The sequence below is a fragment of the Zea mays genome, chromosome 6, assembly GCF_902167145.1.
Source record: "Zea mays cultivar B73 chromosome 6, Zm-B73-REFERENCE-NAM-5.0, whole genome shotgun sequence".
Taxonomy (NCBI): domain Eukaryota; kingdom Viridiplantae; phylum Streptophyta; class Magnoliopsida; order Poales; family Poaceae; genus Zea; species Zea mays.
In genome coordinates, this window is record NC_050101.1 from 141,281,465 (window position 1) to 141,353,553 (window position 72,089).

General features: G+C 42.8%; 2 protein-coding genes, 1 long non-coding RNA gene and 1 pseudogene across 3 annotated transcripts in view; 2 read left to right on the top strand and 2 right to left on the bottom strand.

Annotated features, from left to right (window-relative positions):
* Positions 1-23,991: 23,991 nt before the first annotated feature.
* On the top strand, positions 23,992-24,694 carry LOC100278974 (uncharacterized). The gene has a single exon (NM_001367130.1). It carries the CDS (start codon positions 24,098-24,100, stop codon positions 24,509-24,511), a length of 414 nt encoding a protein of 137 aa, NP_001354059.1. The 5' UTR covers positions 23,992-24,097; the 3' UTR covers positions 24,512-24,694.
* Positions 24,695-26,339: 1,645 nt separating this feature from the next.
* Positions 26,340-26,452, top strand: LOC111589710 (uncharacterized; annotated as a pseudogene).
* A 3,288-nt stretch (positions 26,453-29,740) lies between these two features.
* Positions 29,741-37,408, bottom strand: LOC103631447 (strigolactone esterase D14). Its single transcript, XM_008652358.2, has 3 exons — positions 37,313-37,408; positions 31,690-32,042; positions 29,741-30,194 (listed from the first exon to the last, which is right to left on the bottom strand). Exons 1-3 carry the CDS (start codon positions 37,406-37,408, stop codon positions 29,741-29,743), a joined length of 903 nt encoding a protein of 300 aa, XP_008650580.2.
* A 33,333-nt stretch (positions 37,409-70,741) lies between these two features.
* The window catches only part of LOC100502316 (uncharacterized), a 4,095-nt gene continuing 2,747 nt past the window's right edge, over positions 70,742-72,089 (bottom strand). Inside the window, exon 3 of the long non-coding RNA NR_160010.1 lies at positions 70,742-70,998. This is a non-coding gene — a long non-coding RNA (uncharacterized lncRNA). The remainder of the gene's footprint in view (positions 70,999-72,089) is intronic.

Here is a 72,089-nt window from a genome sequence, read left to right on the forward strand (position 1 = left end):
GACAAGATGAATTTATTAAGCCTAATTAATCCTTGATTCACTTATGTGATGCTACAGTAAACATTTGCTAATCATGAATTGATTAGGCTTAATAAATGTGTCTCGTCGTTTAGTCTCCATCCATGTAATTAGTTTTATAATTATACTATATTAAATATTTGTTATTAGCATTCAAATATCTGATATGACACATCCTAAACTTTATTTAGAGGAACCAAACACTAAATTATTCCTTACATATCATGAGCATATGATCAGTTTGAGCGTCTGCTAGCACTTGCGTTTATTGCTGCACACATCGCACAACACCACTTAGAGCATTTGTACACTCTAATTGATATACTCTTTAAGCTTCTGCATTTCCTATACCTCTTGCTAATTTCACGCATATCTCAGGGGGGGTTACTTCTTTCATATCCCTCGTTTGGTGCTTGCTAAGTGTACTTGCCAACAAGGGGGGAATTCAGTAGGTGAAAAAGTCAGTGAGAGGGGGAAATGCACAAGGTGAGATTTTGGGGAGTTTTTCACTCTCACACACATCTTATTCAAGATGCCTATTTTTCTATGAGGTTTTGAGCTATGTTTTAGAGGAGCTGTTTTTGTCAGGAGGAGCTTTTACTAGTGACGTTGAGCCTGTTTCTACCTCTTCTTGAGGACTAACCATTTGTGTTTGATTGTGTTGAGCTGTTGCACATTTATTAGGGGACCAAGCTTTGCTCGCTCTAAATGACTTGATTTTGGATTCTGTTTGGATTTTGGTCATTTGAGCGAGTTCCTTCTTCCTACCTTCTTTCTACTGATTTGTGTGTTTGTGCGGTGGTGTTGACAATGCACTCATCAAGGGGGAGATTGCGAACATAAGGTTGATTTGTCCCTTGCGGTTCAGGTTGATGATGAGTGAGTGTCAACATGGTTAGTGCTTTGGTGTGAGTCACTATACTAACTAGAGTACGAGTTTGTGTTGTGCAACCATGTCTCTCGGCTTGTGGTGCACTGGTGTGCAGTCATGAGATGGTGGTCGACGGTGAAGGTGATGCAGGTTCGTGACGATGGACTGGGAGTAGAGAAGGACGAGCGCTGAGTCTTGACCCAGGGACTAGAGAAGCTGGGTAACCAGCTATGGTGGCTGACACCTCGGGACACAGACGAGAGCGAGGACATGGCAGAGTGGATCGTGTCGCCAGTGCGGTCGTGGACTGGTAGGACATGTGCCTAGGATGTGGGTGACCCGTATGGAGTTTGCTACTCAAGGTGGTTTCGGTGGTTGAGCCTCAAAACACCCAACGCTATGGAGGGCTAGTTTCACCGGGTTTGGGTCTCAAAATCCGGCGGTGTAGTTCTAGCGGGAATTAGAGGTGATACATGGCGTCATCGCGAAGGGTGCGTCGAGGCGAAGAAACTTCGGGAAGACTACGTGGCCATCAGATGCATATTCTAGAAGTTGGTCCATTTTGCCCCTGGTTAAGTGGATAAGCTATATGTATCTCTGAGTAGTTTAGTCTAGTGAAATAAACCCCTATAAATAGGAGGGAGAGCTGGTTGTTTGAGCTATGCCTTATTCTAGTTATTAGAGGACTCTTAGTTTTCCATTGCCCTAGGCTTAGTCTCTTTCACTTTTGTAGCGTTGAGGTCCACAAATGTTATGAACCTCTGCGTCTGTGTACTTGATTTTGTGAGGAAGTGTGGCTATAAGCACACAGAGCCAGTGTGCTTTTGCCATTCATTTCTAATTTGATTTTGATTTTGCACTTGTTGCGGTTCCTCTCCTTCCTTCTCTCTTTTTCTTGGGTTTTTCGGAGATATACTTGAGTTCTTGAGTTGTGAACTATTTTGGGGGTCTCTCTCCTTATTTGAACCAGTTCTTAAATCACTGAGATGCTCTGGTTTGCATGATTTTTTGTCATGGATTGATCTGAACTCGTTTTGATCAAAAAGGCAAAACCCCATTCAAGTCGAGATTTTGAATCTATTCATGTAGTTTTGGTTTGTTCCAGTTCAAACTTCATGAATCATCTTCTCTCCATCTACGCTTTCTGTTGTGAAAATTTGAGGTCATTTTGTGCAACTATTGTTAGGCAGCACTACTGACCCTCTACACGACACTGCTGCTTGCCCTGGTCTGTAGTTTTGAATATGGTTTTTCCACTGTTTGGGAGTTCTTTGGGGTTGGAGTGAAGTTGGGATCAAGTAACATGTGCTCTTTTGAGTAGATAAATTTTTGTGGATCCCATACACCCCATCTTGTCACCCTACACCGGTCCTTCAGAAAGGAATGTGGACGCCTAAGAGGGGGTGAATTAGGAATTCTATTTTTCTCTCTAATCTAGGCCTATAATTTTACCTCTTAAACAAAACATATACTGATAACAAGTAAGCTAATGTAACTAAGGTTTTGTCTAAGTATTTCTATGTTTACAACAAAAATGGAGTTATGCAACCTAGGTTCCAGTCCTACCAACTAGCCTATAGTTATAAGCTAGGAAAGATAAAGCCCAAAACCAAAGGAAGCAAAATAAATGAAGAAGCTAACATGTGATAGAGATGCGAACTCTCGTTGATGCATCAATATTTTATCGAGGTATCAATAACTGTTCAAGGTTCTTACTAATACTTATTGGTACCCCTACGTAAAGGGAAGTACATGCGAGGACCAAGCACTTGGTTAGGTAAGTTCATAGTTAACCACTTGCATTTTGCACATGCAAGTGGTGTTCTGCTTTTGGCCTCACTCGGATGCTCCATGCCATCTCCACTATTGAGCTTCTGACTAAAACGACGCGAGCCTCATTCCTTCCAGTACACGGTGGCAACCACACTACAAATATAGTTGGTGTGATCTTGCAAGACTTTCACCCCACTATGTACAATTACAAGTGTTGAGGGGTTTGAGGGTGTATAACCTCACTTTAAATAACTATGCATAACCTAGAGAAAGTGTTATAGCGATGGCCTAACTAAGCTAAGCACTTCACAAAGCACCTATGCAAATCATCGAGTGATTCCATTAAGCACTTATGTGTCTAAGAGCTATGTAATGAAGTATTAACTTCTTAGCAATGTATCTAAGCTCCTACAATTTGGAATGTTTGTTTGGGGTGGTATTTATACCCCCACACTCAAATGAGCTATTGGAAATGGTAGATTTTTTTGCATAGCACTGAACATGTCCGGTGCACTACCGATGTGTCATCGGACATGTCTAGTGCCTTCCATGTCAGCTAGCCATTACCGACCGTTGAGCCTCTAGGTATCCGGAGTTCCACCAATGATACGCCAGACATGTCTTGTGCCTTATACCAGGCTCATTTTCATTTTGCATCCTCTCTGATTGGTGCATCTGGTGTGGAGCTTGATGCTGCACCATATATGTAGGGTTCGGCATTTGTTTTTTTAAACTTCGGTTTTCCAGACATTAGAAACTGATCGATTTTCTAGAAAATGAAAAACCGAGAAGTTCGAATTTGGTTTTTTACTTTGTTTTTTGGTAAAACCCGAATACCAAACTTATACTCAAGACAACACATACAACAAGTTTATATATAGGTTACACATAATTTTTAAAAAGTAAAAATTATATATGTACAAATATTTAGGGAGACATCATACATCACATACAAATAAGTGAATAACAATTTAATCACATCACACATTTAGTTCACATAATCGAATAGACAAATTTTAGAATTGATAAGGTTTGGTATTCGGTTTTTGGGTATTTCAGTTTGGTATAAGGTGAAAACTGATTACGATACCTAAAATTGAACTTCTTAGATACAAAAACCGAAACCAAACCGAACTACTGAAAAAACAGAAATTTTGGTTTGGTTTTCGGTTTATGGTAAAAAGTGCCCACCCCTACATATATGTTTCATGCCCTTCAACTCCTAAGGTCGCGCTACATAGCTCTTTGTGCTCCATGTTAGGTGCATTTTGTCTGGTGTACACTCTGGTGTCCAATACACTAAGTATCCAGCCTAGGCAACACACCTAACTGGTGTGACATTAGATGTGTCACCTAACATGTCCGGTGCACTTTGTACAACATGTTTTCTTCATGTCTTTGTGTTTCTTCACTTGACCTTATTTTATCTTATGTATTGGACTATTGCATGATCTTGACAAATCATCAATTAGACTTCTAATATCTTTATTTGAGGTGTTGATCTCCATGTTTACCTCTTTTCTTTCATCCAAGTCCACGCTGCATCCTTTAAACTATAAACATAAACACTAGCAACCACATTAATCCAAATGGTTATGTTAATCATCATACACCAAAATCTTTAATCAAATAGACCAAGGTACATTTTCCTTATAGATCAGATGATGCCCAGCTGCTCCAAGTGGTAAAGGGTAGCTACCACAACATGCCCAATGAAATTGAATTCAAGCTAGAGGACATGTGTTGTACACTCAACCAAAGTGGTGCACATGATACAATGACTACGACTCCAGTGATGGGAGCAAACGATCCCATATAAAAGTGGAGGATGATTATAGCTCCACATCACTTGATAGTGTTGAATCACCATGCCCTATTGTTCACAATAGGGTAAGAGCGCAATGCAAGGCAAAGGGCCAACAACGAGCATCAACAAGACCCCTAGCCAAAAGAAGACCATAATGAAGCAGCTCTACAAGGCTAGCGAGAAGTTAAATTATGCAAAACTATACGAGTGAAGTATTGGGCCACTGGGCCTAGTTGAAGCCCCTTGATCATTGCTTCGATGACAATTTCATTTGGTACAGTTGGTGCCTAAGCTTGGAGCCGAAGGAATCTTCTAACATAAGCTTGAAGGTATTCATCTTGCTCTTGAATACACTGAAACAAGGCTTGTGCAGTGATGGGCTTCGTTTGGAAACCTTGGAAACTTGTGAGGAGCATATCTTTAAGCTTCTGCCATGATGAGTGGGTGCCTGGCCATAGAGAATAATACCAGGTTTGAGCTACATTTCTAACTTCCATTACAAACGACTATGACATCACTATTGAATTGCCACCATAGGACGATATTTTAGCTTTGTAGCTCAAAAACTACTTTGGATCGGATAGACCATCATATACTGGTAATTGAGGAGGTCTGTATAATGGTGGCCACGTCATAGCTTGTAATTCTGCAGCCAATGGAGAAGCATGATCATACAAGAAATCATTATAGTTATGGTCGAAGGTTCCCTTGGTGATGGTCCTCTGGTTATTCAAAATGTTGTGTCATATTATGCAATTGTTCTAATGCTTCGTCAATTTGTTTTTGAAGCTGGGAAACTCGAAGCTTCTTCTCTTTACGCTTCTCAACTTGTTGTTGTATGGGTTCGAGATTGTGAATCTCTTGATCAAGACCGTCTTGATCATTGCGTGGTGGGGAGTTAGTTGCATTTCTCTTCTGGCTTCGTGCTTCGTCAAGAAGTGTATCGTCAACTTGATTCTGGTCTATAGGAGTAAGAATAGAACCAATAGTTGTAGACTTCTTCAGAGGCATAACGAAGATGTTCTTGATGTCGTGGATTCACTAGAGATGGCACCAAGTTGGTCACTAGCTTTTGATTCCTGATGGATACCAAAAACAATGCAACACAAGTAAATTAACCTTCTTCTTATCCTTGTAATTAACTCTTATTAAAGAGATTAATTAAAAGAGAAGAGGTTAGTTTAAACAAATAATGAATAAGCAGAAAAGTTAAAACTCAATAACTAGATGAACAGATCATTTCCAATGTATGGATATGGCTTTTCTTCCCTTTTTCAATGATAAACATATTATTGTTATACCTACGACTTTATAGAAAGAAATATGAAGACAAGAGGAAAACAACTTCGTAGGCAGAATAATCCAATCTGTCTCTGTCCAAAAAGCTCCCCTATGGATGGCATTGTTTCTCTATTTATAGTGATGAGGTACAACTTCATAAAAATTACAATCATGTCCCTAGACCTATACACATGAACTAGGAAACTTGCTAAGGGAAATGTCGTCTTTTCCCTTCGTAGTCTTATTGATAAAGTCTTAGAGATTTCACCCTTCCCTCGCTAGTTCCTTTGCGATGCATCTACGTCGTTTAGCCGAAGCATATAGCTTCGTTCATCTTCAAACTAAGGTATCCTTCGGCAGTTATCCTATTACACCTGAAATAATAGACTTGGAAACAATAATGAAGCTAATGCTAAGAGGGCCTTCGGCTAAGGAGGGCCCCCAACACAGAAGTTTCTCGGAAAGTTAATTATTTATGAAGGTTTATTTTTAACCTTGCCTAGAAAGTTGATGCTTTTACTCCTATTCTTCGTCTTAAGAACAATACCGATTTCACTTTGGAGGTAGAACAATAGCTCACTTTTGACATAATTAAGGAGTACTTATCTTCGGTCTCGGTGCTTAAGGCACCAAAAAAGTGGATTTCCTTTCAGGTTATATATAGCAGCCAAAGACAAGGTCATTTGAGCTATTTTGACTAAGGATACCGAAGGGATGGAGTATATCATCGCATATCAGAGTCGTTGATTGGTGAATGCTAGAACAAGGTATACTTTTATTTAGAAATTATGTTTATGCTTGTTTTTTTTGCATGCACCAAGCTTAGATACTATCAACAGTAAAGCTCGTGTATTGTTGCTTGTCAAACCGATGATTAAATGCATATTGCAATACCCAATTATGAGTGGTAGAATTGGTAAATAGGCTTATGCACTTATAGAATATAAATTAGCCTATGAGTCTTTGAAATCTATGAAAGATTAGATTGTAATTAATTTTATTGTAGAACATCGAATTAATGATTCTTGCGAGCTAGATGTGTTGTATGTTACTATTATTCCCTGGACACTCTACTTTGACGATCAATTTGCAATGAAGGACAAGAGATTGACATTGTGCTTGCCTCACCAAGAGGCACCACCTTTGTTTTTCTACCCGATTGAAATCTTATTGGACTAATAATCGGTCCGAATACGAAGCTTTATTCATAGAATGCAGCTCAAAAAGAGTTTGCTAGATGTTAGACAATGGATAAACCAATCGACATAACGTAATCTAATAGGATCAATGGATGTAATCATTGTAACTACTTTTGTTTTTAATATATTTTAGTAGGGGTTTTCTCCCCTCCTCTTTCATAAAAATAATCAAGCCAAATACGAATATTTAATATTCGGATTAGAGCTCTTAGACTATATGGGAGTTAAACTTGTAAAAGTTTTTGGTGATTCTCAGTTAGTTGTCCAACAAATTTTGGGAGAGTATCAAGGTTTAGATGGTACTTTGAATGATTAGCTCGAAAGATCTCGAGAGAGTATCAATGTTTAGATGGTACTTTGAATGATCATCTTGAAAGATGTTGGGACATAATACATTCTTTTGATGAATTTAACACTCGATATATATCTAGAATTGAAAATTTGAAAGCCAATGACTTAGCATAGGAAGCCTCAGGATATCGAATATGCAAAGGAAAATTTCATATTTCTGAAAATCCGGTGTTCAGAGTTGTTAGTGCTCCCAAACCGCGTGCACTAGACCATCTGGTCCCGGACCGTCTGCCATTGATAGACCCATTGCAGTAATGGCTTTATCTGATTCAGTCAATAGTAGAACCGATGTGGTTGATTGGAGGATACCCCTTATCACCTATTTATGAGATCCTAGTGTTAGAATAGACAGGAGTATTCAGCGGACAACTTTTAAGTATGTTCTCATTGATGATGAACTTTATCGTCAAACTCCTAGTGATGTCATGCTTAAATGCTTGGGCCCTGATGATGCTATGTTAGCCATGGCCAAACCACATGAAGGTATGTGTGGTACTCGTCAACCGGCGCCAAAGATGAAGTGACTTTTGAGAAGGACAGAGGGACCAAGTTTTATTGGCCTAATATGATTATTGATTGTTTTAAATACTACAAAGGGTGTCAAGCGTGTCAAAAGTTTAGTGATATGTAAATGGTTCCTACCGTCAAACTACATCCTTTTTATTAAGCCCTGGCCCTTTAGGGGATGGGGTTTGGACTTTGCAGGAGAGATTCATCCATCATCATCAAACAAGCATCTATTTGTGTTAGTCGCTACAGACTATTTCACCAAATGGACTGAAGGTGCTGCCTTGAAATATATGACACATGAAGAGGTAATTGTGTTTGTTACCGAGCTTATTATTCACATATTCAACATTCCCCAGACTTTGACTACATATCATGGGACTTCTTTTATGTCTAAGGAGGTACATGAGTTTGCTGAATCATATAAGATCAAGTTACTCAATTCATCTCCATATTATGTTTAGGCCAATGGTCAGGCCGAGTCAAGCAATAGGACACTAATTAGCCTTATCAAGAAGAAAATATCTAATCATCCTAGACGTTGGAATAAGTTTTTGTCTGAAGCTTTATGGGATCATAGAATATCTAAGCATCGTCCTACTAAGGTTTCTCCTTTTGAGCTTGTATATGGGTAGGAAGCTACTTTGCCTGTGGAAATAAGCCTAAATGCTATCAGGTTCGCTAGGCAAAATGATTTGATTGTCAGTGACTATCATGATTTAATGACAGATAATATTGATGACGTGGCCGAGAAGAGGTTGATTGCTTTAGAGGAGATTGAGAAAGACAAGTTTATAGTTGATAAGGCCTACAATAAGAAGGTAAAAGTTAAGTCACTTCAGGTTGGTGATCTGGTATGGAAGACAATCTTGCTAATAAAGATCAGAGACCGTAAGTTTGGAAAATAGTCTCCAAGTTGGGAAGGGCCTTACAATGTTACACATGTAATTTCTGGTAATGCATACATGCTAGAAATATTGCAACATGAGAAGTTACCTAAAGCATTAAATGGTCGTTTCTTAAAACAATACTATCCTAGTGTATGGCAAGATGCTTACAAGGTGAAAGAGAAATGTGCCCCTAGGCCATTTCTATTTGTTTTGGTGATTAAATGTTGAACACATTACTATGGACTAACATATTCTCCCATGAGCACATGTAGTTGTAAAGCAAATTAAGAAAGATCCCTTTGGGCTTAAAAATGGGAATAGTGCAAACCTCTATGATCCAAAGTGATAAAGGTAAGTTCCTAGTACTTAGTCAATTGTTTTAGGTACTAATCATGTTTGTCTAAGTGCTAGGGAACTTATCAATACGAGCTAAATTGAAGAAATAAGTTTGGCAAAGTTTGGCCACACATGTGCCAATCTGGGCTGCATCGGACCGTCCGATGTGCATCGGACCATCCGTTGTGCACCGGACTCTGTCTACTGCCCGGGCTAGTCAGCTAGCAAACATGCCTCTATCAGGAATTTGCCGAGGCATCATGGCTATAATTCACCGGACTGTTCGGTATGTCGCTGCGTGTCTACGACAATGGTCAGCCGCGCAATCAGCGTCGGCCACGTCAGCTCGGCCAACGGTCACCAGGCTACATCGGAATGTCCGGTGCGCCAAGTGACCAACGACGTTCAACGGTCGGCAACGGTCGACTTTGCCAGGGAAGGAAACAAATCGGCGACTGTATCGTGTCTGTTGTGCACCGGACAGTCCGGTGCACCCGCGAAGTGAAGGCAACCAGGGCCTTCCAAATGAAACCCCAACGGTTCCTAGGTCCCTTGGGGATATAAAAGGACCCCCTAGGCGCATGGAGTTGTTAACCAAGCAACTTTTGAGCACACTAGAACTTCAAATTTGTGTGACCAAACCGTTGAATTGTTAGAGTGATTTGAGCACGTTCTTGAGCTGTAACGATGTCGTTTTGTTTTGTGCGCTCTCTCTTTTGCTTGTGTGCGTGTTGTTGCTGTGTTGTACTCTTGTGTGTGTCTCTACTCCCATCCTTACTCTAGTTTTAATTGTAATCTTTTATATAAGGCATGAGAGACTCCAATTTGTGGAGATTTCTCACAACGAGATATCAATATAAGGAAGACTACTGTGGCACTCAAGTTTGATCTTTGGATCACTTGAGAGGGATTGAGTGCAACCCTTGACCAAAGGAGGTTACCACAACATAGAGTAGGCATTGGCCTAACCACAGTAAAAATTGTTGTGTCTCTTGTCCATTTACTTATTACAATTATTGTCTTCTTGAGTTCTCTACTCACTTGCAATATTGCTCCTAAGTTTTAATACTCATCTTAAAGGAGCAATCAAGTGAAGAGTTCTCCCTTCTTCTCTCTTCTCATCCTAACTTGGTTTTATTTCTCACTAACATCTATTATAAACTGAAAGTCGCCTAGAGGGGGGTGAATAGGCGAAACCTGAAATTTATAAACTTAAACACACACTAAAGGTCGGGGTTAGCGTTAGAATTAAATTCAAGTCAAAAGAATGTTTCTCTTGCTAAGAGTTGCTCAAAGAATGCGGATGATGTATGGGAGCTAACTCAAATTAATACTAGCAAGGAAACGTTAGAGAGGGAAACAAATCAAACGAGAATCAAAGCGAGTGAACACGATGATTTGTTTTACCGAGGTTTGGTTCCAAAGAACCTAGTCCCTGTTGAGGAGGTCACAAAGACCGGGTATTTCAACCCTTTCCCTCTCTCAAACGAGCACTTAGACCGAGTGAGCCTTTCCCTTAATCTCACGGGTCACTTAGACCCCGCAAGGACCACCACACACTTAGGTGTCTCTTGCTTCGATTACAAGTCTCTTGAGAATAAGAAGGGAAAAAGAAAAAGGCCAAACCAAGCGACAAGAGCAACAAAAGAACACAAGTGATCCTTGAAAGTCGCCTAGAGGGGGGGTGAATAGGGCGAATCTGAAATTTACAAACTTAATCACAACTACAAGCCGGGTTAGCGTTAGAAATAAGAACGAGTCCGAGAGAGAGGGTGTAAAATAAATCGCAAGCAAATAAGAGTATGACATAAGGATTTGTTTTACCGAGGTTCGGTTTTCGCAAACCTACTCCCCGTTGAGGTGGTCACAAAGACCGGGTCTCTTTCAACCCTTTCCCTCTCTCAAACGGTCCCTCGGACCGAGTGAGCTTCTTCTTCTCAATCAAACGGGAACAAACTTCCCCGCAAGGACCACCACACAATTGGTGTCTCTTGCCTTGGTTACAATTGAGTTGTTCGCAAGAAAGAATGAAAGAACGAAGCAATCCAAGCGCAAGAGCTCAAAAGAATACAACAAATCTCTCTCACTAATCACTAAAGCTTTGTGTGGAATTGGGAGAGGATTTGATCACTTTGGTGTGTCTAGAATTGAATGCTAGAGCTCTTGTAAGTAGTTGGAAGGTGGAAAACTTGGATGTCTTGAATGTGGGGTGGTTGGGGTATTTATAGCCCCAACCACCAAACTAGCCGTTTGGTGGAGGCTGCTGTCGCATGGCGCACCAGACAGTCTGGTGCGCCACCGGACACTGTCCGGTGCGCCAGCCACGTCACCTGGCCGTTGGGTTCCGACCGTTGGAGCTCTGTCTTGTGGGCCCGCCTGGCTGTCCGGTGGCGCACCGGACAGGTCCTGTAGACTGTCCGGTGTGCCACCCGCGCGTGCTATGTCCTCTGAGCGCGCAGGCCCGCATTTAATGTGTTGCAGTCGACCGTTGCGCGCGAAGTAGTCGTTGCTCCGCTGGCTCACCGGACAGTCCGGTGTGCACCAGACATGTCCGGTGAATTTTAGCGGAGCGGATTCCCGAAGCTGGCGAGTTTAGAGTCGCTCTCCCTTGGGGCACCGGACACTGTCCGGTGGTGCACCGGACACTGTCCGGTGGTGCACCGGACAGTCCGGTGAATTATAGCGAAGCGCCTCTAAGAATTCCCGAAGGTGAAGAGTTCAGCTTGGAGTCCCCTGGTGCACCGGACAGTCCGGTGCGCCAGACCAGGGCACACTTCGGTTGTCCCTTGCTCTCTTTGTTTGAACCCTTTTCTTGGTCTTTTTATTGACTTAGTGTGAACCTTTGGCACCTGTATAACTTATAGACTAGAGCAAACTAGTTAGTCCAATTATTTGTGTTGGGCAATTCAACCACCAAAATCAATTAGGAAATAGGTGTAAGCCTAATTCCCTTTCAATCTCCCCCTTTTTGGTGATTGATGCCAACACAAACCAAAGCAAGTATAGAAGTGCATAATTGAACTAGTTTGCATAATGTAAGTGCAAAGGTTACTTGGAATTGAGCCAGTATAAATACTTATAAGATACACATGGATTGTTTCTTTATTTTTAACATTTTGGACCACGCTTGCACCACATGTTTTGGTTTTGCAAATTATTTTGTAAATTCTTTTCAAAGTTCTTTTGCAAATAGTCAAAGGTAAATGAATAAAAGTTTGAGAAGCATTTTCGAGATTTGAAATTTTCTCCCCTTGTTTCAAATGCTTTTTCCTTTGACTTAACAAAACTCCCCCTCAATGAAATCCTCCTCTTAGTGGTCAAGAGGGTTTTAAGATATCAATTTTGAAAATACTACTTTCTCCCCCTTTTGAACACAATAAGATACCAATTTGAAAATCATTAGTTTTAAAATTAGGTGGTGGTGCGGTCCTTTTGCTTTGGGCTTACACTTTCTCCCCCTTTGGCATGAATCGCCAAAAACGGATATTTTGAGTGAAATATAAGCCCTAACCTAACTACTTTCTCCCCTTTGGCAAATAAAAACATGAGTGAAGATTATACCAAAGACAGAGAGATGCTCGGAGCGACGACGAAGGATGAGTTATGGAGTGGAGTGGAAGCCTTTGTCTTCGCCGAAGACTCCAATTCCCTTTTAATACACCTATGACTTGGTTTGAAATTCACTTGAAAACACATTAGTCATAGCATATAAAAGAGACATGATCAAAGGTATACTTATGAGCTATATGTGTAAGACATCAAAAGAAATTCCTAGAATTAAGAATATTTAGCTCATGCCTAAGTTTGTTAAAAGTTTGTTCATCTAATGGCTTGGTAAAGATATCGGCTAATTGTTCCTTAGTGTTAATATATGCAATCTCGATATCTCCCTTTTGTTGGTGATCCCTTAAGAAATGATACCGAATGGCTATGTGTTTAGTGCGGCTATGCTCACGGGATTATCCGCCATGCGGATTGCACTCTCATTATCACATAGAAGAGGAACTTTGGTTAATTTGTAACCGTAGTCCCTAAGGGTTTGCCTCATCCAAAGTAATTGCGCGCAACAATGTCCTGCGGCAATATACTCGGCTTCGGTGGTAGAAAGAGCTATGGAATTTTGCTTCTTTGAAGCCCAAGACACCAAGGATCTTCCAAGAACTGGCAAGTCCCCGATGTGCTCTTTCTATTAATCTTACACCCCGCCCAATCGGCATCCGAATAACCAATTAAATCAAATGTGGATCCCCTAGGATACCAAAGCCCAAACTTAGGAGTATAAACTAAATATCTCAAGATTCGTTTTACGGCCGTAAGGTGAGCTTCCTTAGGGTCGGCTTGGAATCTTGCACACATGCATACGGAAAGCATAATATCCGGTCGAGATGCACATAAATAGAGTAAAGAGCCTATCATCGACCAGTATACCTTTTGATCTACAGATTTACCTCCCGTGTCAAGGTCGAGATGCCCATTGGTTCCCATGGGTGTCTTGATGGGCTTGGCATCCTTCATCCCAAACTTGTTTAGAATGTCTTGAATATACTTCGTTTGGCTAATGAAGGTGCCCTCTTGGAGTTTCTTCACTTGAAATCCCAAGAAGTACTTCAACTCCCCCATCATCGACATCTCGAACTTCTGTGTCATGATCCTACTAAATTCCTCACATGTAGATTCGTTAGTAGACCCAAATATGATATCATCAACATAAATTTGGCATACAAACAAATCATTTTCAAGAGTTTTAGTAAATAAAGTAGGATCGGCCTTTCCGACTTTGAAGCCATTATCTATAAGGAAATCTCTTAGGCATTCATACCATGCTCTTGGGGCTTGCTTGAGCCCATAAAGCGCCTTAGAGAGTTTATACACATGATTAGGGTACTCACTATCTTCAAAGCCGGGAGGTTGCTCAACATAGACCTCTTCCTTGATTGGTCCATTGAGGAAGGCACTTTTCACGTCCATTTGATAAAGCTTGAAGCCATGGTAAGTAGCATAGGCTAATAATATATGAATTGACTCAAGCCTAGCTACGGGTGCATAGGTTTCACCGAAATCCAAACCTTCGACTTGTGAATACCCCTTGGCCACAAGTCGGGCTTTGTTCCTTGTCACCACACCATGCTCGTCTTGCTTGTTGCGGAACACCCACTTGGTTCCTACAACATTTTGATTAGGACGTGGAACCAAATGCCATACCTCATTCCTAGTGAAGTTGTTGAGCTCCTCTTGCATTGCCACCACCCAATCCGAATCCTGTAGTGCTTCCTCTACCCTGTGTGGCTCAATAGAGGAAACAAAAGAGTAATGCTCACAAAAATGTGCAACACGAGATCTAGTGGTTACCCCCTTATGAATATCGCCGAGGATGGTGTCGACGGGGTGATCTCGTTGGATTGCTTGGTGGACTCTTGGGTGTGGCGGTCTTGGTTCTTCATCCTCCTTGTCTTGATCATTTGCATCTCCCCCTTGATCATTGCCGTCATCTTGAGGTGGCTCATTTTCTTGATCTTCTCCTTCATCAACTTGAGCCTCATCCTCATTTTGAGTTGGTGGAGATGCTTACGTGGAGGAGGATGGTTGATCTTATGCATTTGGAGGCTCTTCGGATTCCTTAGGACACACATCCCCAATGGACATGTTCCTTAGCGCGATGCACGGAGCCTCTTCATCACCTATCTCATCAAGATCAACTTGCACTACTTGAGAGCCGTTAGTCTCATCAAACACAACGTCACAAGAAACTTCAACTTGTCTAGAAGACTTGTTAAAGACTCTATATGCCCTTGTGTTTGAATCATATCCTAGTAAAAAGCCTTCTACAGTCTTAGGAGCAAATTTAGATTTTCTACCTCTTTTGACAAGAATAAAGCATTTGCTACCAAAGACTCTAAAATATGAAATATTGAGCTTTTTACCGGTTAGGAGTTCATATAATGTCTTCTTGAGGATTCGGTGTAGATACAACCGGTTGATGGCGTAGCAAGCGGTGTTGACCGCCTCGGCCCAAAACCGATCCGAAGTCTTGTACTCATCAAGCATGGTTCTTGCCATGTCCAATAGAGTTCTATTCTTCCTCTCCACTACACCATTTTGTTGTGGCGTGTAGGGAGAAGAAAACTCATGCTTGATGCCCTCCTCCTCAAGGAAGCCTTCGATTTGTGAGTTCTTGAACTCCGTCCCGTTGTCGCTTCTAATTTTCTTGATCCTTAAGCCGAACTCATTTTGAGCCCGTCTCAAGAATCCTTTTAAGGTCTCTTGGGTATGAGATTTTTCCTGCAAAAAGAACACCCAAGTGAAGCGAGAATAATCATCCACAATAACTAGACAGTACTTACTCCCGCCGATGCTTATGTAAGCTATCGGGCCGAATAGATCCATGTGTAGGAGCTCCAGTGGCCTGTTAGTCGTCATGATGTTCTTGTGTGGATGATGAGACCCAACTTGCTTCCCTGCCTGACATGCACTACAAATCTTGTCTTTCTCAAAATGAACATTTGTTAATCCTAAAATGTGCTCTCCCTTTAGAAGCTTATGAAGATTCTTCATCCCAACATGGGCTAGTCGGCGGTGCTAGAGCCAACCCATGTTAGTCTTAGCAATTAAGCAAGTGTCAAGTTCAGCTCTATCAAAATCTACTAAGTATAGCTGACCCTCTAACACTCCCTTAAATGCTATTGAATCATTACTCCTTCTAAAGACAGTAACACCTACATCTGTGAAAAGACAGTTGTAGCCCATTTTGCATAATTGAGATACGAAAAGCAAATTGTAATCTAAAGAGTCTACAAGAAAAACATTGCAAATGGAATGGTCAGGTGAAATAGCAATTTTACCCAGTCCTTTGACCAAACCTTGATTTCCATCCCCGAATGTGATCGCTCTTTGGGGATCTTGGTTTTTCTCGTAGGAGGAGAACATCTTCTTCTCCCCTGTCATATGGTTTGTGCACCCGCTGTCGATTATCCAACTTGAGCCCCCGGATGCATAAACCTACAAAACAAGTTTAGTTCTTGGTTTTAGGTACCCAAACTGTTTTGGGTCCTTTGGCATTAGAAACAAGAACTTTGGGTACCCAAACACAAGTTTTTGATCCCTTGTGTTTGCCCCCAACAAACTTGGCAACTACCTTGCCGGATTTGTTAGTTAAGACATAAGATGCATCAAAAGTTTTAAATGAAATATTATGATCATTTGATGCACTAGGAGTTTTCTTCTTAGGCAATTTAGCATGAGTTGATTGCCTAGAACTAGATGTCTCACCCTTATACATAAAAGCATGGTTAGGGCCAGAGTGAGACTTCCTAGAATGAATTCTCCTAATTTTGCTCTCGGGATAACCGGCAGGGTACAGAATGTAACCCTCGTTATCCCGAGGCATGGGAGCCTTGCCCTTAACAAAATTAGACAATCTTTTAGGAGGGGCATTAAGTTTGACATTGTCTCCCCTTTGGAAGCCAATGCCATCCTTGATGCCAGGGCGTCTCCCTCTATAGAGCATGCTTCTAGCAAATTTAATTTTTTTCGTTTTCTAAGTCATGCTCGGCAATTTTAGCATCTAATTTTGCTATATGATCATTTTGTTGTTTAATTAAAGCCATGTGATCATGAATAGCATCAATGTTAACATCTCTACATCTAGTGCAAATAGTAGTATGTTCAACGGTAGATGTAGAGGGTTTGCAAGATTTTAATTCTACAACCTTAGCATGTAATATATCATTTTTACTTCTAAGGTCAGAAATGGAAGCATTGCAAACGTCTAATTCTTTAGCCTTAGCAAGCAATTTTTCATTTTCATCTCTAAGGCTAGCAAGAGAGATATTCAATTCTTCAATCTTAGCAAGCAAATCAACATTATCATCTCTAAGATTGAGAATTGAAACATCACAAGCATTTGAATCAACCTTAGCAATTAAACTAGCATTCTCATTTCTAAGGTTGTTAATAGTTTCATGGCAAGTGCTTAGCTCACTAGATAGTTTTTCACATTTTTCTACTTCTAGAGCGTAAGCATTTTTAACCTTAACATGCTTCTTATTTTCTTTAATAAGGAAGTTCTCGTGGGTGTCCAAGAGATCATCCTTCTCATGAATAGCACTAATCAATTCATTTAATTTTTTTGTTGTATGTTTAGGTTGGCAAAAAGAATGCGTAAGTTATCCTCCTCATTGCTAGCATTATCCTCATCACTAGAGGTTTCATATTTAGTGGAGGATCTTGATTTTACCTTCTTCATTTTGCCGTCCTTTGCCATGAGGCACTTGTGGCCGACGTTGGGGAAGAGAAGACCCTTGGTGACGGCGATGTTTGCGGCGTCCTCGTCGGAGGAGGAGTCGGTGGAGCTCTCGTCGGAGTCCCACTCCCGGCAAACATGGGCATCACCGCCCTTCTTCTTGTAATATCTCTTCTTCTCCTTTCTTCTCCCCTTCTTGTCGTTGCCCCTGTCACTATCACTGGATAATGGACATTTTGCAATAAAATGACCGGGCTTACCACATTTGTAGCAAACTTTCTTGGAGTGGGGTTTGTAATCCTTCCCCCTCCTTTGCTTGAGGATTTGACGAAAGCTCTTGATGATGAGCGCCATCTCCTTATTGTCGAGCTTTGAGGCGTCGATTGGTTGTCTACTTGATGTAGACTCCTCCTTCTTCTCCTCCGTTGCTTTGAATGCGACCGGTTGTGCTTCGGACGTGGAGGGGCCATCAAGCTCGTTGATCTTCTTTGAGCCTTTGATCATCAATTCAAAGCTCACAAAATTCTCGATTACTTCCTCGGGAGACATTAGTGTATATCTAGGATTTCCTCGAATTAATTGAACTTGCGTAGGGTTAAGAAAAATGAGGGATCTTAGAATAACCTTGACCATTTCATGGTCATCCCATTTCTTGCTCCCGAGGTTGCGCACTTGGTTCACCAAGGTTTTGAGCCGGTTGTACATGTCTTGTGGCTCCTCCCCTTGGCGAAGTCGGAAGCGACCGAGCTCCCCCTCGATCGTTTCCCGCTTGGTGATTTTGGTCACCTCATCTCCTTCGTGCGCGGTCTTTAGCGTGTCCCAAATCTCCTTAGCATTTTTCAACCCTTGCACCTTATTATACTCCTCTCGACTTAGAGAGGCGAGGAGTATAGTTAAGGCTTGGGAGTTGAAGTGTTGGATTTGGGCCACTTCGTCCTCATCATAATCTTCATCCCCTACGGATGGTACCTGTACACCAAACTTAACAACATCCCATATACTTTTGTGGAGTGAGGTTAGATGAAATCGCATCAAATCACTCCACCTAGCATAATCTTCACCATCAAACGTTGGTGGTTTGCCTAATGGGATGGAAAGTAAAGGCGTATGTTTAGGAATGCGAGGATAGCGTAAGGGGATCTTACTAAACTTCTTGCGCTCATGGCGCTTAGAAGTGACGGACGGCGCGTCGGAGCCAGAGGTGGATGGCGATGAGGTGTCGGTCTCGTAGTAGACCACCTTCCTCATCTTCTTCTTCTTATCACCGCTCCGACGCGACTTGTGTGAAGGGGATTCCTTTTCCTTCCCCTTCCCTTTGTTGTAGGACTCTCCCGATGGAGCCTTCCCGTGGCTTGTAGCGGGCTTCTCGCCTGTCATCATCTCCTTCTTGGCGTGATCTCCCGACATCACTTCGAGCGGTTATGCTCTAATGAAGCACCGGGCTCTTATACCAATTGAAAGTCGCCTAGAGGGGGGGTGAATAGGGCGAATCTGAAATTTACAAACTTAATCACAACTACAAGCCGGGTTAGCGTTAGAAATAAGAACGAGTCCGAGAGAGAAGGTGTAAAACAAATTGCAAGCAAATAAGAGTATGACACAAGGATTTGTTTTACCGAGGTTCGGTTTTCGCAAACCTACTCCCCGTTGAGGTGGTCACAAAGACCGGGTCTCTTTCAACCCTTTCCCTCTCTCAAACGGTCCCTCGGATCGAGTGAGCTTCTTCTTCTCAATCAAACGGGAACAAACTTCCCCGCAAGGACCACCACACAATTGGTGTCTCTTGCCTTGGTTACAATTGAGTTGTTCGCAAGAAAGAATGAAAGAACGAAGCAATCCAAGCGCAAGAGCTCAAAAGAACACAACAAATCTCTCTCACTAATCACTAAAGCTTTGTGTGGAATTGGGAGAGGATTTGATCACTTTGGTGTGTCTAGAATTGAATGCTAGAGCTCTTGTAAGTAGTTGGAAGGTGGAAAACTTGGATGTCTTGAATGTGGGGTGGTTGGGGTATTTATAGCCCCAACCACCAAACTAGCCGTTTGGTGGAGGCTGCTGTCGCATGGCGCACCGGACAGTCCGGTGCGCCACCGGACACTGTCCGGTGCGCCAGCCACGTCACCTGGCCGTTGGGTTCCGACCGTTGGAGCTCTGTCTTGTGGGCCCGCCTGGCTGTCTGGTGGCGCACCAGACATGTCCTGTAGACTATCCGGTGTGCCACCCGCGCGTGCTCTGTCCTCTGCGCGCGGAGGCGCACATTTAATGTGTTGCAGTCGACCGTTGCGCGTGAAGTAGCCGTTGCTCCGCTGGCTCACCGGACAGTCCGGTGTGCACCGGACATGTCCGGTGAATTTTAACGGAGCGGATTCCCGAAGCTGGCGAGTTCAGATTCGCTCTCCCTTGGGGCACCGGACACTGTCCGGTGGTGCACCGGACATTCCGGTGAATTATAGCGAAGCGCCTCTGAGAATTCCCGAAGGTGAAGAGTTCAACTTTGAGTCCCCTGGTGCACCGAACACTGTCCGGTGGCACAAGACCAGGGCACACTTCGGTTGTCCCTTGCTCTCTTTGTTTGAACCCTTTTCTTGGTCTTTTTATTGACTTAGTGTGAACCTTTGGCACCTGTATAACTTATAGACTAGAGCAAACTAGTTAGTCCAATTATTTGTGTTGGGCAATTCAACCACCAAAATCAATTAGGAAATAGGTGTAAGCCTAATTCCCTTTCAATCCTCTCACAAGCCCTAATGCACTAGAGTTGATTTTGGGGCTTTGAGTGGATTGATTGCTTTGATTGTGTCTTGGAGTGTTGGGCTTTTGCTCTTGCAATGAATGAAGATTTCAGAAGGCTTGGATGGGAGTGAATGAGGTGGTTGGGGGGTATTTATAGCCTCCCAACCACTTCTAGTCGTTGGCTGATTTCTGCTGGCGATCGGCGCACCAGACAGTCTGGTACGCCACCAGACAGTCGCTGTGCACTGTCCGGTGCGCGCCACGTCAGCACAACCATTAGGGTTCGGAGCAGTTGACTTCTACGCTCTGACTTCTGTCGCGGCACTGTTGCGCACTGTTGCTTTTGGAGAGAGTCGTTGACGCGCAGGGAGCCATTGCTCCGCTGGCTCACCGGACAGTCCGGTGGCACACCTGACAGTCCGATGAATTATAGCGGAGGCAGCCCTGGAATTTCTCGAGAGTGGCTGCTTTGGAGGGCGCCCGGCTGGCGCATCAGACAGTGTCCGATGCACACCGGACAGTGTCCGGTGCACCATTTTCCAGCACACTCTAAGTCTTGCTCCATTTTTAATTGTGTCCTTAACTTGATTTCTTTCTTGGTTTGTGTTGAACCTTACGCACATGTAATACATGAATTCTAGACAAACTAGTTAGTCCATATGTTTGTGTTGGTCGTCAACCACCAAAATTAATTATAGGAAATGGTTAATCCTATTTCCCTTTCATAAACCAAGTTTGTGTTGTTTAGAGTTAATTTTGCAGGATCACCTATTCACCCCCTCTAGGTGCTCTTAGAAGGTCGATGTCTCACATTGAGTTTTGCTCCCAGAAAATATTTATGGAGTACTAGGTGCTTTTGGCTCGCTAAACTCAGCCAAAATGCAAGGGCATGTGTTGAGCTCTAGATCTGCCAGCCGACAGGCAGGATGGTCTGGCCTTGTAGCCTAGACGGTCCAGGCCTTGGACGGTTTGCGAACATATTAATTTGGCCAGGAGTCCTTATCCCATGCGTAGTTATTCTAATAACTCATGGGAGACCATTGGATTTCACCTAGGAATGGGTCCAAAGCACCCCTATATATATATATATTAAGGGGTATGAATGATTGAAGAAACCAACAATCGATCTACCAAGCCAGTTTTACCTTATGCATTAGATCTATGAGTAGTTCTAGCCATAGTTTAGCTCTACTTATAGTTTCCCAACCTCGATCTTCACCTCTCTTCAGCTCTATGTCGTCTAGAGGCGCTTTGGATAGCATGCCGACCCGAAGCAACCTTATGATCTCTCCTCCCCGATAGGGTCCCTCCCAGAAGGCGAGATCTAGGTTCTACACGAAGCCCACTGCGCCATCACGGACGGTCCACCGCCTACACGTGGACGGTCCACACTCCTACATAGAAGAGTAGAGCTCTCTGCGCAATTGCAGTCGTTCCGGTGCCTCCATGCAGATAGTCCGTGCTCCCACAAAGTGGATCCCAAGATCATGTTCCTTGCGAGCAAGCTCTTGGTGTTTGGTCTAAAAAGGCGACAACATGTTACATGCCGGTTAAACACATTCCACCAAATTTGTAGTAAATGGTATTCATATTTATAGTTTTCAAATAATTTATTACAAAAATAAATTTTATGATTAACTAATGATATTTATTAGTATGGTAAATATTAATATTTTTTTGTATAATTTATTAAAATTATTAGAATATAACATTGTACTAAAGTTACATTTCACAAACAGCGCGCAAGCTCGCTTCAATATAGCAGATGTGCAGGCATGGAAGCGACGACCACATGCCGAGTGCCATCTCTTGTCTCTCAAGTTTGTGTATCGTACTATAATAATTAGTTTTGGTCACCTGTTTTGATTCCTAGAATGGACCAAAACAGGGGCAATACAATTAGTGGTGCGAGACCTTCTGTCTCCTAATCTCTTCGAAAGAGAGATTAATGGAGGGAAGTTAACGGATTAAAAAGGGCCTTCAAATAGAGCAAGAACACTTAAAAAGCGCAATTACTGCTGCGGTACTTTTATTACTTCTTCTTTAACATAATTACAAGTGTATCTTTGTAGACAAAGGAAGAAGTAAAGATGTGAAGAAGATACAGCTTCGTAGGCAGAACAAATTAAATATCGGCTGAGGAAAAAGGTGTGTTCTATGCATAAGGGCATGTACAGTGGAGAGACACCAAAACGGTTCTCCAAACACAAGAGACAACTAAGAGACTCTATTATACAATGGAGTGTCTATAAATGTAGTCTACTAATAAATACAGAATTAAATGCATTTGTACAGCAGCAGATCGATAGAACAGACGACAAATTCGTACAGTAGGAAGTGAGGCGTCTGTTACTACTTGGTTTACGAGTCAGAGGCGTCTCTTCACGGAGAGACGGCTCTAAGATTTTTTTGCAAATACACCCCTTAAACACCTTAAGAGCCTCCATATTAAACGTCACTGTACATGCCCTAACACTACAACTATTTATAGTGGCGACTCACATTACATCTCGGTGTAAAATTACAAACATACTCTCAATTGCTATACAGTCAAACTACGAAATCTTAAAGGAGTATCATCATCATTTCTTTTGCAGTGCAGATCAAGTTTCCTGGCTTTCCAATCCTTTCTTGTTGTCTTGTTGGCTCTCACCTTCATCATGGAGCCGAAGCATGAGAGCCGTTGAAGCGAAGGTCCTAAACAAAAGTGAGCTTCGTTAATCGTTATCGCTCCGGAACACCTGAAATATACTTAGAAGTAGTTGTCAATTTCTACTTTGAGGAGCTTCATTCAACGGGAGAAGGCCCCCAACAACTAGCAAGAAACCGTGCCTACAAAATTAAGACAAATCAAGATGGAGAAAACAACAGGATTGAATCTCATCCCGATGAAACTGTATGACTGTATGAACAATGGGCAGTTGACTAAAGGCAAGTTGGCCATCAAGTAAACTGAGGGTCGTACTCACTACATGTTACTCAACGTGAATCATCTATGTTAACAATTATCTCGGTTGGTTCTGACTGTGTCAACAATTAATGCTCCATTAAACATTTCATTGTCAGTAACATTACAATAGCTTCTCAATTTAGGGGTGTTTGGATCAAAAAGGCTAAAGTCTAGTCCCTATTCCATCGAATATTTAGATGCTAGTTAGAAATATTAAATATAGTCTAATTATAAAACTAATTACACAGACGACGACTAAACGACAACATAATCTATTAATAAGCCTAATTAGTCCATGATTTGCCGATATAATGCTACAACACGCATTTGTTAATCATGGATTAATTAGACTTAGTAAATTTGTCTCGTCGTTTAGTCTTCATATATATAGTTAGTTTTATATTTATTCAAGTCGTATTTGGTATTCAATCATGTGATATGATACGGACTAAACTTTAATCCTAAAGTGATTACTGTCGCTCGAGACAATAGTGTCAATAGTTCTTCTTGGGGCCATCGCTAAGACTGGTCTCATCTATTGTTGTTGAAGTAGAAAAGTAGTTTAGTCAACTTTTTTGTTAGCCTGTTAGGTGTAATATCACAACAGAAATTGGTGATCCTACTATAAGTGCACATTTGGAACTGTTGAGTTAGTTGTGATCGATCAAATTCAGTTTCATCTCAGATTGTAAATCAACATGCGTGTGCGTTTAGGAATGGAACCTAGTAAGGCCTTGTTTGGATGCATATGGATCATAGAGGATTGATAGAGATTAAATCACTTCCTATTTATTTTTGACTAGCCAAGGATTTAATTCTCTCCAATTATTTTTAATTCACATTTAACCGAGCAAGCCGTAAAAGCTAAGCAAAGCAAGTATGATATTCTCATCTTCAACCACTTCAAGTCAACTTATATATACAATAGCATGCATGGTGTGATATACACATTAGACACGGCATCTATATATTTAGATTAGATGTTCCCTTAGTTGGATTGGAGCCTATAAATAGCATCAACCGCTCAATCATAAGAACACCAACTAATCTGAGTCGCTCGTTGCATTGACATCCTACATATCTCCTCCTCTCTAGGTAGGCTAGCTAGCAAAGCTGCTTGCCGTGTGTGTCCATCTCCAGCAATGGCTTCTGGCGCCGGTGCCGCTGCCGCCGTTGCGGTTTTCGCCATTATGGTCCTGTCTTCGCTGGGGCACCCAAGGACCGGGCCGTTATGCAGCGACTGTGGATCGATGTGCACAGCGAACTGCACCGGAGAGGTCGCCACCTCCTGCAGGAGTTACTGTGAGAACCCCCTGGCTGCTAGGCAGTCGTGCGAGAGGCAGGTCCTTCAGGCGTGCACGGTGTCCTTCTGCTGCTACGGCAACTGCACCCGTGACTGCAATCTGGAAGCCCACAATGCCTGCCAATCCGTCCACGACACCACTATCGATTGCCAGTCTTGCACGGGCGGTATATTCCAGTCCTGCTTTCCCGCCTGCAACAGCAACTGCAACAGCACCTGCGTGAATAAAGAGCATGGATGCTTGAGGACTTGATCCAAGCTTCGTCTCATTCTGTGCTGATTTGGTCATCGGCTCCTTGTGTGCATGTATGCGTGGATGTAGTATGTATGAAGCCCCCTTGAATCCCTGGGTCTGGGATATGTCTACAATAAAGTACCTTTGCACTGTATTTTTTTTCAGTGTTTTATTATATGGAATTTTGCTTGTCTGGCCCTCGAACAATATGCATAGATCTCAAAGCAAACAATTTATTTATAAATGTTTTCTTGATTTTTGTAATCAATGGTCACATCTAGGCCTGGGACTAGCCCATGCCCAGCCTTTGTCCATTGACAAATCGAGTACTCTCTGATATAATAATTTATTACCCCCAACTGGTGATATCATTTTACTCCGTGAACTATAAAATCAGCATTTTGACCTTTAAACTTTTAAAATTATTCTCCCCGTTTCAATTTATAATTTTATTTGACTTTTTTTACCTTAGATTAGCCGGCTCATATTATTAAAAAACATAGTTATTATCAATTTTTATTGTGATATTATTTAGCATATAATATATTTTGAGTATGGCTTTGAATTCTTATTTTTTTACAAAAAAAAATAAATAAGACGAGCCAATCAAACTTAGTAAGAAAAGTCAAACGAACTATAAATGAGGATGGATGGAGTATTTGTTTTTGCACCTTGGATAATTTAGGTGATGTTGCGCTATGTCAGAGTAAGTTAATCGGACTAAGTTAAAAATTCAAAGAGATAAATCGGACTAGAGTTATTTTAAAAATCTAAAAATTATCAAAATACTTTTTTTCAAAATAATCCAAATATATTTCACTTTATAGTAGCTGTGGGTAATATCTAGGTCATAGTAAGAGCTTTGCATAGAGTCTAGAAGAAGTCTATGAAGTCTAGTATAGCTCTTGTACCTTTCTATTTTGTAGGATTTCTTTTATTTAAATATACTTCTATACTTTGCTCAAGTACTTCATTCAAGCTTACTTACTTTGTTGAGTACACTTGGAGCTTTGTTATAAGCTTATTAGTATAGATAACTACATTGTTTAGTGTAGTTATATCTTTGATGAGTCACCCTCTAGTTAGTCTGCTTTGATCCCGTTTCATCGGCACTCAAATCAATGTAGTGAGTTTATAGATTAGGCATGGTGCTTAGGTTATAACTTCTCTGTGTTCTTCCACTGTACTCCACCATGATAGATATAATTATTAAATCATTGGGCTCGTTGCATTCCTTGTCTAGCTAATCCACTAGGTTGATTAGGCGGGCTACGCCTCAAGGTTCTAATCAATCCTATATTTCTTAATTTAACTAAGGCGTTGTTTGGTTTCTATGGACTACTTTTTAGTCTCGTCATTTTATTCCATTTTAGTCCCTAAATTGCTAAATACAGAAACTAAAATAAATTTATTTTTTTCGTATTTATCAATTTAGAGACTAAAATAGAATAAAATGGAGGTACTAATTAAAAATTAGTCCATATAAACCAAACACACCCTAAGTTGTTATAGCTTTTACCTAATAAGTTGTGTTTGGTAGTGTAGAAGTAGCATCTCTACTCCTACAAAGCATTAATTGTTTTTGGTTCTACCATCGTCCATTTTGCAAAAACAAAATCTTCATACTTCTTTCTAATCTAACATATGGTCCACTGTCATTGTCATCATGAGTCGTCAAGTGACATGGGTCGTTACATCTTGATGGGCCGTGAGAAAACACTCAAGCCCAACATGATACGAAGCCGCACGCCGCGCATCGCTCCCGTAATGCGCCACATCGCTAGCTAAAGGAAGACAAGCGACTGAGTTAGCTATAAAAAAGGAACAAGTCTTATTTTTAACTTATATACTTCTTGGCCTTTTGGCTAAGCCAAAGTGTAGTATCTGTAATTTAATATCTGGTATGTGGGATATATGTCCACTTTAGTTTTAAATTTATTTTTATGTAGAGGATCTACTTTAATTTTAAATTTATTTTTTGTTGGAAAGGTACATTAGCTACATCGATTACTCTTTTACCTAGCTAGCATATCTTATATTTACCTTTACATCTCGTCCTTAGTCTTAGAGCAACATGCACCATGCATAGTCATTTACCCTTGACTAAGGCCATGCAATTATTGCTCGAGAACTTAATCATAAACAATTCTATTCATTAACCATCTTAGTCATACAATTTCTTAAAGGATAAATGTAAATTTGACCTTGGTATACTCCCAAGCGAAGTGTTGTGTGAATATCTTCTATGCATTTCTAGAAATATCTAACCGACACAAGAAATATGAACAATACTCGCTACCGTGATGCGACCTTAGACGCTTAATCTTTCTCTCTAGTTAATTAATTCTCAACTTCAACCTTATAGAGTTTTAAGTACTCTAGTGTTTCATCCTTAGGTTTAAGCATGTAAATATATATAGTAAAATCTAGTCACATTATTAATTGAAGTAATGAAATATTTCTTTCCACTTTTTGTCAACACACCATTCGTCTCGTATAGATTAGAATGTATAAGTTCGAGAGGTGTCAAGTTTCTCTCCATTTTTTGTGAGGCTTTTGAGGTCGTTTTATTTGCAAATAACTATTAGTGAAATCTGGTATAGACTCATCCTGGACAATCATAACATCAAACCAAATTAACATGACATAAACAGAATAAAAATAAAATATGGTTTAATAATTTATTACAAAAATTGCTAAAATCACTTTAGAAAAATTAAAAAGAAAAGTTAATTCACGTATTGTCATTAACTATGCCACAAATATGGTTTACTAACTTACTGCAAAAACATTGTGAAGAAAAGCAGAATAGCCCTATGCACTCATGGCTTTTAACAAAAAAAATTATTCGTGCTTCAGCACTACTACTTTAATGGACTCTAGCACTACCTTAAACCCTCTCCCAGAACAAGGGACAACATGAACAATTAATTACATAAGAAACAACACCATGATTAAAATAGCAAGCATAAGGCAATTATAAATTGTATTTTTTGTCATGTGTATCATTCATCTACAAAAGTGTTAAGCTCAGTTTCAAGAAGACAAACAATTTCACATACACAACAACATCATCTGTGAAAATATCGTCAAACAGTACTTCAAATAAATAGTATAAACATATTATTATAGACCATAGTTATATTAGAAATGAAATAAACTTAAGAAATATCATATAAAACTAGTAGACTTACGCTCCACATGCAAATTGACTAATGGCCCACTCGCTTAAATTAACTTCAAAAAATTGAACAAAATTTTTGTTTTTCTAGAACTAATCTGTGCAAACTGCAAAGTAATCTTGGAAAGTTTTATACAAATATAAAAATCATTTACTTTGTTTAGTGTAATCTATTCACAACCAAAATTAAAAATTTTGGGATGTGATAAACTACCCCCTTCACAGGAGTCTCGTCCCGAGACTCAAAAAAATACGAGCAAAAAGAGCAAGGAGGGTATAAAGCTTTATTCGTAAACACTATGTCCAAGCTTGTTGTCATTCTTCTTAAGGACTTTTTCATGTGGTTGTTCATATAACTCAATATGAGACTCAATATTTGTAGTAAAATGAGGAGCTGTTTTATAAGAAAATCTAGTATTGCAATGCATTCATTTCATAGGAAATATGTTCTAAAATGTAGCACCATGAGATTCTGTAATTATATAAACATGCATATCAAGAATTCAGGTTTTACTACTCAAAACCTATAGGCAATTGGAAAGGATCTATGGATGGCTAAAGGAGGGTGAATAGCCTAATATAGTTTTCTACAAACTCATAACACTAGACAATTGTGTAGTAAAAGATAGAATTATAATGTTGCTTTTCTAGCCTATGCAACACAAAGCAAGCCCCTACATAAATATAGTTGAAAGAACAAATACTAAGCATACAACCACACAAGAATCAAGAACTTCACCTATCAACTAGTGAGGTAACAAGAGAGAAACTAAACAACAATACTATCTAGGATTTCGCCTCAAACAACCGTAGCCCCCAATTTTTTGGAGTTAATTAACAATCAATCTATCTTTTTCACGTTTGCTTCCAGGATCAACTTCATACTAAAACAAGCAACATACATAACATTACGTCGGACTTAAGATTATGTCCGACGGTCTGTTTGATAGCCGTCGGACATAAGCTTTTATGTCCGATGGCCGTCTATAGCCGTCGGATATAACATTACGTCCGATGGTCTCGAAGAAAGCTATCAGATATAATACAGTCGTCAGAAATTTCATCTTTTACTGTCGTGTGTCTCACCTGAATTAATTTAATCGCGGACAATTCGAGCTAACCCGCAGACTATCCAGAGCGTGGACCATCCAGGCCACATGGCTAGATTATCCGGCCTTCCCAGGTGCCACGTATGGTGTTCAAGAGCTGCAAATGCTGATGACAGGATAGCGGACCTGGCAAACTACTTGACCTTCCTATCGCCTCGGAACCATAAGCAGCTATCCTTCTGGCCTTTGAGGCTTTGACTATGGCAGACGCAGTGGTATTGCCTTGCCACGGACATTTGGTGATGGAGGTGAACACCTAGATCCTCCATTTTGTAGCTATAAATTTTGTTTTCAGCTTCCTTGAGATGACGACTCTGATGGAGTGTTTTCATCTTTCTTGAAAGCAGGCCTACTGAAATGGAGGGAGTAGGTGATCTGTCATACAGAGATGGCCTTCGACTGTAATTACTTGAGAATTTTTCAGAAGATACCCCTCTCAAATCCTCTTTATATGTACAAGAATATAAGTGGATCTTTCTTTATGGTGTAGCTCTATAGTGCGCTATCATTGCCTCATTGGGAAATTAAGCATTCAGTCAGACTCTCAAGATATGGACGTGAAGGATTTGAAAATCTAAACGAGCTGATCTGTATCTATGCGGAAGCAGAAGTTGAGCCTGGCCTGTGGAAGGTTTGGGCCGAGAAACCATTGGCTACAATACAATACAGCATTGAGTTCAAAAAAATACAATACAGTATTGACCGAAATAGAAAGCTAGTATCATCTGAAAAAGAAAACATGCGCAGTTTAAAGTGTTACAAATATCAGATACTACACTTCTCGCAGCTCAAACTTCATATCTTACACAAATGTAGAGCAAACCAACCCATATATAGCAAGCAATCAGTATATAATTACATACAAGCAAGCAGGTAAGCAACTAACCAAGCATCATAAATAAATTAACCAACTTCATCTGCATCGAAACCCTGCCGCCATCGTACGTATTTATATAGCTAGTTCGACTCTCTGTCGAGTAGGATGGCCTCTAGAACCCTGACGAACTCCTTAGGCGCGGTGAGCTGAGGGAAGTGTCCAGACGACTCGATCACCACCGTGTCCGCCCCCACGCCGCCGCACCCTGCCAGGGCGCGCTGCATGTATCGCGCGACGGCGAGCGGCGCCACGGCGTCGTGGGTGCAGTGCACGATGGTGCAGCGCGCCGCGACGTCCGGGAGCACGCCTCGGAAGTCGCTAGTGAGCACGGAGCGCAGGACGCGGAGCGCGGCGTCCGGGCGCATCGCCCCGAGCTGCTTGGCGAACTTGGAGACGGCGCCCGGGTGGTCCGGCCCCACGACGACCTCGGCGAAGCACGGCACCCACGCCGCGAAGTCCTCGTCGACGGCGGCCAGCATCGCGTCCACGTCCCCGCGCTCGAAGCCGCCCTCGTAGCCATCCTCGTTGATGTACCTGTACGAATGGTGAAAAAAGTGCAGTCAGTTATTAACCAAGGGGTGCTTCCACATAGAGAGCCACGGCGAGGGAGTTTTTTTATCTTAGCTTAAAAAGTAAGATCGAGTCATTATTTTAGGGCCAGTTTTGAAGCACCCAACTTCTATAAAACTAGTTTATGAAAACTAAGATAGTTCCAAACATACCGGTTTATATTCGAGTTTGTAGAAATTGGATTCTAAGTTTCTTAAAAACTAAGAAGCTAGCTAAAACCAGTTTATAAAAACGGAGTTGGTTCCAAACACCATAAACTAGTTTTTTTTCATAAACCGGTTTCTAAAAACTAAAGGTAAAAACCGGATTTTTAAAAACTAGGTTGCTTTTAAAATAGGGTCTTAAATGTACTCTATCTATACAAGCAGAGCGCACAAAATGATGACTTGGCCATATTTTTGCCGAAAAATATCGTAAACACCAACTAATAATGCATGTTTTCATATATGTAACTCCATTGTCCACTGCACTAATACTGCATAACATGGAAAAAATATCCATTTATTAAAATTAGCCGGAACGGTCAAGTTTTCTGTGCAAAAATTTCAGCTAACTTTACTACTAAACAATTTCAAATTAGTCCATTTCCTTAATGAGATTTTTCCTTTTACAAAAAATCTCTACGTACACTATTTAATTAAATAATATTATATATAGGCGATATTCTATGGTATGATAGGGACGTGATATTCTACGAGAAAAAATCATTAAAAAGTCGGTTTTCATTATTTTTATGTTAAAATTTTTACGTTCTAAATTATAAAATGTTTTAACTTCTTTAGATATATTATTTTAACTGTGTATCTAGATATATTGTATGTCTAAGTACATATGAAATACATATCTAAAAAATTAAAATATCTTATAATTTAAAATAGAGGAAGAAGTGATTCACTAGCAGATGCTCCTAGCTAGTTTATGAAATAACCATTAAAACTTTGACGTATCTCTCATATAGATATATAGCTCTCAATCATGACACGCACAATTCAAATTTTGAAAACTCATCTCGTAGAGAAAAAATAAATTTAATTCGTAAAGAGCACTAAGAAGCTAGAACCATTTGTCTAGAGAAGCCGGATAAAAAAAAAACTAGCTCCTAGTGGCCCCTCCTCCCACTCTCTATCTTGCCCTTCTCTCACCAATAAGAGCAACCGTTTTGTCAAATAATTTGTTAAAAAACACTAGCTTCTATAGAGAAGCTGTTCTTGAATATAAGCCGGAGCTAGAGTCAGACATTTTTTGAGGAGTGAGCCGTGCCTGCAAACAGGCCCTAGGTTCACTTATAAGGATTAGATGTATGAGATCATGAGGTCCGCGCGCTCCAGTGACTAGAAACCGTGTTAGATTTAGGAAAGTAAACACAAACATATTTAGGTCGAACTAAGGTCCTAAGCTCCTTGCGAATATATATGCATGGTTTCTTCCAAGTTCCGCGCGTGTCATCTGGTGGGCGTACCTCGGCGACGCTCCGACGAGCACGAGGTGGCTGAACAGGTCGCGCCGCGCGACAGACGCAATGCATCCAATCATGCCGGCCATGGAGTGGCCGACGAACGCCGCCTGGCGCACCCCCAGCTCGTCCATGAGCGCCACGAGCTCGTCCGCGAGCGCGTAGTACGAGGAGCAGTACCGCTCGCCACCACCGCTAGCGGCGACAGCACCGGAGAAGCTCCAGTCGAAGACGACGACGCGGAACCTCGCCGCCAGCGCCGGCACGACGTCGTCCCAGACGAAGCGGGTGCCGCCGTAGCCGTGCGCCAGCACCACAGTCTCCCCGTCTTCGTTGCCGAGCACCCTCGCGTTCATCTTCTTCAATTCCCAGTTCCGCCAGCAGGAAGCCTATTAGCTAGCTACGACTACTACGTACGACACAGCTACGTTAACCACACACAGCTTGCTGCTTCGGCTATCTATGGCGCGCGGTCGAGGAGAGAAGGCACGGCCGGGTGAGCTACACGTTTCATGTCAATTTATAGCGAGCTAGGGGAACTGAACTCCCCCATCATCATCAGCTAGGTAGCCCTCACTTAGATAAGATCGAGCGGAGAGACGAGACGGCAGCAGCGAGTTGAGGACGGAAGCGAATGATGGGCTGCACTGCACAATATTGAGAGGAATTCTATAACGAGAGGGACGTGGACAGCTGCATGAGCCACCGAGGTGGCAACAAAGGTGGTCATCACAAGAAGAGAGAGCCTTCATGTCCCATCACACCAACTGCTGAGGTTAATTGCCACCGGCCTCATGTCGACATCGGCTATGACGCCCCAGTGAAAAAGGTGTTGCTTGGCGCCTTGCGCCGGGTGACTGCGACACGGCAGATTCCCATCCGCTCCTGGGCTAGGGCTTCGGGCGGTCCGCTTTTGTCGTAGGTGAAGTCCATGCATGTGCTTATTGTACAGGAGCATCATATGTGTAGTGTTGCTCTTATTAGAGTCCCCCAACTGAAACTTTTTTTATATCACCACTGACCTATATATAATTTTCCAAAGGAAGCTGGCATCCATGGCCGAGCAGATCGATCAAGCTTGCTATGACTCTTAATACATAATCGAAGCACTCAAAGCTAGTGCATATATAATTTTTTTTACAAAATTGTAGCTATAGCCGGCGAGATAAACAAAATGCCTAAATTAAAATATATATACTTCAAAAGATATAGAATCTCAGAGAGGATCAATGAGAGTAAATAAAAGGTAGGTAAAATGGAGATGCCCATGCATGTCATCGATCATTTCAGTGCCAGCACTACCGGAATCGCGTTCTTTGCCGAGTGTCTAAGACACTCGGCAAAGGCTATTTTACACTCGGCAAAGGCTTTGCCGAGTGTAACACTCGGCAAAGATTTCATCGGCAAAGAGTTATTTGCCGAGTGTTTTTTTTCGGACACTCGGCAACTTTGCCGAGTGTCAAAAAGCACTCGGCAAAGAAAAACACTCGGCAAATTAAGAATCGAAAAAATTAAAAAAAACAGCAAAACATTTTTTAAATTCTAGGAACAACTCTCCAACCCTACCCTACTACCTTACCTGTTGCCCTATCATTTTTCACTATTATTTTGAATCAAACTTATATGTTTTGTAAATGGTAAGATTCGAACTCGCGACCTCTCTCTCGCGCATACCCTCCTATACCAATACACTACTACACCAATTATGTTTATACTACGTTTTCATTCCTCATGTACTATAACAAATCGAGAGTAATTTAATTATTTAAGGCACTAAATGAGTTCATTTGAAAATGTGACCAACTATAAAGTTGCATAACTTTTTGAGATCTAAAAGTTTTATTTTAATAGTTTCTACATCCGAGACCATTTATAAAATTTGAATTTTAAATTTAAAAACTTCACACGAAATTTTCAATGATAAGATGATTTCAAATCAAAAAATTGTCAACTACAAAGTTTCATTACATTTCAAGACCTACAACTTTTATTTTGGTGGTTTTTCCATCCGAGACAGTTTGAAAAATTCAAATTTTAAAATTCAAACATAGTTTTGCATAACAAGATGATTTCAAACTAAAACATTGTCAACTACAAAGTTTCATAACTCTTCAATACCTACAACTTCCATGTTGGTGGTTTTTCCTTTCGAAGTCGTTTTCAAAATTCAAATTTTAAATTTTTAAAATTCAGACATAGTTTTCGTTGACAATATGACTTCAAATGAAAAAAATGTCAACTATAAACTTCTATAACTTCTCAAGATCTACAAAGTTTATTTTGGTTGTTTGGTAATTTGTTTATCTCAGATGATGGTTCTAACAATATGCACAAATTCTATACGTCTCTCTCGTAGTTTCATAAACTACGAGAGAGATATAGGTTTTGTGAACAAATTTATTTTTATTTTGTCATATGAAGAAATGTTCAATATATAAATTGTACATCATGATGAGTTATACAAATTTGTAGTTGAAAACTTTTCCATTTGAATTAATTTACTACTTTAAAATGTGATTTTTAAATTGTCTTTGCCTAGTGTTGGAGAAAAAACACTCGGCAAAGAGCTTTTTGCCGAGTGTTGTATTTGTGACACTCGGCAATCGGCAAAGAAACTCTTTGCCGAGTGTCAAAAATAAAACACTCGGCAAAGAGCTTCTTCGCCGAGTGTTTTCTTTTTACCGAGGGTTTTTTGTGTGGCACTCGACAAAGAGCTCTTTGCCGAGTGCCCGAAATAAAACACTCGGCAAAGAATATGACACTCGGCAAAGAGCCAAATTCCGGTAGTGCAGGAGCCGAATATATATACAAACCGCAACACAGAGATTGGCGAGTTATCGCTTTGTTCTGTCCTTGGTAATTTTTTAAGCTGTATAGGAGCATCTCTGAACTGTTGGTCGGCCAAAATCTAAGTGCAAACTCTTCGAAACGACGTTATTGTCGCATCCAATGATATGATATATCTGCTACTTGTCTGGAAACAACAGATTATCATAATCAAACAATGTCATTGTCTTGCTGTTATTTACTCAAACATAAAGTTCTGTGCTGATTTAATTAGTTATGCATACTATTGAATCGTCATCACCTGATAGAAGGACTGTTTCAACACATGCATGCTGGCTAGTGGCTAGTTAATAAATCAGAGAAATAAATCTAGAGGCGAACCTGATGTTTGCCAGATTTTGTGATTGTGCGTGCGAACATGATGGAGTATCGGAAATGGCCAGCCATGCATGCATGTTCTAGAATGTATATATGTTAGTTCATCAGCAGGCCAAATGGAGTGCTCCTTCTCAATATACATGCATAAATCAAGCTAACCAAAAGGTGGTGTCAACTAGCTAGCTCATGAGAAATTACTATATTATGTATTATCTGTTTCTCATTCAGCTCTTGTACCATGCATATATAGAAAATAGGCTGACATATTATTAATTTGAAAAAGATGGTGATATATTTGAATGATTTATTGTGATTTGGTGATATATTAGGATGATTTATTTTATGTGAGATTTTTTGAATAGTTTATTACTACCCGAGAGACAATGTGCCCAATTCAACTTTTTTTTCTTCCTTGCAAACATGTCACTAGTATAGAGAAACTTTATAGAGGTGGTTCAAAACCCATTTTCACTAGCGTTTTCTAGAACCGCCAGCGCTGGTGGTTATTTTAGAACCGCCAGTGGAAACATATTTTCACTAGCGGTTCTCTTAAAGCCACTGCCAGTGCAAATATGTTTTCATTGACGGTTGTGTTAAGAGAATCGTAGTGAAAATAATGTTTCCACTAGCAGTTTTCTAGCCACCAATGGTAGTTTCTAGCCTGCTTTCAAATTTTCCAACAAAAATAAATTATATATATATATATATATTGACATTGATATTATTGGGAACTTACTTTCACTACCGGAAACAACTTTGCCAAATGTCTGAAGCACTCGGTAAAACCTGGAAAACACTCGGCGAAGGCTTTGCCAAGTCTGACACTCGGCAAAGAAGGCTCGACGAATTGTACATCGGCAACGGCTTATATGTCGAGTACTTTTTGCCAGGCACTCGGTAAATACTTTGCCGAGTGTCACCCGGTGCTCGGCAAAGAAAAGTCACCGTCACGGCACCAGGTGACGGCGACGGAGCCTGTGCCGAGTGCCCACCGCGTGAATTCGGCAAAGGCTCCCTCTTTACCGAGTGTCAGCTGTACTGACACTCGGCAAAGAAGCTCCCTGTGGGCCCCTTTTACCAGTTCGGTTGCCCACGTTCTTTTATTTTGTGGCAAATTCCTTTGACTCCTTTTTTTGGCTCGACTTGCAGAGTTCCCTAGCACTTATATGAACATAGTTAGCAACTAAATCAATTGACTAAATGCTAGAAACATATCTTTATCACTGTGATCCATAATAGTTTGTAATATGCTCAAACTCAAGCTCAAATGCCACTTTACTTGCACAACGAAGTTAGTAGCCAAATAGCAGCGCAAGAAACATAACACAAAGTAAGTGCAACTTCTTTTAGACACTTAAACTTCTTGTTTTTGTTTTGCCCAAGGTTGCACTTTTTTGTCCTTTAATCCAACTCATTTGGACTTCGCATCTTCAACTTGCTTGATTAGATATTGTGCTCATGCTCATAACAAGATGGTTAGTTCATAGTGGTGTGTTGAGCAGTTAATCACCAAAACACTTAGAAATGGCCCAAGGGCACAATTTCTTTTCAATCTCCCCCTTTTTGGTAATTTATGCCAACACACACCTATGGCAACTCAAACTTCTAACTTAACCAATTATGAGCCAACTTTTACAAATTGAAGTCAAATCAAACAACAATAGAATAAGAATAGGATTTTCAATATTCAGATCATTTTGCCACCACTTGGTTAACTTAATTTCAGTGCCTGCCAAATACCGCTCTCATAAGTCAGCCACAGCTCCAACTTTAATTTCAAGCACCAGATTTTGAGGATATCTTGCAAATTTCAACGTAATAGGCACGCTGCAGCTGTAGAAACTACGTGTGCAATTGATTATTGTTCATTGGAAATCCACCTAAAGGCTCAAGCAATGTAAGCATTGTTGTGTTACAAGTTTGCAACTAAGGATGGCAAACTATTTGTATTGTGCCAAGCAACAAATAACGGCAACACGATTTTGAATGTGCACCCACACTGATACCGCAGGCAGCGACACACAAATCCGAAAACTACTACTAGTGAACTACCATCATAGATTCACAGAATGCAAGCAAGGTCCTTACTGATAACTAAACCAAATGATATGTTAATGAAACAAGAAGTGCGAATGATCCACCTCAGAAGCCGCAGCATTCAGTACAACCATAAACAAAAAGCAAAGCTTATGTCAACCGCCAAATGATAGGGAATGGAATATGGAGAGCCTCGTCGATATCCAGATCATAGATCCAACAGTTACAGGTAAAGTTTATTAATGGGCCTTACTGATTTAGTATCACACACCCAACACCCGACACACATGGACATGGGACATAATCACAAAGGGAAAACCAACTCAGACAACAAGCAATCAAAGGCTGTAAATAACTTTTGAAATCTAGTATGAAGGTTCGCTGAGAAAGTTTCAAAAAGATAGTCGATGCCTTGAGGCATCGAGACCTTCTGAACTCGATAAAGAATGCATTTACATCTATGGTTCTGGTTGCATCTACATCTGAATCCACCCTGGACATTCTCATCTTTGATTGTGCCCATGGGTCGCATATCATCTTTCATAGTGATTTACATCGAAATTAGATGTTTCAAAATCCGAATGCACCTCTGGTTTTTCTGGCTTTATATAATCATTTCTCCACCCTTTATCCATCACCATGTAATTTCCCAACAAATTTCAATATTCATCGATCAATTCACTTCATCTAGCCATTACTGGTGGCCTAGGCGGTGATGCGGGGAATGGACCTCATCCTCGTGGATGCGTCACAATCCCTGGCAAAGCACGAGCCCTTCCACCTCCTCATCCACAAGCTATATGGACAATTGGTGCACCCAGCTCATGGCCTTCGCCTCGAGCCACCCGACTGTCCCCATCGTCGACGCACCTGGCGCCATTGACTGCCTCTACAATCCTACTTGGGCCTTGGCAAGCTCCATCAGTTGCTTGTGCTCCAAGAGTTTGTCAAGCCCAGTGGCGTCATCTACAATGTCTACATCGGCGGCAACAACATCACTTGCGTCAAGTGCCGCAGCCTACCCGATGTGTGCCCGATGATGACGCATCCGCCCAGGGATCCATCTCCTTCTCCTACATCTTGGACCTACCCACTATCGATGATGACCTTGCTATCGGCGACGTCAATAAGGAGCCAGTGGAGGTGCTGGTTCACCCTGTCATCGGTGACCCATGCAGCCCTTGAGGAGACCAAGGCGCTGGCCTAGGGTGTGAGACCTAGGTCACTCAGCAGCGTCGCTGTTGTGCTCGATTCTAGGCGACTCGTAGACAAACCATAGGAACATGACACACGAGGGTCACACTGACCCGCCTGCCGGACCGCTACGTCTCTTGGCGATGTCGTAGTGGCGTTGGGTGTTGAGCGACTCATAGACGAACCACAGGAACACGTTGGGTGTTTGGTGGATTAGTGGAGGTTATGTGTGTATGGATGATTTGGTTGGGTGGGTTTTGTAAAGTTTAAACTGATAAATTATATAGTGGTATAGATAATTGTCAACACCAATATATATTGACCGGTATTAACCGGTGCAGGGCTTATGATACTGTCGGAGAGGAAATCTCCCCGGCCGGGTGGCGGATTGCACCCGCCCTAAATCCTAAAGAGAGGAGGGGCCTAAGCGTTTTGCTTGATTGATGGAGAGAAGGAGCAGTACACAAGAACACACGAGGGTTTTGAGTGGTTCGGGCCGCCGGAGCGTAATACCCTACTCCACTGTGTGATGTATTGCTTGGGAGCTTGTATGAACTTGTGAGTGTCTGCCTAAAGTTAGGTCTGAGTGACCCCTCCCTTGTAGCGTCGTGTGCCTCCCCTTTTATAGCTGAAAGGGGGGCATGCACAAAGGGACTGGGCCCCGACATGTGGGCCTAGAGACAAAATGTATATATAACACTTGAAGCTTCTAATGTTCGCTGCTGGGGCAATCTTCTCATGCCCTGACGCTGGAGATCTGCGCATCCTTGACGTGCTGGGGAAGCTTCTTGCGAAAGAGAATATGAGTATAGCGTGCCGCTTGGCACTGGCGCACTGTTTGCCAGCATACCCAGCAGGCGCGCCGCCTGTTGGATGACCTTGACGCCGCCTGCCAGTGGATGACGGGACGCATTAAATGCTGAGAGGGCACGTCGCCCGTCAGAGCAATGGCAGGCGGTGCGTCTTTTCCTCAATAAATGCAGGGGTTGCACGACTTCCCGTCAGGTTCGGCCCGGTGGCTTATGTCATGGGCCACAAGCAGCGGGTCTCCACCTGAGCGGGAAGTGGAGGGCAAGGCCCGCACACGTATCAGTACCGGACCCCTGCACACACCAGGGTCCTCCTCGTTCCGGGACCCTGCTGGAGTTCGGACCTACCCGGAGGCTCCAGACTTATATGCATATAGGGGTCCGGTGTCCCTCTGTGGGGGTCCGGACTTACCGAGATGTGGTGTCTCTCCTTGCCACGTGGCGCCCTTTGGCCCGCCTCACCCGGTGGGGTCAGGCGTCGTCCTCCGCGTGGCTAGGAGACGTTGCATGGGTGTGGCGTCTTCATACTGTAGGAGAGGGTATCCCTGATTTAGGGTACCGACAGATACCCGTTGGATTTGAATCGTACGACTTAGATTAAAACAGAGGGTTCGAGATGACGGTTTGGCTGATGGTGGCCATCTTCACGACAGTGCATCACCGGAGTAGCACATACCTGTTGATTTCGAGTGCCTCTAGTGATTAGATCTAATTGAGAAGACTAAACACATAATGGCAAACTCAATGGAAGGGGATTTGTGGCATCGAGGCGACTGAGTGACATCACACGGTGACAGATACCATGGTGGCAATGGAGGAACAACGATCAGCATTACTCAGGATGCCTCAAGGCTTAATTAGGATCAAGGAGGCGCATGATAGAACTAGTAACTTAGTACGATGCTCCTGGTAAAATTCTTGGCGTTGGAGAACGAACAACAGTGTATGGCCATGGCAGAGAGGTACGACGGTTCGACGACTTCCATGGGAGAGGGCAACACAGAATGGTAGAGTTCGACCGGATAGCTAGGTGTTCTAGCATACTAAACCTCGGTGACATTTCTAGGTATCATTTTAAAGGCGATTAAGTCATGGTGAACTTAGAACATGGCAACAACTTCCAACAATGGCTCCAAGCGCCGCTAGGGCTTAGGTTATTGCGATAAGATGGGATAGACGGGTGCTCCTCTCGGGCTTTCATAGTCCAGACCGAAGACTAGAATTCTAGGGAACGGCCAGGATAGGACGGCACGAAAAGTGAATCCTCGCTGAAAAGGAATACTCGATCTAGATGAGGATTTAGCAAAGTATCAGAATTGGATCACCAACTATCCTTCCAAGAACGATGGTGGGTTAGAGACTTGGAGTGGATCCCGATGGAGTCTCGGTCAATTACGCACGCTCGTGCGGTGCAATGGGAGCGCACGGAGAGGGATGATAGATGGGCTCCACTGGTCAGCGGCTACGGCTACGGTTAGGTGCTATGGTGGTGTGGCTAAGCCATGGGGTCCATCAGTCAGTGACTCAGAAAGAGAAAACGGTGTGGGCTCTAATGCTAACAGGCCGACAACCACTTTGCCGCCCTAGTGCACCGTTCTTATCCTTTTCTATTTTTCCGATTTGAGTTTTGAAAAAGAAATAGCAATTGAATTCAAAGCAAACCAAACAAATTTGAATTCACTCAAATAAATAAATTCTGTGGCATGAATGCATCACTCAAGTTTGATATCAAAACTTTTATAAATTTTTTATTATATAAAAATAATTAATATCATGCTCCTCAAATTAAACTAAAGACATATGATTTGAAATTAGGGTGTTACAATGATCAATTCTAAAATGATTTAATTGGGTATATCTCATATGTACACCATGTCAATTAGATTTTATTTATGAATTATGTAATTTTTAGCTTCGTGAATTGTGTAATTTTTTTATGTTTTATAAATTATTGTAATTAGATATATTTTTATTTTAATAAAATGATGTGTTTCATTGCAATTAAAATTCAGTAAAAGAAAAGCTAATGTGTAATTAGTATGATGTAAACTGAGGCTAAAAGACGACGCACCGGAGTGTTGAACTAGATAACGTGTAATGATGGTTCGTACTAAAACATACACTACCGGAATCCGTGGCTTTGCCGAGTGCTTTTTGTCGGGCACTCGGCAAAAAAACCTTTGTCGAGTGCCGCACTCGGCAAAGTCTAGCTCTCGGCGAAGAATGTTTTTACCGAGAGCAGGACTCTCGGTAAAGAATTACACTCGGCAAAGACACACTTGCCGAGCGCCAAACACTCGGCAAAGGCGGCGCTCGGCAAAGGGCCGTCAGCAGCCATCTACAACTGATGGCCGTTAGCTTTTGCCGAGCGCCAAGCGTGGACACTCGGCAAAGATGCTTCTTTGCCGAGTGTCCATCAGCTGGCACTCGGTAGAGAAAGCTTTGCCGAGTGTCAGTTCTGGACACTCGGCAAAGTATATTTTTTATATTTTTCTTTTCCCAACCAAACTTTTTGTGGTATGTTCCTACACTATGTAGACCTACATGTACCATTTTGGGACAATTATAACAGTGTTTTCTATAACTACTGGATTTAGTTCGTTTATTTGAATTTCTTCGAAAAATTCACATTTGAACTACAAGTCACTCGAAACTTGGAAAACCGTGAATGCAAAAATGATATCCATGCTATTTAGCACAAGTTACGACCGACTTCAGGAGTGGACCGGAAACTTCGAGCACCATGCTCACTAAACATGGCCGTGAACTTGTCATCCAGCTGTTTAAAAATTGTACAAAACACAAACAAAGTCAGAAAATCATGAAACTTGTCCACATGTCATGATATCATATGTAGAGGCTATGATAAAATTTTGATAATGTTTCGAGAAAGTTGTTAGACACTATGTGTAGAAACCTAGGAGAACTACACATGAAATCATAGAGTTTCAATGTAGTTCTCCTAGGTTTCTACACAAGTGTAGGAACATACCACACAAAGTTTGGTTGGGGAAAAAATAAAAAATATACTTTGCCGAGTGTCCAGAACTAACACTCGGTAAAGCTTTCTCTACCGAGTGCCAGCTGGTGGACACTCGGCAAAGAAGCATCTTTGCCGAGTGTCCACGCTTGGCGCTCGGCAAAAACCCTAAGTCCAGTTTTTGCCAAGCGCCTGTCAGTCGGCACTCGGCAAAGTATATGTAACACCCCAGGTGTTTATATTCTGCTCGACAACGAGTACGGATTTAAGCACGTGATATCAGTAAATAAGACGGACACTAAGGTCTAATTATTTTTGCCTATCGTGATTTTAATATCGCATCTGTTCCGTCTGTCGCGAGTGCGACGTCGTTTTTATTTTTATCTATCCGGGCTCTTCCGAAATTTTCGTGTTATTCGGAACGTAGTCGTTCCGAACATCGGTGCGTCCGGTGATTATTTAAAACTCATCGCCCGCGCGAATACGAATTCGGAAGTCCGAACTCACTCGGATGGTTTTATCCCGGATAAATTAATTTGAACTCTACAACTAAAAATTGTTCGGGGCAAAATAATTTGTATCGCGCGTCATCTGAACGAAATCGTGCGCGCGAATATGATTCAATTTATTCGTCCGCATGCTGTTTGACGACGAAATCACGTATACATTAACGGCTCTGGTTTCGGCTAATTTCGGTCGAATCATGCAGAGCAGATTAAAATAGCGAAGCCAAACTCGTGTCGATTTGGTCCGTTTACATCGTGGCTAGAATAGTCACGAAAATTATCTAAACGAATTTTAGTCAGAATCGTAAACCTCGGATGTTCCGTTTCGAGATCCGAGAAAATAATATGCGTAGTCAATTGCCACTGTTGGGCCTATGCTTCGTCGCCGAAGGTCTTATAGAAAGAAGTAGTCCTCGGATGAAGCTGTTTGTATAAGATAGCCGAAGGTTCCTCTTCGTAAAGCTTCGGCGTTACAAACCGACTTAAAGATAGAATGACCTTTTAGTCCATAAAGGTCTGAGTCAATGTTGTAAGTTTTTATAAGGGGCATACTTGTAATTCCTCACAGGCTGCGTCCTGTGCCTATAAATAGTGAACAGTATTCCGTTACTGTTCGGGCATTCGATTAATTGCAATCGCATCTCTCGGAATTCAATTCTTTGCCAAGGCAAAGGTATTATTGTATTCAATGATTTTATATATCAAGTAAATGCAATGTAATTCATCTATGACATGTTTATTCCTCTTATACCTTTTATTTTATGTCATTTTATAATCTTTACCGAAATTTTATTACGAAGGTCCGAGCTTCGTAGTTATGCTTTTATCAACCTTCGTCTAGGATTCATTATTCTCAAAAAGAATAATGTTTCACAGACGAAGGACATTGACATTTAACATTTTATGTTGCCTTGTTCTTAATTCTAAGCCTTTGAGAACAAGTCTCCAACATTGGCGCCCACCTCCGGTGAACTCACTTCCACTTTTTGAGCTGATGGCTTCGTTCAACGACCAAGCTGGAGCTGCTTCGGACCCGAAGCTGGTGCTCCCGATCACAGGTGGCTCGTCCTCAGAGCCAGCTAACAAGAAGCAGAAGAAAGAAGCACAGAGAAGGGTACATCATGTTGGGGTGCAAGGACCTTTCATCAAGTCAAGATGGTCTCACATTCCCATCACCTTCTCCCAAGAGGACCTTCAGCTCAAAGATTACCCACACAACGATGCCATGGTTATCTCTTGTGTCATCAAAGGATTTCTGGTCCACAATGTCTTGGTTGACACAGGCAGTGCAGCTGACATCATATTTGCTAAAGCCTTCAGACAAATGCAAGAGCCAGAAGATAAGATTCATGATGCTACACATCCTCTCTGTGGCTTCGGAGGAAGACAGATTGTAGCACTGGGCAAGATCACCATGTCAGTGACCTTCGGGTTCATCAACAACACTAGAACTGAACAAGTTGTGTTTGACATTGTTGACATGGAATACCCTTACAACGCAATTATTGGTCGTGGTACTCTCAATGCCTTCGAAGCAATCCTTCATCCTGCCTATCTTTGCATGAAGATACCTTCGGACCAGGGACCCATTGCTATCCATGGAAGTCAGGAAGCTGCAAGAAGGGCCGAAGGCAATTGGACTGACTCAAAAGCAATCCATAACATAGATGGAGATGAAGCTTGTGAACAGTACAAATTCAGAAGGGAGAAAGCAGCTTCAGCAGATCAGCCGAAGCCTATGCTCTTATGTGAGGACATAGCAGAGCAGAAGGTGCTGTTAGGCTCTCAATTGTCCGAAGAGCAGGAGAAAACCTTGATAAGGTTTTTGTTCAATAACAAAGATGTTTTTGCATGGTCAGCCAATGATCTATGCGGAGTTAATAGAGATGTTATTGAGCACTCACTCAATGTCGATCCATCCTTCAGACCAAGAAAGCAAAGGCTTCGGAAAATGTCTGATGACAAGGCCGAAGGTGCTCGCAACAAAGTCAAAAGACTCCTCAGTGCAGGAGTTATCAGAGAAGTGAAGTACCCAGAATGGCTAGCTAACACTGTTATGGTAAAAAAGGCCAATGGCAAGTGGCGAATGTGCATCGATTTTACAGATCTTAACAAGGCTTGTCCGAAGGATGAATTCCCACTACCAAGGATAGACTCTTTAGTTGATGCAGCAGCTTCTTCAGAGCTCATGAGTCTGTTAGACTGTTATTCAGGCTATCACCAGATTTGGATGAAGAAGGAAGATGAACCGAAGACTAGCTTCATAACTCCAAGTGGCACATATTGCTATCTTCGGATGCCTGAGGGGCTCAAAAACGCTGGAGGAAGTTTCAGCCGAATGACTGCGAAGGTTCTCCAATCTCAAATAGGCAGAAATGTGCTAACTTATGTTGATGACATCATTGTCAAAAGCACGAAGCAGGAGAATCATATTGCTGATCTGCAGGAGACCTTCGCCAGTTTCAGGCAAGCTGGCTTAAAGTTAAACCCAGAAAAATGCGTCTTCGGAGTAAAGAAGGGGAAATTTCTTGGATGCTTGGTTTCAACAAAGGGAATTGAAGCTAATCCAAGTAAAATAGAAGCTATACTTCGGATGGAGCCACCAACTACAAAGAAGGGGGCTCAAAGATTGACAGGAAGATTGGCATCTCTCAATAGATTCATATCCAGATCAGCAGAGAGAAACTTACCATTCTTCGAAGTGCTGAAATCAGCCGAAGTTTTTCAATGGGGACCACTCCAGCAGAAGGCCTTCGAAGAGCTGAAACAGTATTTAATAAATCTAACAACATTGACTCCACCAATGCCAGGGGCTCCTTTATTATTATATGTGGCAGCTTCGCACTCAGCGGTAAGTGCAGCGCTAGTTCAGGAGAAGCTTGATGGTCAAGTCAAGAGGCAGGCCCCAATATATTTTGTATCCGAGGTTCTTAGTTTGTCAAAGAAAAATTATACAGAGCTGGAGAAGGTATTGTATGCTGTATTGATGGCCTCCAGGAAGCTTCGGCATTACTTCCAAGCTTACAACATAATTGTTCCTTCATCACAACCTCTGAAAGATATTATGAGGAATCGAGAAGCTACTGGAAGGATTGGAAAATGGGCTGCAGAGCTCAATGAATTTTGTATTGAGTATGTTCATAGATCTTCGATTCAGTCACAGGCGCTGGCAGACTTTATTGTTGATTGGACGCCAGGGGCTCAGGAGGAGGAAACGAATAAAGACAACGAAGCCTGGACAGTGTTTTGTGATGGATCTTGGGGAACCTTCGGAGCAGGAGCGGCTGCTGTGTTGGTTTCACCTTCCAAAGTCAAAACTTGTTATGCGGCAAAGCTTGATTTTAATTGCACAAATAACATTGCTGAGTACGAAGCATTGATTCTAGGTCTTCGGAAGTTAAAAGCAATGGGAATCAGAAGGGCCATACTTAAAACTGATTCCCAGGTTGTTTCGGGTCATATTGACAAAAGTTGTAAGGCTAAGGATCCGAAGCTTGAAAAATATCTCGATATGGTTCGAAGAGTTGAAGCTTCCTTCGAAGGGTTTTCTGTCAAAAATATCCCTCGAGGGCAAAATGAGCATGCTGATCTGCTAGCTAAGTCAGCAGCACAGGGGCTGCCGTTACCTTCGGATGTGTTCTTCGAAACAATAAAAGCACCTTCGGTGGAACTTCTTGAAAGAGCAGTTCTTAATATATCTCCTGTTTTTAGCGAAGATTGGAGAACCGAGATCATCTCTTACCTTCAGGGTAAATTCCTTTCAGATGACGAAGTTTATAACAAGAGGATAGAGGCAAGAGCTCGTCCATATGTCATGATAGAAGGGGAGTTGTATAAACATGGAGTTTGTACTCCGCTGCTCAAATGCTTATCCAGAACCGAAGGTATAGAATTAATGAAAGAAATACATGCAGGCCTGTGTGGATCTCACATCGGATCTAGGCCGTTACTTGGAAAAATTTTCCGCCAAGGGTTTTATTGGCCGAAGGCAGCTTCGGATGCAGCAGAATTGGTTCAAAAGTGCGAAGGTTGTCAGAAATGTGCAAGAGATCAAAAACAACCTTCGTCCTTAACACAGCTCATACAACCCACTTGGCCATTGCAAAGGTGGGGCCTTGACTTGTTAGGTCCGTTACCACCGGCCCAAGGGAACCTGAGATATGTTGTAGTAGCTGTGGAGTATTTTTCTAAATGGATTGAGGCGAAGCCTTTAGCCACAATAACTTCGGCTACCGTCCAAAAGTTTTTCTGGCAGAATATTGTTTGTCGTTTCGGGGTGCCAAAGGCTATCACTTTGGACAATGGGACACAGTTTGACTCCGAAGTTTTCAGGGATTTCTGTGACCAAATTGGTACGAAGATCCATTTTGCATCAGTTAGGCACCCGGAGTCAAATGGACTCGTTGAAAGAGCCAACGGCATTATAATGACAGGAATCATGAAGTTAATCTTCAATCAACCCAGAGGAAAATGGCCAGATCAGTTAACCAAAGTGGTGTGGAGCCACAACACGACAACATCAAGGTCTACAGGCTTCACTCCATTCAAGTTGTTATTCGGTGACGAAGCAATAACTCCAGAGGAAGCTAAAACCGGATCAATAAGGATAGTAGCTTCGGCAGAATCAGACTCCGAAGCTGCTTATTCTATAGAAAAAGATGCTTTAGAAGGGATCAGACTGCAAGCCGTGGAGAATATCAATAAATATCAAGCCGAAACAATTAAATGGCGCGATAGAAAGGTTCGGCTAAAAAATATTGAGCCAGGGCACTTGGTGCTTCGGAGAGTGGCCAACCCAGAAACAGTGGGTAAATTGCAGTTGAAATGGGACGGACCTTTCTTAGTAGCATCTTCGTCAAGACCCGGTTCATACAGGTTGAAGGATATGGACGGCAACGACATTCCTAGGTCTTGGAATGCGGATGAGCTTCGGCGATATTATGTATAATTCGATGTAATTTTTCATATTTCTTATTTTTTCTTTCATGGCACCCTTTTCCTTTCCAAAGGGGGAGAAAGGTTTTTAATGGGGCCAGCATATGTAATTTCCTTTTTTAGTTCTATAAGAGCAAAATCCCCCAAAGAATGTAAATGTAAAAGCTGGGAACGCACCATCGAGTGCCAAAAGTAAAGGCGAAGAAGCTCCAAAGTCGTTCCTAAGGGAATGCAGAGCTTACAGCGAAAAGTCAACGCTGATTCCGCCAAAAGTAAAGGCGAAGAAGCTCCAAAGTCGTTCCTAAGGGAATGCAGAGCTTACAGCGAAAAGTCAACGCTGATTCCGCCAAAAGTAAAGGCGAAGAAGCTCCAAAGTCGTTCCTAAGGGAATGCAGAGCTAAGGTGTGATTGTTTCTAAGAAAATAATGGTTATGAATATGGTTTCGGATACGTGTTTGGCCATTCACTTGCACATCACATTACATCATAGCATTTGCATTCATAAACATTCATCTAGGCATATGTAGGATAATCATCTTCATCGCATAAATGGTTGCTTCGGCAAAAAGAGAAAAAAGAAAGGGAAAAAAGAGCTTCGTGCACAAAGAAGAAAGGAAAATGTTGTTTTCTATGCTTCGCTGCGTACGAAAAGAAGGGAAGGTGTTTTTTCGCCTTCGGCTCAAAAGAAAATTTCGTCCACATCAAAGCATTTCTCATACACCAATGGAAGGATAAGGATATATACCAAGGTATGAACAGAATTCATTAAAGACAAGTTTTGGTTACATTTACAAAAGTTATCTCAAAAGTTTTTCAAGTACTGTCTACAGTCTACTATCTAAATCTCCAAGGAGCTTCGGCTTCGGCGTTATTTTTGATCATCAGCTTCGGCTTCGTTATCCTACATGAATAAGGTTGTTGGAAGTGAAAATCAAGTTTACAGGAAAAGGTAAGCACAAGGTATGGTTTCTTACTGGATCAAGGTGACTACGAGCTTCGTCTCCAGCTTTCTCTCGACCACCTTTTGTCCATATCATTTTTACAAATCGATTCGAGATGCTTCGGGCGAGATCAGGGATGTCATCCAGGATTGATGGTGACAAAGTGAAATTTGGTCTATTAACAATCTTCCCATGATCACAGCCAGCCTTCAGGAAGGCTGCAGCAGTCCCCCGAGAAGCCACCCAGGCACAGAAGTCACCATGCCCAGCTATGACTTCGTCGAGCTCTTCGATCTCCCCCTCAATATCTTCGAAGGTTTTCGGTAGATCTTCAGCTGAGGGGGTGAATTTTTCACTGCTGGCTCCAACTGAGTAAAAAATCTTTCTTAATCGTTGAATGCATCTGTTGCTAAATTCCAAGCATTTTTCTTGAAGACTTTTCAGTAGTTTTCTCAAATCTGAATTTTGCTGAGCTTCGGCTTCAAGTTTTGCATTAAGATCTTGTTTTTCTCGTTCGAACTGCTCAGACTGGCGGAGAAGCTTCGTGTTCAGTTCTGATATTTTTGCTTCAGCTTCCGCCAATAAACCTTCGGTTGCCTGGAGCTCAAAGTTCTTTTTCTCAAAAGCATCTGATTGCTCCTTTATTTTGTTTTCCAAATTTCCAATTATAACTTCATGCTTTTTATCTTCAAGATCTTGCTGCATTTGCAAGGCCTTGCTCAATAGCATACTCTACACGAACACAACCTTCGTCAGACATGTTTTTATTAGAAGCAATAAAAGTTAAGGGACAAGTTATTCACCTTGAAGTTGGAGTAAAATAAACTACCAACGACATGCTGTCGTCGGTAGCGGCTGATATCTGTCTCTAGCTTCGGGAATCCAATACTCTTGGACAGAGTGCTGATAACTTTGGCCCCTGTTTGGTCTCGAATACACTCTAATTTCTCATCATCAACGCCTCCGAAGAGGAGTGCCCCAGGTTTGTATCCACAGGATTTGGCATACTCTTTAAGTTCTTCTATTTCAGCTTTTGATAGATGTTCTCCAACTAAGTTTTGGAACGCGAAAGCTTCGTTTTCTGAAGCTTTATCAGCAATTTCTTTTCCTTTCTTTGACGCTGCGGTCACGGCCTCTTCGGCAACAGTGGTAGCTTCTTCTGCAGCCATGTCTAGCAGTATTTGGTCAATATGTTCAATTGTGCTCTCCAAATTCAAATCTTCAGCTGAGGCAGCTTCGGCAGCTGCGGCCTCCGAAGGTGTAATTTCAATATCTACCCCTTCTGCAGCCGTTTGTATTTTTTGGGCCGAAGCTCTTGGCGGCGTTTTGTCAATTACCTCTGTCACGGTAATAATTCTTTGTTTCTTTGCTTTGATTGTTTTCCTCGATTTCTCGGGCTCCTTGTCCTTCTGAAAAAACTTTGTCAGTTGAGGACCCAGTGGACTTAGCTTCGCAGGTAAGGATTCAGTCATTACCTTCAGAATTTCCTCAACAATAGCAGCAGAAGGTGATGCGGGGGTTTCTTCTGCTTCAGATATTTGTTGCTTCGGAGAAGAAGCCTTCCTTTTCTTCGGAATTTTCTTCTTTATTGGCTCTTTTTCACCTTCATCTAAGGCTTCAGTTCCTCTTTTCCTTTTTTGGCCTCCGGCACCTTTGTTCAGATTTTCGTAGTCTGGGTATTCGAAACCCAAGGCGTCCAACACTCGATTTAGCCTTCGTTTCGGACGGGTGCCGAAGGCCGCGGTCATCAGTTGATCTTCTTTTTTGGAATAATTGCCAAGTATCTCATTACACATCACCTCAATCGTATCCAGCCACTCTTGGCAAGGAGTTTTAAAGTATTTCTTAAATTTGAAATAGTAAGGTAAACGTACAAGTTCACCTTTTTTCTTCTCCCCCTTCAGCTTCGGCATTTCCCACTCTTTTACACTAGGAAAATCCTTGAAAGCCAAAAATTCCTGGACCAGGTCCCTTGTACTGATATGCTCTGCAATTATTTTGAATTCATACATTGCTTTTTGAGTCGGACCCTCTGGTAACATGTGGCACTGGGGGCGGGTTTCTCCGAAGATTAGTGCAAGTGGGCTTTGCACAAGTTTTTCCTTATCGTCATCAACCTTGACATAGAACCATTCCGATTTCCACCCTGCCGCCCATTTGCTTCGGTAGCTGATCACAGGATACTTCGTAGTTTTCCGATAAGCAAAATTATAACAACCAAAATTGTCATGTAACCCATCCTTTCTAGCCTTTGTCTGATAGTGCAATTCGTGAACTCGGCAAAAGCTGTCCGCAAACGGTTCCACCGCCTGGCTTCGGAGTGCCCAGATATAAACATTAAGCCTAACGATAGCGTTAGGGGTTAGCTGGTGAAAATAGATTCCGAAATTCTTCAATATCTCTGCAATAATCCCATGAAGGGGGAATCTTAATCCAGCCTTCAGAAAGCTCTTAAAAATAACAATTTCATCTTTTTCCGGCTTTGGGGTAGTCTCTTCTCCCCCGAAGCGTAATAGTTTCTTTTGACTTTCAGTAAAATAGCCTGACTTTACCATCTTGGACAAATCAGCCTTCGAAACAGTAGATTTCCCGAAGTCCAAGTGGCTGGGTTTGCTTGGCGTGGCAAGGTGATAATCATCTTCGGGGTCAGTTTCCTCACCATCTTCTCCTTCCGCTTCAGCGATTGCTTGTTCTGCATCATCAATAGGAATCTTTTCCGAAGTCACTAGCCCGGATCGTTGCATGGCTTCGGAGATAGGGACAGTCTCCGAAGCTTCAGTTTCGTCCCCCTCACGCTCAACCCTAGCGGTAGAGCGGACTCTGGCCATTTAACTATGAACTTGTGAAACTTTAATACTTTTTTCTCCGAAGCAGGCTTCAAGATGGAGCTTCGTTCGATTCCGACAAACAAGCTTCGGCGACGGTTAAAATTTTGGCAGCAAAACAATGCAAATAGCAGTAAATGCTGTGGTAACTTCACACCTACTCGTCTGTTTATATAGTGCCGCAGGTAAGAAGGCGAAGCGCCAGAAGTTTTACACCAGGCGGACACCCGCTCGCACTCGCTGTACGGTGGACCGCAGAGACCGAACAGTAACTCTGCAAGATGGGGCCGCTACGCGCAGGGAGATTGAATCGTTTCTCGACAACGAGCTCAGGGAAGGTGTTTTTGAGACCTTCGGCGCTCCGAAGCTTAAGAAACTTTTTTCACGGATCAAGCTCGTTACGAAAAACGATCTAGCACCGCGAAAGGGGCTACTGTTGGGCCTATGCTTCGTCGCCGAAGGTCTTATAGAAAGAAGTAGTCCTCGGATGAAGCTGTTTGTATAAGATAGCCGAAGGTTCCTCTTCGTAAAGCTTCGGCGTTACAAACCGACTTAAAGATAGAATGACCTTTTAGTCCATAAAGGTCTGAGTCAATGTTGTAAGTTTTTATAAGGGGCATACTTGTAATTCCTCACAGGCTACGTCCTGTGCCTATAAATAGTGAACAGTATTCCGTTACTGTTCGGGCATTCGATTAATTGCAATCGCATCTCTCGGAATTCAATTCTTTGCCAAGGCAAAGGTATTATTGTATTCAATGATTTTATATATCAAGTAAATGCAATGTAATTCATCTATGACATGTTTATTCCTCTTATACCTTTTATTTTATGTCATTTTATAATCTTTACCGAAATTTTATTACGAAGGTCCGAGCTTCGTAGTTATGCTTTTATCAACCTTCGTCTAGGATTCATTATTCTCAAAAAGAATAATGTTTCACAGACGAAGGACATTGACATTTAACATTTTATGTTGCCTTGTTCTTAATTCTAAGCCTTTGAGAACAAGTCTCCAACAGCCGTATCACACATTAAATGTTCGGGACGAAAGCAGATGAGTTTATCCGACTTCGAAAGATCTGCGATTTCCGTTATAAAAAAAGAAGAAGAAAAAAAAGAAATATCCTGTCTTCTCTATCCTCTCGTCGCTCTCCCCTGCCGATTACCGTTGCCGTGTGCGCCTGTTCTTATCCAGCCGCCGCCTGAGGTTCTTCAAGAAAATCCGGCCGCCGCTGTTGAAGATTTTTCTACGCGCGCGCTCCTATCCTTAGTCGTCGCTCAAGCCGCCGCCCTGGATTCCTATAAATCCCGCCGGAGTTCCGCTCGGTGTTCCCCTCCCCGGTCGTGAGCTCGTGAGGTTCCCTGGCGTGCAGGCTTCTTCTCCACCGCGCTCCTCTGCTGCCTGCTCGCCCCTGACCTCCCATGGAGCGCTCCTCTCTCCTCCCCAGCCGAGGCCCTTCCTTCCCGTGGTCTCCCATGGCGCACCTTGAGCCTCACGCGGCCGCACCTGGCCGGATTTCCCAGCCGTAGCCCCTTCTCTGCGCGTGTCCTCTTCTCCGCTGGATTCATGGAACTCTGCTTTTCCATGGCGCTCGGCGTCCCCAACCATGGCCGCGCCCCTGATCGAGCTCCTGCGCGCCCTTGCTCCTTTTCTCCAGGCCGCCAGTGCTCAGTTTTCTCTCTCCCTCAGCACTCCATGGCGCTCCTACCCTCTGCTCGGCGTTCCTCTGCTCGTCCATCTTCCCTGTGCCAACCATGGCGCTTGGCGCCCAGGTCCCAAGCCGCGTAGTCCTCTCTGGCGCGCAAAGCTTGCTCTACTGCGCGCTACGTGCTCGCCATGGAGCTTCTCTCCCCTGCCGAGCCCCAACCCCAGCCAGCCGAGCTCTTCACTGCCCAGCTCCATCTCACGACGCTATGTCTGTTCGGTTCCATAGCCGCGTTCCAGCTCGGTCGCTCCCCTGGCTCGGCTCTGCGCGCGCGCCGCTCCCCGAGCTCGCCCATACCGCGACCTCGCCGATCCGTGCCCTCTGCCCTAGCTCGCGGAGCATTCTCTCCTGTGGCCGGTGATGCTTCAGCCTCATGCGTCGCGCACCTGTTTCTTTGCTCGCGTCGCAGATCGAAGCTTTACGCGCGTCGAGCTCCCTGACCGCCGCGCCGTGGATTTTCCTACGCGCGCGTGTCTCCTTGCGCACGCGTCGTGCGTCGAGCAACGAAACAAAAATCCGTGCGCGTCGAGCTCGCGTGCCAAATCTTTTTCTAGCTCGCCGCGACGTCCGGTGTCCTGCCTGCTTTGCTCACCCGCGTCGGCTACTCGCTGGTGCTCCAACACATTCAACTGTTGTTATTCTATTCACGTCCGCACGCAACCGTGGTCGTGTTCGTCGAGTTCGCCAACACTTTATTGTCGATTCGACTGTCGTCGCTGCTATATGCCTCGTTGCGTGCTCGCGTTTGTCGTCAAGTTGTTAAACCCGTCCTCCCTTGCTCGTGGCTTCATCGTCGCCAGAGCCCTCACTAGATTCGTGTCCTCGCCATCTCGCTCCATATTCAATCTCATCGTTGTTCCGTGCGTCAGCAAGAAATCTCAAGAGTCGGGTGAAGACGGAACCAGCAGCGTGATGTTCACCAAGTGCGCGACAGGAAGCTCGAGCCAGGATTTATCAGCATTCGTACGAGTATTGGGTCGCGTTTGATGCTGGTGAGCCGATTTATAATTTTTGTCAGTTTATCTGATGATTGGATTTACTAGAATTATTAGTCGTAATAATCCTCGTATTTAGCGCAGGCCCGTTGTGGTAGTTTTAAAAATATGTGAAGTACGATGGGTTTAGTAATGCGAAAGGTAGATTAATTTAGGGATATCTAAGCAAGGTGGCGACGTAAACGATAGATTTAGTATTTCATATAGCTATCTGATGAATTTTGTCATTGTCAATTGCACTAAATAAATAACATAAAGAAATGTTTGATTAATTGTTGACATGTAAACTATGTGAGGAGTGAAATAAAATTAAAATAGTTCTTTATGAGCGATGTAGTATAATTTATAAAGCAAGGGATAAGGTTAGTATTTAATTAATTAGCTGGTGAGTTGTGTAGGCTAATTATATTTAATGTGTATAGTTTGTTGTTTGTGATGTTTGCGATAGGTTCGAGAAGTGTAATTATTGCGCTTAGTCGTAAGTCGATAACCAGTATTATCGTATAAACTTGTACAACGCCTCGCCGCTAGGTGTTTAAATCCGCTATCGCGTAACACTATTTAGGTTTGTAATATTTCCGTCGATATGCATTCATGTGCATAATGCATTCCATTCAGGTACGTTAATTAATCGCGTGATGCGGAAGACAAGCCAAGTCGACCCCAAGCGCGGGCTAATCCGCAGGATGAAGCTGATGAACTAATCTGAAGATGGATAGACGGAACAAGTATCAGAACAAGGATGATCGTCAAGTGGACGTCACCTAACAACACTAACCTAGTGTTATTCAGGCAAGCCCCGGTGTATTTGCCACCTCCTTGATGCTTTTAAAATCTTTCTCACTTGCTTGATGCATTAGGTGATAGGAGTTGATTGATAAAACAATTCCTGCATTACCTTCCTTGAATTTCATTACCTTCCTTGATCACCGTTTTACAAAAGATTTTGATGCTTAGCCTTGCTCTAGAAAAACAAAATGTTTTGTTTTTACAAAAGATGATGTGGCAAAAGTGGGTGGGATGTTTTTGAAAATAAAACTTGATGGTGGATCCATCATGGCCGTGATGGGTTCAACATCGGAAAAGATGTACCTCTGCCAGGTACCAAACTTTGGGTTGAAATGATTAAGCTGAGACCGGGCGGGTGACTTGCACGAGAAAGGAGTCTCGGTGTAGTGTCTCCATCTGAGTCGATTAAGGATCGTGTCGATGTAGGCCTGCTGACCGAGGACCCTTTAACTGGTCACATGCCTCGTCATGGGTAAGCCTTGCCTCGGGCAGACTAAGGCTAGAATAAGATAACACGAAATGGGCGTGGAGCGGTGGCGAGAGTAGCGTGTACCCTCCGTGGCAAGAGGCTGGACGGTGGCGTATCTGTGCTCTCGGTTGGCGTGAACCTGATCTGGTCTTAAGAACCCCGGTGGCGGGTTGACATATGCAAGGGTTAAGTGCTACATATGTCGTGTGATTGGAGATCCTCAGCTGAGTATAATCGATTCGGATCGCCGTACCTTCGCGGTTATGAAGACTTGGTCACTGACTTATACGTAAAACTCCAGTGAAGATGAAGGGTTGATAAGAAATTGGCTAGTGCAGGTCAAGTGCTTGAACTAGGGTAGAAAGAACTCTAGTTGCAGGTAATCTTACTTAACCTGACAAATTAAAATTGGATTTTTAAGGATCCACTTTAGTAAGCATTTCTGCAAACAGAGTCATTGATTATTGATAAGCCTTACCTTAACACCCTTAAGCCGGCATACCCTTGAGAGTCTTTTCTTTAGTCGGGTAAGTCTTGCTGAGTAATTCCATACTCAGGGCTTTATTCCCTGTTATTTTTCAGGCTCTAACCTTGTGCTGCTGTTGATGGTGTTAAGTGCCGGTGGGCTCGGCCTTCTTATAAGTCTAAGTAACCCTTTTATACTTCTTATTGAGGATGATCCCTTGAACTAGCATATATTTCAAACTTATACTTTTGCAATCACTCCGATAAAATAATGTAAAATTTTTGTAACTTGTAAAATTTGGTAATAAGATTTCCGCTGCAAAAAAATATTGGTGTGTGTGATTTGTGTTACTTAATCTTGCGGTCCTGGTTGTTCGTGGTTTATCCGATGTCCTTAGGGCAATCGGACAGATCCTTTTAAGTTATCTAGTGCACATGCATAGCTATCTGAGGTCTTTAAGACAAGGACTGGTGCATGTGGGCCCAATAACTTGGGAGGTTCTGCCACAGTATATTTTTTTAATTTTTAAAAAACCTTGCCGAGTGCCCGCGATCTCGCACTCGGCAAAGCCGGTGAATATTACACCGGCCGTCTTCCTCTTCTCTTCGCTCACTCTATCTCAACCGTGGCCCCGCTGCACCCACGCGCCGTCGCTCCGCCCCGCCGCTCATCGCAGCCCTGCCCCACCGCACGCCGCCACCCTCGCGTGCCGCCCCCGCGCCCCGCCATCCCCGCGCCCCGCCGCCCCTGCGCCCTGCCGCCCCCGCGCGCCGCGCTATCTCCGCCACTCCCGCTCTTGACACAGTCAATCTCACGCCATCCTCCTCGCCGCACCATCTCCGCCAACCACCTTTGCTCCGTCCATCTCCCCGTCAATCCCGGCATCGACCCCGTCAATCTCGCGCCATCTCCACCATCCTCCCCTGCTAAGGTATACATTTCTAATATGGTTATATGAAATTACATGTGATTGATTCGATTATTATTAGGTTATATGAAATGATTACATATAGTTATATGTAGTTGGTCTACATATGATTATATAAAATTGTTAGGTTTGATATTAAGTGATAGCACTCGGCAATGATTCGATTAAAATTTAAATGTAGTTTGCATGTGGCTATGTAGTGGATTGAATATATATATATATATATATATATATATATATATGTGTGTGTGTGTGTGTGTGTGTGTGTGTGTGATTGTCGGCCATCGTGCAGTTGAAATATGCGTGGTTGTCAGCCATCGTGCTGATACTTTTATTTGCAGGTTTTAGAAACCTCCCCGTGCAGGGAGGTGCTGCCGAAATTTTCTATTACACGGCTCGTAGAGGAAGGAACGATGTCACCCCTGAATGGATTAGAAAGGCCGATGATTTCATGGAACGGGCATATGGCGAAGCTGCTAAAGAAGCGAGTCTAGTCCCATGCCCGTGCAGCAAATGTGCCAACCGAAAAAGAAAATCAAAGAAGGCCATGGTAGAACATATTTGGAATAATGGATTTACGCCGGACTATACTCGGTGGATCTTTCATGGTGAAGCGCAACGTACGAGAGAGGAGGAGCGAAGACAATGCGTCGAGGATTATGATGCCGATGCGGGGTAGCGGATATGTTGAACGACTATCACGAGGCACTGTACGCCGGAGGATGTACGGATGACGAGCTAGAGCCGGCTGCAAAGGCGTTCTACGACAGGTTTGATGCGGCACATAAGCCCCTTCATGGCTAAACAAAGGTTTCTCAACTCGATGCCATTGTGCGTGTAATGGCGTTCAAGTCGCAGTACAGCATGAGTCGAGACGCATTCGATGGCTTGTTGATGGTTATTGGGAGCCTCCTTCCGGAGGATAACGTTCTGCCAAAGAGCATGTACGAGGCACAGAAACTCCTTTGTGCACTCAAGATGACGTATGAGCAGATACATGCTTGTCTGAAGGTCCACGTGCTATTTAGGAAAGAATACGCGGAGGCAAAGTACTGTCCCAAGTGTAAATCATCTAGGTTCTTGGAGGTAGACTCTGGTGATGGACAGAAGAGGCAGCTCAACATCCCCTTGACAATCCTACGGCACCTTCCGTTCATACCGAGGATCCATCGTATATACATGACCGAGGAATCCGCGAAACAGATGACATGGCACAAAAATGGAAAACAATACAGGGTGTGTTTGGTTTGACTTTTGGCTTTTGCCCCCTAAAAGCCAAAAGCCAACCAAAGGGCTGGATCTAGGAAGCAGCTTTTTCTAAAAGCTGACTTTCTCACAGTGCAAATCTGAAAGCACCCCTGTACCTGCTTTTAGTGGCTTTTCGGATGAAACTATGAAAACATATATCGAAGAACTTTTAACGATTTTTAGTGGTTTCTACCAAACGATTTTTAGCTTTTTAATGGCTCACAGCCTACAGCAGCTTTTTCCACAGCTCACAGCCCACAGCAACTTTTTTCACAGCCGCAGCCCAACCAAACAGACCCACAATCCTACCAAGATGGTGCACGCATCCGATGGTGAAGCATGGAAACACTTTGATGCCATTCACTGTGAGAAAGCCGAAGAGGCTCGTAATGTACGTGTTGCGCTTTCAGAGTTGAGCTATTTCTTCCGGCAGCTTTGTGCAAAAGAGTTATCTCGGACCGTGGTTCCAGACTTGGAAAGATTGGCACTCGTGTTACTATGTAAACTTGAGAAGATATTTCCACCCGGCTTCTTCAATCCAATGCAGCATTTGATTCTTCATCTCCCCTATGAGGCACGAATTGGGGGGCCCGTGCAGGGACGTTGGTGCTATCCAATCGAGAGATGTCTAAAGACTATTCGAAAGAAATGTAGAAATAAATGCAAAATCGAGGCTTCCATTGCAGAGGCATACATTCTAGAGGAGGTGTCAAACTTCACAACAACTTACTATGGTGACAAACTGACGAGCGTGCATAATCCACCCCCTCGTTACAATGATGGCGACAATGAATCAAACCTCAGCATATTTCGAGGCCAACTCAGAAGCGCAAGTGGCTCGACCACCAAGACCCTGACACATGAAGAGTGGCGGCATATCATGCTATATGTATTGACCAACCTTGAAGAGATGACACCATACAAGGAACAATTTCTTCATGAATTCTAGCGTCGATCAAGGGACCCAACTCCATAGGAATATGATACTCTTCTTAGAAAGGATGCGAGAAATGGATTGCTCGATTTCATTTCCTGGTTCAAACGTAAGGTACATGCTTAGTCTATCAAAGAGATCCGTTTATGAACTCAATTTAGCGTCTTTTAACTTGCGAATACTTGCAGGGCCAAAGAGATCCATCTATGAGTGCCGAGTTGAGACAAGTAGCCAACGACTTTGCTTATAGGGTCAATAAATATTCTGGGTATGACGTCAATGGATAATGTTTTTGCACAACAAACTACGACCAAAGTCAGCCCAATCGGAAAACAACGTGTTCTGGAGTCTTTACGCCCAGCCTTGACGATGTCGATTATTTTGGACGAATCGAAGAAATATATGAACTCAATTTTTATGGTTCCAAACCTCTTACTCCAGTGATATTCAAATGTCATTGGTTTGACCCTCAAGTGACGAGGCGGACACATTCTAATCTTGGGATAGTCAAAATTCGACAAGATTCCACCTTACCAAGAGTTATTACAATACGGGGGTACAAGCTCGAGAGAGCCAGAAGATAAAACGCAGTAGAAAATATACTAGCCCAAGCCACAGGCAGAACTGGGTGCAGACACAGCCCTCTCAATCAAGCATAGCAGAAAAGAAGTCTTCGACTGCTGAAAAACATAAATAAATCTGGGTGAATACACTAGGTATTCCGCAAGCCCACCCTGCTCCCGTAAAGAGAAAGAGACCTATATCATATGTTGGAGACTTGTTCTCAAAGGCTTAGAATTAAGAACAAGGCAACATAAAATGTTAAATGTCAATGTCCTTCGTCTGTGAAACATTATTCTTTTTGAGAATAATGAATCCTAGACGAAGGTTGATAAAAGCATAACTACGAAGCTCGGACCTTCGTAATAAAATTTCGGTAAAGATTATAAAATGACATAAAATAAAAGGTATAAGAGGAATAAACATGTCATAGATGAATTACATTGCATTTACTTGATATATAAAATCATTGAATACAATAATACCTTTGCCTTGGCAAAGAATTGAATTCCGAGAGATGCGATTGCAATTAATCGAATGCCCGAACAGTAACGGAATACTGTTCACTATTTATAGGCACAGGACGCAGCCTGTGAGGAATTACAAGTATGCCCCTTATAAAAACTTACAACATTGACTCAGACTTTTATGGACTAAAAGGTCATTCTATCTTTAAGTCGGTTTGTAACGCCGAAGCTTTACGAAGAGGAACCTTCGGCTATCTTATACAAACAGCTTCATCCGAGGACCACTTCTTTCTATAAGACCTTCGGCGACGAAGCATAGGCCCAACAGTAGCCCCTTTCGCGGTGCTAGATCGTTTTTCGTAACGAGCTTGATCCGTGAAAAAAGTTTCTTAAGCTTCGGAGCGCCGAAGGTCTCAAAAACACCTTCCCTGAGCTCGTTGTCGAGAAACGATTCAATCTCCCTGCGCGTAGCGGCCCCATCTTGCAGAGTTACTGTTCGGTCTCTGCGGTCCACCGTACAGCGAGTGCGAGCGGGTGTCCGCCTGGTGTAAAACTTCTGGCGCTTCGCCTTCTTACCTGCGACACTATATAAACAGACGAGTAGGTGTGAAGTTACCACAGCATTTACTGCTATTTGCATTGTTTTGCTGCCAAAATTTTAACCGTCGCCGAAGCTTGTTTGTCGGAATCGAACGAAGCTCCATCTTGAAGCCTGCTTCGAAGAAAAAAGTATTAAAGTTTCACAAGTTCATAGTTAAATGGCCAGAATCCGCTCTACCGCTAGGGTTGAGCGTGAGGGGGACGAAACTGAAGCTTCGGAGACTGTCCCTATCTCCGAAGCCATGCAACGATCCGGGCTAGTGACTTCGGAAAAGATTCCTATTGATGATGCAGAACAAGCAATCGCTGAAGCGGAAGGAGAAGATGGTGAGGAAACTGACCCCGAAGATGATTATCACCTTGCCACGCCAAGCAAACCCAGCCACTTGGACTTCGGGAAATCTACTGTTTCGAAGGCTGATTTGTCCAAGATGGTAAAGTCAGGCTATTTTACTGAAAGTCAAAAGAAGCTATTACGCTTCGGGGGAGAAGAGACTACCCCAAAGCCGGAAAAAGATGAAATTGTTATTTTTAAGAGCTTTCTGAAGGCTGGATTAAGATTCCCCCTTCATGGGATTATTGCAGAGATATTGAAGAATTTCGGAATCTATTTTCACCAGCTAACCCCTAACGCTATCGTTAGGCTTAATGTTTATATCTGGGCACTCCGAAGCCAGGCGGTGGAACCGTTTGCGGACAGCTTTTGCCGAGTTCACGAATTGCACTATCAGACAAAGACTAGAAAGGATGGGTTACATGACAATTTTGGTTGTTATAATTTTGCTTATCGGAAAACTACGAAGTATCCTGTGATCAGCTACCGAAGCAAATGGGCGGCAGGGTGGAAATCAGAATGGTTCTATGTCAAGGTTGATGACGATAAGGAAAAACTTGTGCAAAGCCCACTTGCACTAATCTTCGGAGAAACCCGCCCCCAGTGCCACATGTTACCAGAGGGTCCGACTCAAAAAGCAATGTATGAATTCAAAATAATTGCAGAGCATATCAGTACAAGGGACCTGGTCCAGGAATTTTTGGCTTTCAAGGTTTTTCCTAGTGTAAAAGAGTGGGAAATGCTGAAGCTGAAGGGGGAGAAGAAAAAAGGTGAACTTGTACGTTTACCTTACTATTTCAAATTTAAGAAATACTTTAAAACTCCTTACCAAGAGTGGCTGGATACGATTGAGGTGATGTGTAATGAGATACTTGGCAATTATTCCAAAAAAGAAGATCAACTGATGACCGCGGCCTTCGGCACCCGTCCGAAACGAAGGCTAAATCGAGTGTTGGACGCCTTGGGTTTCGAATACCCAGACTACGAAAATCTGAACAAAGGTGCCGGAGGCCAAAAAAGGAAAAGAGGAACTGAAGCCTTAGATGAAGGTGAAAAAGAGCCAATAAAGAAGAAAATTCCGAAGAAAAGGAAGGCTTCTTCTCCGAAGCAACAAATATCCGAAGCAGAAGAAACCCCCGCATCACCTTCTGCTGCTATTGTTGAGGAAATTCTGAAGGTAATGACTGAATCCTTACCTGCGAAGCTAAGTCCACTGGGTCCTCAACTGACAAAGTTTTTTCAGAAGGACAAGGAGCCCGAGAAATCGAGGAAAACAATCAAAGCAAAGAAACAAAGAATTATTACCGTGACAGAGGTAATTGACAAAACGCCGCCAAGAGCTTCGGCCCAAAAAATACAAACGGCTGCAGAAGGGGTAGATATTGAAATTACACCTTCGGAGGCCGCAGCTGCCGAAGCTGCCTCAGCTGAAGATTTGAATTTGGAGAGCACAATTGAACATATTGACCAAATACTGCTAGACATGGCTGCAGAAGAAGCTACCACTGTTGCCGAAGAGGCCGTGACCGCAGCATCAAAGAAAGGAAAAGAAATTGCTGATAAAGCTTCAGAAAACGAAGCTTTCGCGTTCCAAAACTTAGTTGGAGAACATCTATCAAAAGCTGAAATAGAAGAACTTAAAGAGTATGCCAAATCCTGTGGATACAAACCTGGGGCACTCCTCTTCGGAGGCGTTGATGATGAGAAATTAGAGTGTATTCGAGACCAAACAGGGGCCAAAGTTATCAGCACTCTGTCCAAGAGTATTGGATTCCCGAAGCTAGAGACAGATATCAGCCGCTACCGACGACAGCATGTCGTTGGTAGTTTATTTTACTCCAACTTCAAGGTGAATAACTTGTCCCTTAACTTTTATTGCTTCTAATAAAAACATGTCTGACGAAGGTTGTGTTCGTGTAGAGTATGCTATTGAGCAAGGCCTTGCAAATGCAGCAAGATCTTGAAGATAAAAAGCATGAAGTTATAATTGGAAATTTGGAAAACAAAATAAAGGAGCAATCAGATGCTTTTGAGAAAAAGAACTTTGAGCTCCAGGCAACCGAAGGTTTATTGGCGGAAGCTGAAGCAAAAATATCAGAACTGAACACGAAGCTTCTCCGCCAGTCTGAGCAGTTCGAACGAGAAAAACAAGATCTTAATGCAAAACTTGAAGCCGAAGCTCAGCAAAATTCAGATTTGAGAAAACTACTGAAAAGTCTTCAAGAAAAATGCTTGGAATTTAGCAACAGATGCATTCAACGATTAAGAAAGATTTTTTACTCAGTTGGAGCCAGCAGTGAAAAATTCACCCCCTCAGCTGAAGATCTACCGAAAACCTTCGAACATATTGAGGGGGAGATCGAAGAGCTCGACGAAGTCATAGCTGGGCATGGTGACTTCTGTGCCTGGGTGGCTTCTCGAGGTACTGCTGCAGCCTTCCTGAAGGCTGGCTGTGATCATGGGAAGATTGTTAATAGACCAAATTTCACTTTGTCACCATCAATCCTGGATGACATCCCTGATCTCGCCCGAAGCATCTCGAATCGATTTGTAAAAATGATATGGACAAAAGGTGGTCGAGAGAAAGCTGGAGACGAAGCTCGTAGTCACCTTGATCCAGTAAGAAACCATACCTTGTGCTTACCTTTTCCTGTAAACTTGATTTTGACTTCCAACAACCTTATTCATGTAGGATGACGAAGCCGAAGCTGATGATCAAAAATAACGCCGAAGCCGAAGCTCCTTGGAGATTTAGATAGTAGACTGTAGACAGTACTTGAAAAACTTTTGAGATAACTTTTGTAAATGTAAACAAAACTTGTTTTTAATGTATTCTGTTCATACCTTGTAATATATCCTTAACCTTTCACTGATGTATGAGAAATGCTTTGATGTGGACGAAATTTTCTTTTTTGAGCCGAAGGCGAAAAAAAACACCTTCCCTTCTTTTCGTACGCAACGAAGCATAGAAAACAACATTTTCCTTTTTTCCGAAGCTCTCCTTCATAGAAAACAACATTTTCCTTTCTTCTTTGTGCACGAAGCTCCTTTCTTTTTTTTCCTTTCTTTTTTTCTCTTCTTGCCGAAGCAACCATTTATGCGATGAAGATGATTATCCTACATATGCCTAGATGAATGTTTATGAATGCAAATGCTATGATGTAATGTGATGTGCAAGTGAATGGCCAAACACGTATCCGAAACCATATTCATAACCATTATTTTCTTAGAAACAATCACACCTTAGCTCTGCATTCCCTTAGGAACGACTTTGGAGCTTCTTCGCCTTTACTTTTGGCGGAATCAGCGTTGACTTTTCGCTGTAAGCTCTGCATTCCCTTAGGAACGACTTTGGAGCTTCTTCGCCTTTACTTTTGGCGGAATCAGCGTTGACTTTTCGCTGTAAGCTCTGCATTCCCTTAGGAACGACTTTGGAGCTTCTTCGCCTTTACTTTTTGGCACTCGATGGTGCGTTCCCAGCTTTTACATTTACATTCTTTGGGGGATTTTGCTCTTATAGAACTAAAAAAGGAAATTACATATGCTGGCCCCATTAAAAACCTTTCTCCCCCTTTGGAAAGGAAAAGGGTGCCATGAAAGAAAAAATAAGAAATATGAAAAATTACATCGAATTATACATAATATCGCTGAAGCTCATCCGCATTCCAAGACCTAGGAATGTCGTTGCCATCCATATCCTTCAACCTGTATGAACCGGGTCTTGACGAAGATGCTACTAAGAAAGGTCCGTCCCATTTCAACTGCAATTTACCCACTGTTTCTGGGTTGGCCACTCTCCGAAGCACCAAGTGCCCTAGCTCAATATTTTTTAGCCGAACCTTTCTATCGCGCCATTTAACTGTTTCGGCTTGATATTTATTGATATTCTCCACGGCTTGCAGTCTGATCCCTTCTAAAGCATCTTTTTCTATAGAATAAGCAGCTTCGGAATCTGATTCTGCCGAAGCTACTATCCTTATTGATCCGGTTTTAGCTTCCTCTGGAGTTATTGCTTCGTCACCGAATAACAACTTGAATGGAGTGAAGCCTGTAGACCTTGATGTTGTCGTGTTGTGGCTCCACACCACTTTGGTTAACTGATCTGGCCATTTTCCTCTGGGTTGATTGAAGATTAACTTCATGATTCCTGTCATTATAATGTCGTTGGCTCTTTCAACGAGTCCATTTGACTCCGGGTGCCTAACTGATGCAAAATGGATCTTCGTACCAATTTGGTCACAGAAATCCCTGAAAGCTTCGGAGTCAAACTGTGTCCCATTGTCCACAGTGATAGCCTTTGGCACCCCGAAACGACAAACAATATTCTGCCAGAAAAACTTTTGGACGATAGCCGAAGTTATTGTGGCTAAAGGCTTCGCCTCAATCCATTTAGAAAAATACTCCACAGCTACTACAACATATCTCAGGTTCCCTTGGGCCGGTGGTAACGGACCTAACAAGTCAAGGCCCCACCTTTGCAATGGCCAAGTGGGTTGTATGAGCTGTGTTAAGGACGAAGGTTGTTTTTGATCTCTTGCACATATCTGACAACCTTCGCACTTTTGAACCAATTCTGCTGCATCCGAAGCTGCCTTCGGCCAATAAAACCCTTGGCGGAAATTTTTTCCAAGTAACGGCCTAGATCCGATGTGAGATCCACACAGGCCTGCATGTATTTCTTTCATTAATTCTATACCTTCGGTTCTGGATAAGCATTTGAGCAACGGAGTACAAACTCCATGTTTATACAACTCCCCTTCTATCATGACATATGGACGAGCTCTTGCCTCTATCCTCTTGTTATAAACTTCATCATCTGAAAGGAATTTACCCTGAAGGTAAGAGATGATCTCGGTTCTCCAATCTTCGCTAAAAACAGGAGATATATTAAGAACTGCTCTTTCAAGAAGTTCCACCGAAGGTGCTTTTATTGTTTCGAAGAACACATCCGAAGGTAACGGCAGCCCCTGTGCTGCTGACTTAGCTAGCAGATCAGCATGCTCATTTTGCCCTCGAGGGATATTTTTGACAGAAAACCCTTCGAAGGAAGCTTCAACTCTTCGAACCATATCGAGATATTTTTCAAGCTTCGGATCCTTAGCCTTACAACTTTTGTCAATATGACCCGAAACAACCTGGGAATCAGTTTTAAGTATGGCCCTTCTGATTCCCATTGCTTTTAACTTCCGAAGACCTAGAATCAATGCTTCGTACTCAGCAATGTTATTTGTGCAATTAAAATCAAGCTTTGCCGCATAACAAGTTTTGACTTTGGAAGGTGAAACCAACACAGCAGCCGCTCCTGCTCCGAAGGTTCCCCAAGATCCATCACAAAACACTGTCCAGGCTTCGTTGTCTTTATTCGTTTCCTCCTCTTGAGCCCCTGGCGTCCAATCAGCAATAAAGTCTGCCAGCGCCTGTGACTGAATCGAAGATCTATGAACATACTCAATACAAAATTCATTGAGCTCTGCAGCCCATTTTCCAATCCTTCCAGTAGCTTCTCGATTCCTCATAATATCCTTCAGAGGTTGTGATGAAGGAACAATTATGTTGTAAGCTTGGAAGTAATGCCGAAGCTTCCTGGAGGCCATCAAGACAGCATACAATACCTTCTCCAGCTCTGTATAATTTTTCTTTGACAAACTAAGAACCTCGGATACAAAATATATTGGGGCCTGCCTCTTGACTTGACTATCAAGCTTCTCCTGAACTAGCGCTGCACTTACCGCTGAGTGCGAAGCTGCCACATATAATAATAAAGGAGCCCCTGGCATTGGTGGAGTCAATGTTGTTAGATTTATTAAATACTGTTTCAGCTCTTCGAAGGCCTTCTGCTGGAGTGGTCCCCATTGAAAAACTTCGGCTGATTTCAGCACTTCGAAGAATGGTAAGTTTCTCTCTGCTGATCTGGATATGAATCTATTGAGAGATGCCAACCTTCCTGTCAATCTTTGAGCCCCCTTCTTTGTAGTTGGTGGCTCCATCCGAAGTATAGCTTCTATTTTACTTGGATTAGCTTCAATTCCCTTTGTTGAAACCAAGCATCCAAGAAATTTCCCCTTCTTTACTCCGAAGACGCATTTTTCTGGGTTTAACTTTAAGCCAGCTTGCCTGAAACTGGCGAAGGTCTCCTGCAGATCAGCAATATGATTCTCCTGCTTCGTGCTTTTGACAATGATGTCATCAACATAAGTTAGCACATTTCTGCCTATTTGAGATTGGAGAACCTTCGCAGTCATTCGGCTGAAACTTCCTCCAGCGTTTTTGAGCCCCTCAGGCATCCGAAGATAGCAATATGTGCCACTTGGAGTTATGAAGCTAGTCTTCGGTTCATCTTCCTTCTTCATCCAAATCTGGTGATAGCCTGAATAACAGTCTAACAGACTCATGAGCTCTGAAGAAGCTGCCGCATCAACTAAAGAGTCTATCCTTGGTAGTGGGAATTCATCCTTCGGACAAGCCTTGTTAAGATCTGTAAAATCGATGCACATTCGCCACTTGCCATTGGCCTTTTTTACCATAACAGTGTTAGCTAGCCATTCTGGGTACTTCACTTCTCTGATAACTCCTGCACTGAGGAGTCTTTTGACTTCGTTGCGAGCACCTTCGGCCTTGTCATCAGACATTTTCCGAAGCCTTTGCTTTCTTGGTCTGAAGGATGGATCGACATTGAGTGAGTGCTCAATAACATCTCTATTAACTCCGCATAGATCATTGGCTGACCATGCAAAAACATCTTTGTTATTGAACAAAAACCTTATCAAGGTTTTCTCCTGCTCTTCGGACAATTGAGAGCCTAACAGCACCTTCTGCTCTGCTATGTCCTCACATAAGAGCATAGGCTTCGGCTGATCTGCTGAAGCTGCTTTCTCCCTTCTGAATTTGTACTGTTCACAAGCTTCAGCTCCATCTATGTTATGGATTGCTTTTGAGTCAGTCCAATTGCCTTCGGCCCTTCTTGCAGCTTCCTAACTTCCATGGATAGCAATGGGTCCCTGGTCCGAAGGTATCTTCATGCAAAGATAGGCAGGATGAAGGATTGCTTCGAAGGCATTGAGAGTACCACGACCAATAATTGCGTTGTAAGGGTATTCCATGTCAACAATGTCAAACACAACTTGTTCAGTTCTAGTGTTGTTGATGAACCCGAAGGTCACTGACATGGTGATCTTGCCCAGTGCTACAATCTGTCTTCCTCCGAAGCCACAGAGAGGATGTGTAGCATCATGAATCTTATCTTCTGGCTCTTGCATTTGTCTGAAGGCTTTAGCAAATATGATGTCAGCTGCACTGCCTGTGTCAACCAAGACATTGTGGACTAGAAATCCTTTGATAACACAAGAGATAACCATGGCATCGTTGTGTGGGTAATCTTTGAGCTGAAGGTCCTCTTGGGAGAAGGTGATGGGAATGTGAGACCATCTTGACTTGATGAAAGGTCCTTGCACCCCAACATGTTGTACCCTTCTCTGTGCTTCTTTCTTCTGCTTCTTGTTAGCTGGCTCTGAGGACGAGCCACCTGTGATCGGGAGCACCAGCTTCGGGTCCGAAGCAGCTCCAGCTTGGTCGTTGAACGAAGCCATCAGCTCAAAAAGTGGAAGTGAGTTCACCGGAGGTGGCCGCCAATGTTGGAGACTTGTTCTCAAAGGCTTAGAATTAAGAACAAGGCAACATAAAATGTTAAATGTCAATGTCCTTCGTCTGTGAAACATTATTCTTTTTGAGAATAATGAATCCTAGACGAAGGTTGATAAAAGCATAACTACGAAGCTCGGACCTTCGTAATAAAATTTCGGTAAAGATTATAAAATGACATAAAATAAAAGGTATAAGAGGAATAAACATGTCATAGATGAATTACATTGCATTTACTTGATATATAAAATCATTGAATACAATAATACCTTTGCCTTGGCAAAGAATTGAATTCCGAGAGATGCGATTGCAATTAATCGAATGCCCGAACAGTAACGGAATACTGTTCACTATTTATAGGCACAGGACGCAGCCTGTGAGGAATTACAAGTATGCCCCTTATAAAAACTTACAACATTGACTCAGACTTTTATGGACTAAAAGGTCATTCTATCTTTAAGTCGGTTTGTAACGCCGAAGCTTTACGAAGAGGAACCTTCGGCTATCTTATACAAACAGCTTCATCCGAGGACTACTTCTTTCTATAAGACCTTCGGCGACGAAGCATAGGCCCAACATCATACATGCTTTATTTGGTGGAGTTGAAGTCACTCTTCATTTTCTTAGATAAAGGCAGTTGCGGTAGGGTTTTTCCCAAGGACTTAAAAGTAACAAAATAATCAACTACCACTGAGCTTCCCGCTCCCGTGGCCTTGTTTTCTCTTTCAGTAAGCACTTACACACATTTCCTTGTTCTTGGAGGTTATAAAAACTAATTGTCATACCACACCAGACTCGTCCATACCAGTGGACACGGACTATTCGAATAGGTTTCAACTCTACGCAGAGGGGTACACTTTACCCACTAGTTCGGTTTCTGCGATCTCACCATCGCGAGACCCGAATGCCGAATCTCTTTCCTTCCTCGCACGTCCTAACCTTAACGGTTATACCGGAAGGAGTCAGGCCACCGCCATGTCCAAACCGGACAAAACATTCCCCCTCCTTATCCTCCTGGTGCTCCCCAGCCTTCATAACCATGGGGCTGGACCGTACGAGTTCAGATTGAGTGACTGTCCACACAGTCCCGAGTGGTTGTACTATTAAAGAGTACAGGTAGTGAAGATGACAAACCGGTCCTTATATGAGGGGACAATCCTTCTGCTCACGCCTAAACCAGCTGAGCCAACACCTTAGGCCCTCCCCTAAACCAAGGAGTCCTTGATCATCCCACTCCCATGGTGATGAGGGTGAGTACCCTTCATTGCACATCCCTTTTTAAAAGAAACCTTATTTGAAGTATCATATTCCCCTTTCTCCCAACCCACATTTCGTATCGAAAGATATATGTGAATGCGGGCTATCTCTTTGCTCACAATGCAAGTATCCCACCCTGAAATCCCGGCTTAGGTAGTGGTAGAAATAATAGTTAATTTATGCATCAAGGGAAGGATGGACATGCCTTCGTCGAAGCTTTCCTGGCACAAAAGATCTACTTCTGGGAGATTGGGCTCCGACCCTTCTTCCGGGGCTACGGGTTCCGGATCAACGGTCCTCGCTTCTTCTAGTAAAAACAGTCAATAAAACAATACATCAACAGTGGTTTACCAATTGTAGTGTGTCATTTTCTAACATTATTATTACATGTGACTTTAGGAATCATTTTGATAATTTTTTGTGCATAAAATATTGAGAAATACTAATTAAATGAGAAAAGGTTGGGAAAAGGAAAAAGAAAAGGGATTCCCTCGCTGGTGGGCCGGGGGGAATTTTGGCCCAGCTGCGGCCCAAGGCGAGGTGACGGCGCGAGCGCGTGAGGAGAGGACGCCGTCACCGCGGGCCCACATGCCAGCGAGAGCGGAGGGGGAAACGGCGCCACGGGTCGACGGCGCGGGCGAACCGGTCGTCCGCGGGGGAAGAAACCCCGCCGCCGGTGGCCCGGTTCTTGGGCAATGGGTGGTTGCTTTAGCATGGGGAGGATCTGGCGAACCTAGGGGCGGGCTTAATTTAGCTAGAGGGGTCCGGGGGGGGGCTGTCCGCGGGGAGGTAGCGGGGCTCCGCGGCGGGAGTCACCGTCGGTGAGCTTCGGGCGAGGGATTGGGGTGGGGGAGTGGTGTTCTGAGTTCACGGCGATGTGATGAAGCTGGTAGGCCAACCTAATTGCTCGCTAGACCAACAGAGAAGAAGGGAGAAGAGAGGGACATCTTACTGGAGAGGAAGACGACGACGGTGCTTCCGCGAAATTGGGCTCGGGCGAGGGAGGAGGGTGGTGGCTGAGGCCGGTGCGGGGGAGGAGGTGCTCGGGGCAACCTTTTTATAGGCGCCCGAGGGAAGGGGAGCGGGGTGTCGCAGAACCTCCTAAGTTATAGGGCCCACATGCACCTGTCCTTGTCTTAAAGACCTCAGACGGATATGCATGTGTACCAAACAACTTAACAGGATCTGTCCGAGTGTCCCAAGGACCCCGGATAAACGACTTACCGCCAAGATCGCAAGATTAAGTAAACACAAATCACACACCAACATTTGCAGCGGAAATAAATTCTTTATTACAAAATGATTACATGTTACAATAAGTTTACATTATACAATTATCGGAGTGATTACAAAAGAAAATGATTAAAAAGAATTACAATTTGAATGTATAAAACATTTATAAGTTTTAAAATACATGCTAGCTTAAGTGACAGTCCTCAATAAAGAAGCTAAAGATGTGATATACTTATATAAGAAGGCCGAGCCCACCGGCACTTAGCACCATCCACAACAGAACAAACTTATAATCCTGAAAAACAACAGGGAATAAAACCTTAAGTATGCAATTACTCAGCAAGACTTACCCGACTAAAGAAAAGACTCTCAAGGGTATGCTGGTTTGTTGGGAATCAAGGTAAAGCTCATCAAATTTCAAAGACTCGTTTTTGCAGAAAAGCTTACTAGTAGTGGATCCTTATGCCAAACTTTTACTTCACAAATTAAGTACTTTTCCTGAATCTAGATTTGCCTAATCTAGAGCATTCACTTGTCCTACACTAAATTCATTTTAGCATCTTTAGTTTCACTTGTTATCTACGATGAGGGTCGAAGATCCAGTCTTCATATCTGAGAAGTTCGGCGATCCGAATCGATTAATACCCAGCTGGGGATCTTCAACCACACGACATATGTAGCACTTAACCCTTGCATATGTCAACTCGCCACCGGGTTTCTCAAGACCAGAACGGGTTCACGCGACCCGAGAGCACAGCACTCCACCGTCCAGCCATTAGCCTGGTTGGTACACGTTACTCTCGCCATGGTGCCCACCATGTTTCCGAGAGTACAGCACCCCACCTTCCAGCCGTTGGCCTGGTTGGTACACGTTACTCTCGCCATGGTGCCCGCCATGTTTCCGAGAGTACAGCACCCCACCTTCCAGTCTCTTGCCACGGAGGGTACAAGCTACTCTTGCCATCTCTCCACTCCCAGTGCGTGCGAGCTGTTCTGGTATTGGTCCGACCGAGGCTAAGCTTACCCATGATGAGGCATGTGGCCAGTTAAAGGGTCCTAGATCAGCAGGCCAACAATCGGAACGGTCCTTAATCGACACAGACGGGCGACCTTTCTTGCTCAACGTCTGGTCTCATTTTAGTTAAACCATTTCCCAATCCTTGGTACCTGACAGAGGTACTTTTTCTGGATGTTGAATCCATCATGGCCATATGGATTCACCATCCCAATTTCTTTTTCACAAAAATTTCCCATATCCCGTGTAACACATCATCTTTATTAAAAAGAACAACCTTTTAATTATCTAAGCAGGACTAAGCATCTTTAGTTCTCTTTTATAAACAGGAATCAAGGAATAGTAATCAAATTCCAAGGAAATGGTAATGC

Coding starts and splice junctions, on each gene's coding strand:
- LOC100278974 (NM_001367130.1), top strand. CDS start 24,098: ATGGCTTCTGGCGCCGGTGCCGCTGCCGCCGTTGCGGTTTTCGCCATT.
- LOC103631447 (XM_008652358.2), bottom strand. CDS start 37,408: ATGGGCACAATCAAAGATGAGAATGTCCAGGGTGGATTCAGATGTAGA. Junction 32,043..37,312: donor TTCTTTATCGAGTTCAGAAG/GTCTCGATGCCT, acceptor TGGGAATTGAAG/AAGATGAACGCGAGGGTGCT. Junction 30,195..31,689: donor CTCGTCGGAGCGTCGCCGAG/GTACGCCCACCA, acceptor CCATTCGTACAG/GTACATCAACGAGGATGGCT.